The 72,089-nt window shown below is 42.7% G+C and overlaps 1 protein-coding gene across 1 annotated transcript; it reads right to left on the bottom strand.

The window, feature by feature from the left end:
- Window positions 1–17,679: 17,679 nt before the first annotated feature.
- PARM1 (prostate androgen-regulated mucin-like protein 1) lies at window positions 17,680–50,241 on the bottom strand (the record flags this gene model as incomplete). Its single annotated transcript, XM_040967136.1, has 3 exons — window positions 17,680–21,152; window positions 31,438–31,516; window positions 49,407–50,241. Coding segments are annotated over 3 exons (999 nt in total), but the record flags the coding sequence as incomplete, so codon positions are not given.
- Window positions 50,242–72,089: the final 21,848 nt, after the last annotated feature.

Genomic DNA, 72,089 nt, shown 5'->3' with positions numbered 1-72,089 from the left:
GCCTAGTCCGTCCCACATCTACCCTGGTCCTGCATAACACCAGAAGGTGTTGCAGTCTGACCCGGCCTGGGAGGCCCGGCCAAGGGAGGCTACAACTGTGTCCCGACCAGAACGCAGCCCCATTGCAGCCTGTGTGCCCCTTGGTGGGGACCTCCGCCCAGCCAGGGTCTCCCCCCCAACTCCCCAACCTGGCCGGAACAGATTTTTTAACAGGTACTAGCTACTTCCCGCAACTGCATTTGCCCAGACAAGGGGTAGGAGGCCTGTGACCTTCGCTTTAGATTCTTGGCTGGAATGTGGAGATCAAAGTGGTAATATGAGAGTATTTGAACAGCTATGGAGGGAAAGGAGCACAGACTAAGGTAGATGTGCTTCCTAAATCCTTACACAGGGCTGTTCATAAAAGCGTTTCATTTGAGAGTGGTTTTGAAAGTCTGGAGGGTACAAAATCTTTGAATTATGGGATTCTAACCAATCAGCTTTTGCTCTTACCTCTCTTCCAAGAATGGCTATTCATCTTTCATTGTATATTCACAATCACTTTCCTTGAACTGCACCCCAAAATTCAATTCTTATAAAAATACTTAGGAAGTAGATTTTACTTGATATTCTGGATTTTAATATCTATGAATGTTATGTCTTGAAGTCTTCAAAGATAACATTCATAGACTCATGTCTTTCCTTGTCATTGTCTTGGGTGGTTTACACAGGCAAGCTTTTCTTTCTTGTGTTTGCAAACCTTTTTGCTTTCACACCATCATCATTCTCCTTTATCACTGCTGCCCTCACATGTTCTCTATCTAACCCGCACCAAAGCAGAGGTGAGACTGTTAGAAATGGTCATGGACAGAGAAGCTGACCAGCAGAGCATTCTTCCCCAGTCACTTTCTATTATTGTATTTACTTTAACCTATGTTTGTTTTGTTATTTTTTCTTCCCTTTGTCACTTAGTTTCTCCATTTTATCAAAATGATTCAAAGCTTCAGAAGAGTTTATTGACAAGTATAATGATAATAATAGTCACATGAATATAATAATGCAGAATATAGAATTAGTATAATGCACGTGTGTTGTGAGTTTTCAGGAACTGGGGCAAATCTTTGAGAAATTGAAAGCACAACAATAAACACCTGTAATTGAGCGTTGCTGTAGTGACCATTTAATTTTTCGACATAATGCATCATTCATTGCAAAATGTAGAGGCACAAAGTCACTGTAGATTTTGATCTGTCTTCAAAGCAATTGAAATAATAAACATATTAGAGATAATTTCAGCTACATACAAACTAATCTGAGATAACATTGATTGGAACAAGAGAATCATTTGTATTTTTCTTTTTTTTTTTAAAGGAGAGCTCATCTCTTTAAAAAAAAAAAGATTTATTTTTATTGGAAAGGCAGATATACAAAGAGAGGAAAGACAGAGAGGAAGATCTTCCCCTGAATAATTCATTCCCCAGGCAGCCACGATGGCTGGAGCTGAGCCAATCTGAAGCCAGGAGCCTCTTCTGGGTCTCCCACACGAGTGCAGGATCCCAAAGCTTTGGGCCGTCCTCAACTGCTTTCCCAGGCCACAGGCAGGGAGCTGGATGGGAAGCGGGGCTGCCGGGATTAGAACCGGTGCCCATATGGGATCCTGGCGCATTCAAGGCGAGGACCTTAACCACTGTGCCATCGCGCCAGGCCCTATTTGTATTTTTCAAAGAAGCTTGTGGATAGGCACATTTGTGATAGTGCAGTGGTACATAGTGTCATCAAAGTCCCAGGCTCTCTCCTCGTTATTCTACCATTCAGTACTTGGCTTATGGCCAAATATGCTTTTTGAAATTCCAGACATTGCAATCTCCCTATGGCCATCAGGAAGATGGAAGGGTGGGCACACCATTGATTACCTTTAAGGAATACTTCCTGTGTATCTTGTGCAAACTCAGCCATTTCTATCTTATTGACCAGAACTGAGTCACATGAAAACGAAAACTATAAGAAATCTGATCAGGAGTCTTCTGTCAAGTAGAACAAACAGTGTCCATCTAAAATCCGAGGCCCTGATAGTATGATGGCGTGAAACGGGCATTTTCCAAGAAACATGTACTTTCTTCAAAAAAGGACCTCTGAAGTGAGCTAATCAGTTTTCATTCTAATGGAACACTGGTGAGTCTTGTCACTAAAGGCAGAGATCAGCCTAGAAGGACTAGAGTAGCACTCAAAGTAGCGATGGTAACACTACCCATAATGAAGTGTGAGTGATTATCACAGATTTGCCAAGTTAGTAAAAAGCAAAGGATAATATCACGTTGCAAAGGCTTTCATGAAATCCTTCATGGAAGCTTTCTGTCGTATATTGCTTAGAAACAATGAAGCACATTGTCAAGGGGATATCAGTATCACAAGAGCATAAAAATAGTAAATACTGGACTTCATAGTTCAGTAAAATAATAGAAATTCAGAGCTTTTAATTAGCTACTGATATCTGTCAAGTTTTATGAAGTGTACTTAATAGCTTCTGTAAAAAAATGCAGTGAAAATGCATGGATATTTTGGTGTGCTATTTTTGAAGTACAAGAGAAGCTTTTATTGAACAGATTTGTTTATTTGAAAGGCAGAGTTTGAGAGAGAGATGCGTAGATTTTTCATAACATACATTTCCATAATTTTTCTGAAGGTCGAAGTTAAATCACCTGACAACTTTCAGTTTTGTTTGTTTCTGAAAATTCATGGTAGAGGAGATCTATGTCATTTAATTCATAGTACTTTTGTAAGTTGTGATACGCATAAGAAATTAGTACTGAAGAGGGGTCAGTTGCGATTATAGCAAGCTAAGAGGAGATAAACTACTGACAATGAAGTATTGACTGTTACACCCACAGGAGAGTTGCTGATCAAGGAGGCTGTAGGTTTTAATGTTAGAGGGAATAGTGTAAGTTGCAAATATGCATGGTGGCTACTTAGTGGATAACAATCAGTACATCATTAAAAAAAATAGGTAGCAAGCAAAAGCTACTGATGGTAGGCAAAGCAGAGATAGCCCATGGCGTGTGGTCATGGTGTAATTGTCAAACATTTTAGTAGTAGTTAATTGCATGATATGTAGCCAACAACTTAACTTTGGCCTTGTGAGAGTAAACAGAGAATGCATCTGAGCTTGTCTGGGTTTCTTTTCTTTTTTTATGGGAAGTCAGATATACAGAGGAAGATCTCCAGTCCCTGATTCATCCCCCTTACCCCCAGCCCTCCGTGCCCCACACCCTCCAAGTGGCCATAACGGCCAGAGCTGAGCAGACCCGAAGCCAAGAGCCAGGGGTTTCTTCTGGGTCTACCACAGGGGTGCAGGGTTCAAAGCCCTTGGGCTGTCTTTGACTGCTTTCTCAGGCTACAAGCAGGGAGCTGGATGGGAAGCAGGGCTGCCAGTGTTAGAATTGGCGCCCATATAGGTTCCCATGGCATTCAAGATGAGGCCTTTATGTACTATGCTACCATCCTGGACCCTGTCTAAACCCATTAAACTGAAGGGGAAAGGATTCTACAGAGTCCAGTGGTCTGTGACTACTCAAAATGTGTTTGTCTTTTCTCCTTTTATTGCTTAAAGATGCTAAGTTTCTGGTCGTTTCTAATACAATGTGTTCTCGAGGGTGGGAGATAAATCCTAAAAAGATTCAGTGGCCCACAGCAGCAATACACTTTTTAAATTAATGGTCTGAAGCATGCGGAACTGACCTCTCTGAAGTTGGAGGAAGATCACGTACCTTGAACTTCCCATCTCATTAGGAATGCATACAAAAATCTTTAATGTGCAGCGGCATCACATTGCATACTTAGGAGTATGATGCTCAACTTTGTAGGAGGCATAGGACAGAAAGTGATATGCCATGCATTTAGGCTGAGGGGCCATTTCCACCGTGGAGTTGCCTTTGCTGTCTGCAGGACCTCAAGCAGCAAGATAAACCAAGAGATTAGAGAATTTGATTGACAGAATGCTGCCCCACCTAAGATTGTAAGGGACCAAGTGACTCATTATATAGTAAAGGAAGGGTAATAGTGTGCACATGGCTATGGAATGCACTGATTGTATCATATAGTCCAGCACCCAGAGGCTATGGGACTGAAAAACACTGGACAAGAAGGTAAAACGTACAGATGAGGTGCATCTGGAGAGGATGCCTGTGCAGACACTCTACTTGGGTCACTCTACTTTAGGAGGTAGTATGTACTGTCTCCGAATCAGTAAATATCATACGGTGCTGCATTGTCAAAATATAGAAGATAGAGACCCTGGATGTGAGAGTGAAAGCAGCAGCAAACCTGGCTACCATGAGCCCAAGTGCCCTCTTCAGAGAATTTGTGCTTCCCGTCTCTGCATCTACGTGTGGTGACATTTTCATGTTCTTGATCCTTAAAATGGAAATTTGGAGATGGTTCCACCAAGGAGACAGTAGGATTCTATTAGGGCAGGGATGCTGCTAGCCATTTCAATTACCTTACCCCAAGAGAAATAAACCAACAATTATCAATATAATAGTAGGAATAATTGACTTTGACTGTCAGCTGCTGTTGAGCAAAGCAGGGTCAGGAAAGAGACTGGCATCCAGATGATGATCCACTTGAGTAGCTGTTGATAACTATTTTCCTAATTTTGGTGGAACAATGGATGAATGCACTAACAGAGCCAGGGAAGGTCATGTTGACCTCAATGATCATTCTGGTGTCAGGGCCATCTCGGCTGACAGTCATTGAGAATAATAGAAATGCTAGTTGATTGTACTGGGATGCCAGAATTGGTGGTGGAAGACAGAGGAGAGGAATTGCTGTTACAGCTTCAAAATTAGCTACAATGGCAGGTATGATAGTTCATCTTCTTAATTTTCCTCTTAGATTATCCCAGAGTAAAGGGGGAGCTTCTCCCAGCATTTATTATCAGAAGGAAGTGGGTTCAGACACGACGGGAGTTATTTACCATGGAAATCAAGATATACCTCCCAAATAATCCTGCTGATGTCCAATCATTTTTCCTGCTGAGGGAGTGTGTGGGTTACAGGCAGCTCTCAGCAGAGGTTTGTTTCATGTTTCCATGGTCTTCCATGAGCTTCTTTGCTCAGAGTTATGTCTCTTTTATGGGAGGAGAGAAGGGAGAACCTGGACCCCTTACCAATTTGAGACATTGACTTGTAGAGCTCCTTGTAGGTCTTCAACGCAACCACATTGCTTTGAACATCTATTCCCCACATGGTCCTGCTTCATCTCCTCTGCAGATCACTCCTCAACGGGCTCTCTGCTCACAAAATGGCTATTTTGGGCTATGGTTCTTGGGTTTCTGACCTGGAACATGTTTGTGCCAATTTATATTTCCCTGGAAATAAATGAAGTAACAGTTTCATAGAAGCATTTCTGGCATTGGATACTTTGGTTTTTAAAGGTCTGGCTGTATTTTTTGTTGTTCGCTTTTTTTTTTTCAAAATAGTACATCAGTTCACCCAGAATTTTAAAAATTACTAACGAAGTTGGAAATACTTTCACATGTACTAAGAAGCAGTAATTCTTCTTCTCTTCTAAATGTTTGAGGCAAGAGTATTGCTGGATCTGGCAATGTTTGTGCCCTGCAGACCGGTGATGGCTGTTTTTCCATCTTCCCTGTGTCTTTCACATAATGCAGAACTGACAGTTTTGAAATGTGAGGGTCTTATTTAGTACCAGTGTTTGAGAAAGTGTTCTGTGCTCCAATCTCCCAAATTCTTAGAAGGGCCAATTAATGGAATTGGGCAGGGTATTGGGTTGAAAATATGCTACATGTAAATAGGACTTTTATGAGAGAGTTATAAACATACTTTGTGACTCCTCTTTGCTTGTTTAAGTTTTTCAAGCCTATGACTTCAGCTTTTCCAAATAGCTAAGCTATTTTCTCTGGGTGCAGGCTACATATTTCAGAACTAAATGTGCAGACATGGTGTGCAGCACTCATAGTTCTGTATTGGGATCCTCTTCACATTCACAAAAAGTTCAGCTTTTATTGATTTCCTGGAAAAGAATAAGCAGCTGAAGGATATTTGGAAGATGTTTGTAAGTCAGAAACACTTGACTATCACTCCAAACTACAACTGAAATTTAAAACTTGATTATGCAAAGAACTTCATCTCTGGGATGTGGAATTACTTACTGCCAAAAATAACCCCACTGAGACCTGGAATCTTTTCCTAGCTCTGAGAGAAGCAATGGTAGTAGGATAAGTTCGCAGGGCAGCATCTCATTTTGAGCGAAGACATTCTATGTGATTAATGATATATTTGGAAAGAGGCATGCCTAACTTAGAATGGTTTAACTTGAGAAGGTCAGTGTTACAAAATGTTATGTTTTGTAGGACTTTTGCCATCATGAGTAAACTCTAGTTATGATTTGCAAATAACTGAAACTGATGTTTCTAAAGTCATTCTAAATAGTGTATGATAAGGGAGTGTGATGTGCTGATTTGAGAAATTAAAGTTTGATGAAAAGCACTCATGGTTGGCTAAAGAACAGGCTCCTGAATTAAATTAAAAACTTTGACAAAGACATTAATTGTCTCTCTTATAAAGTTTTATCAACAGAACTTGGGAAACCACCCAGGAAAGGTGGTGCATGAAGCTAAGATGGCTTGATAATGTGGGAAGAAAACTAGTTGGCAAACTGGCTGATGTCAGGGGAGGCTGACAGGCTGATGTGAAGATGGAAGGCTTCTCCAGGAAGTCAACTGAGTTCCTTCAAGACTCAGGCTGCTGTCTGAGATGGGCATCCCATGTTTTCCAAAATGAGACAAGAAATCAGCAGAAGGAGTTTCCCTTTTGGTACAACTTCATGTACAGATCATTCATATTCCTTCACATACCTGTGCAAAATCTGGTCTCAGCTACTCCAAAGTTTGAACATTTTTACGTTTCTAAAGCATGAAGTTTTTTTTATTAAATGCATTTTTTAATTACATTGTATTATGTGACACAGTTCTATATAGGCACTGGGATTCCCCCCACTCCTCTCCCACCCCTCCCCCCGTGGTGGGCTCCTCCCCTCCATTGCACAACCACAGTTCAGGTTTAGTTGAGATTCCTTCATTGCAAGCATACACCAAGCATAGAGTCCAGCATCTCATTGTCCGGTCAAGTTCAGCGGCTTTTTGGGGAGACACTCCCTGGTCCGAAGGCAGAGCCAACAGAGTAGAATCCTGGTCAATTAAAAGCCCCAACATAACATCAGCAACAATATATAACGTTGAGGGATAAATTGACAAAGTGTTGAGCAACCAATATGTCAAAATTGGATGCATGGTCTTAACAACTTCCTGTGACTATTTCAATGACATTTCAACAATTGAGGTGCAAAAACAGTTTTAGGAGGGGTGTGCAGAGAAATCTTCCATACCTTGGTGAGGAGTATTTAATCCCCGTGTCCTACCTAGTAAGGTGTGTGTGAGTCCATGCTGACCAAGCCTTCCTTGTTGTTCTCTGCCTATCCATTCCAATTTGTGAGTGTGTGTGTGTGTGCATGTGTGTGTGTGTGTGTGTGTGTGTGTGTGTGTGTGTGTGTGTGTGTGTGTGTGTGTGTGTTGGGGGGGTCTCTGGAGCGTCCCTCATGAAAAGTTTTGATTCTATCAAAAAACATACCAGGAACGAGGGCATTTTCAGTCCATGGGACTCATGTTTCCCACACCTTATACTCCTACACACATTCTTCAGAAGCAGATTGATACTACATGTTTGGTTTCACATGTTAAATTATACTGGTGAAAATGGTATTTGGCATTTAAAAATGATTTTGTTATTTTTAACAGATTTTATTAATTCATTTGAAAGATGGAGCAACATAGAGGAAGAGAGAGAAAGAGAGAGAGTCCTGGTTGGACCAGAATGAAGCTGGGAGCCAAAAACCCCACCAGAGCCTTCCACATGGGTGGCATGGACCTGATTATTTCAGCCTTCCACCATTACATTCCCAGGCACATCCGAAGGAAGGTGGATCTTAAGCGGAGAAGCTGGAAAGATGGAGTTACTAACTGAGGCTTGGGAAGATGGAGTTACTATGGCCAATGATTTTAAAGGTAGTGCTTGGCAGAGGTGAGATTCAACTGCACATTTACTTCCACATGCCAGCAGTATACCAATAATCAATAATCTATCCAACAAGAAGATGAAGATATGGCATGGAATTATTAATTTGAAAATATAGCATATGGCTCTTCTTTTTATCCTAATGTCTGCCTGGCTTGGGCTGGACACTCAGTAGCAGGCTCACAGGAGAGGGTAGGAAAGTGGCGCTTTGGAATCACAGTGTTATGCTGTAACTGCAGGCAAGTCACAGTTGCTGCATCATCCTGACTGAGCTTCCTCGATGGCTAAATTGCCATGATCCTTTCTATCTTTGAAGGTCACTAACAGGATTGAGTTGAGCTGCTTAAAAACTGAATAAAGCTGAACCTTCCTGGAGGATTATAAATGGCTAAGTTGGAATAAAATTCAAAATGAGTCCTCCTTTGCTGACTAGAGGTAGCACACCTGCTCTTGTTATACTAGGTGTTCCTGGAAAAATCACACTGCAGCACTTGCCAGAGCTTGTTCCTGTTTCAACTACCAAGATAACCAGCCTTCGGAAAAGTCCCATTTCTTTACCTGAACCTGACCAGTGAACTGTGACCTGAAATTAGTAATAAACTCAACCAATCACGACCCAGTGTCTTCCTTGTTTACCCCTCATTTGCACTGCAGACTGAACTGGGAATGTGGGTGGGAAATTTCCCTACGATAGCTCTTCCTTCCCTTTCTCCCCATGTCAAATACAGGCTGCATCTCTCCAGTTAGACAACCGCATGCTCAATAAAGCTTACCTTTTGTCCTAAGCTCTGTAAATACTTAGACTTATGCCAGGGACGTGCATCTGGCTTAGTGAATATTAGCTGCGAATGTGGTTCATCAGTGTCTACCACACCATGACTGTGTTTCATTTGGGAAATCATCAGTTTCCTCATTTATACCAGGGGAAATATAATTAATCTTAAATGGATATTTCATTGAGCAAGAACTTTTAGAGTTGTTTCTCTGTGCCGGATGCTGTTTAAGTGTTCTACAAATATAAAATCATTTAAGTTTCCTAATAGACAGAAATAGCAAACACCACCCTATCCCAGTTTGTAGATAAAAAAACTGAGGAGTCAAGAGTGAAGTATTTTTTTTCAAAGTCATAGAACTGGTAATGAATTGAGTCACAGTTCCAACCAAACACACTAGCTCCAGTGTCTAGATTTGTAATGATTGCTCCATGCTAGGAATCCAATGAAACTTAATGCTTGTAAAGATTCTATCCAGTTCCTCACACATAGCAGACACTTGGGTCCATCTTCTCAAAAAATAGATATTTTTTCTTGTTTTTTTTTCTTTAATATTTATTTATTTTTACTGGAAAGTCAGATATACAGAGAAAAGGAAAGACAGAGAAATAACTTCCATCTGAAGGTGGCTGTGATGGAGCTGAGTTGATTCGAAGCCAAGAGCCAGAGGCTTCTTCTGGACCTCACACACAAATGCAGGGTCCCAAGCTTTTGGGCCATCCTCTACTGCTTTCCCAGGCCACAGGCAGGGAACTGGAAGGGAAGTGGAGCAGCCAGGATATGAACTGGCACTCATATGGGATCCTGGCAATGCAAGGTGAGCACTTTAGCTGCTGGGCTATTGCACCAGTCCCTATAAATACATTTTCAAATTCTCACATGGTGCAGGGTGGTATGAATTTATTAGCTGGCCTCTGTACTGTACAGAAATGTCAAAATTTGTGTGTGAGTGGCATCCCTATTTTCTCTAAGTTGCCTCAAAGCATGCGAACACACGTCTCTGATGACACCCACTTGGGGTCGTCTTTTCTGTTGACACCTATGGTGTGCACCTGACTTCCAGAGTTTGTGGTGACATCCTGTACGGCAGCTGTCAGGAATGACAAGTTTGGAGCAGAAGAGCTGGAGGGCAGAACAGTAAGAGGACAAGTAAGAGAAGCGAGGCAGCCAGAGGGACTGTGTACAGCAGTGGATACACATCCTCAGGCCCCGGTCAATGTTCCTGGATGTGGATGCTGTGAGAATTTTAGACAAGCCAATTCTGTGCTATGCAGAGCTGTCCTGAGCCAATTAGCCTGGAGTATTTCATACTTGTGCATCCTTGAATCCCAGGTTCTAAATGCCAATGGCTTCATGAGCCATAGTGACTCCTCAATAACACAAAAGAAGCTGCCACGCTTAATTACCCTGCAAAAAGAGGTGGTGCAATAACCTCTACTGAGAACTGGGTCTTTAGTATGAGAGTGTGTGTTATATTTCCATGCTGCTTAAGATTGGGTGTTGGACTTTAACTTCAGTACTACCTGGAAGCTTATCGCAATCACAGAAACTCAGGTCCTGCCCCAGACCTATAAATCAAAATTTGCATTTTAACAAGATCCATGAAGATTTATATATGAATTGCAGTTTGAGATACGTTTCTTTCCTAGACAGAATATAGCTTAAAGTTAGCATCCAGGGTTGACATCTAGGATTTGCAATTTTGTTTTTTTTTAAATTAAGAAGAAGATGGAGAGAGGGAAAGGGAAAGATACAGGAAAAAGAGAGACAGAGAGAGGGAGAGAGAGATTGAGGAGCAGAGATGCGCTCTTCTGATCTCTCACTGTCCAAATGTCTTCAATGGCCAATATTCAATCAGGCTGAAAGCATGAACTAAGAAGTCAGTCTAGGTTTCCCATGTGGGAGGCATGAACCCCATTACTTGAGCCTCCATCGCTGCCTCCCAGGGTCCATGTTAGCTGAATCAGGAGCTAGCGGTGCAACTTGAGTGTAGGCACTGTGTGGACAAAGGTATTCCAACAGAAATGCAAAGCAGCAGGACAAATGCCTACTGCCAGACTCTGCCCAGTAACTGCAACTGTGAGGAAACGATGCAAAGTATCTAAACTTCAGTTTCTGCTCTCTGAAAAGATCTTAATACTTCTTCATGGTGAAAGTACAGCACAGGCCTTCAGGATGTCATTTCTCCTGGCCTCTTCAATCTTTCAGGAAACACAGTCAGGAAGACCATTGTCGCTCTTCAGATGCCACTGAGGAATATTGTGGTAAGATAAAGAGGGTTTAATCTTCCTGTCTTTATGATCACTGGCACAATATGTAGCAAGTTCTAGTTGGGGCATGGCTGGGCATGACAAAGACTAGAACGGGAGGCTGATGCGGATGTGACTTGAGTTGGAAAAAGCCACTAGTGTAATCATGCTGAACACATCTTCCTTTTACTACTCACACACAAAGTTTGTGACAAGCTACACACACACAAACGTTTAGAAAGTCTTCTGAGGCTGGCATTGTGGAACAGTGGCTGAAGCTGCTGCCCATGACCCTGGCATTCTCTATGAGTGTCTGCTTCTGATTCAATTTCCTATTAATGTGCTTGGAAAGCAGAAAAAGATGGTCCAAGCACTTAGATCCCTGTCACCCCAGTGGAAGGCCCAGGTGGAGTTCCTGGTGCCTGGCTTTGGACTGACCTGACCCTGGGCATTACAATCATCTAGGGAGTGACTGAGTGAACCAGTGGACAGATATCTCTCTCTCTGTCATTCATGTAAATAAAATACAAATATTAAATTAAAGTGCAGCTTCCTTTCCTTGACTCCTGATTAACCAAAGCCAACTGCTGATCTTGTGATGCATCTGACACTGACCTAAGAATTTCAGAGGCTGGCCTCAGGTAAGAAGGACCATCAGCTCAGAACAGCCAAGCTTCCTATTAAAGAAGCCCCTAGTCAGTGGCACTGACTGTAAACACCTAAGAATCACCCTCCAGCTCCATTTTCCTCTTTGAAGAGCCTGCTGTTTGCGAACGGAGCCAGGAGCTTTTGAGACTGAAGAGTTCCACTTTCCTCCAAGATGCTGGGTTTGTTAACAAACCTGTATCCATGAGTCAACTGTCGTCTCTGATAAAATGGCTATCCAGTGGTCAGTGGTCCAGACTGAATTCAAACCAGTACCATTATTCCTGAGTTCTAATGGGATGATTGAAAAAAAAAATTCTGGGACTGATGGTAAAGGATGAATCTACAAAGGGAGAACTAGGAAGTTGTGTAGTCAGGTGTAGGCATTCCCTAAGAATTAGGGAGAAATTTGGAGGTAAGGAAGAGGCAGGGGAACTTGTCAGGGCGCTCTCAGGTCTTCAGACATGCCCTGCCTCTCAGCCTGTGCAGCACCTTGCGCTCCCAGGGGACAAATTGCTCTCTATAGAAGCAAGACCAGACTACTTCACCACTAGACTGAATGCTATTCAGAGGTTGCATGCTGTCTAAAGCGCTACATCTGGCTTTGTTGTAGACGTTGCATGCAATGCCTAGGAAAGCACTAAACCACTTAAAGCAAAGATCATGAAAGAATGTAATTAAAAGATGAGTTCATCTTGGTGTCAGAAACATTTGAAATCCACACACACAGTTTTGTTCCGTAATATACATTTTTTCCATGAATGTTTTGAAGATCCCTCATTGTTGAGTAAATACTTGGCTTCTTACACAAATTACGTCCCAGTCTATTCCTTAGAGAAACTCACATGAGGTCTTTATCGGAGCTATGAGTGGGGTACTCTGTGGGCAAAGGCATTCCTGGGGGTTTCAGCTCCCCTGTGCCTCTAGGCAGGTAGCAGCTTGGATTTCCTGTCACTGTGTGAAGTGTCTCGAGCATAGACAGGGAGCCAAGGAGGAGAAGAGGTAAAGTTGCCAGCCTTTCCATCCTACCAATTCTTTACTCACGCAGCTTTGGCTGTGATCATACTGAGAACCTATTACTTTCCAAGGAACCAGCCACTTTGCATTCCCTCACCCCCATTTCCAGACTTCAGGGAGGCCAAAAATCATGGTACCATCCATTCTTTACTGAAAAATCACCTGCCTGCCTCTTGGCAGGACTCAGCCTACGAAGCCAGGTGCAAGATTTATTAGAACTCTTAGGGGGCGAGCAGGGGAACTGGCCTCTGGCAGGCAGACTCCAGCCTCTGCACTCCTGCTCAGAGAGGCCCAAAGCCCAGTTACACAGGAACCTTTAGAGACAGGCAGCAAAGCACTCTGGAGAAAGGTGCTTGATGAGCTTGGCTGCTTTCCAGAAACAGATGTTTGGGATGGAGAAGACAACTCCTCCAAGAGTCCCTGGGCCTCAGGACCTGAGATTAATTGCCACTGGGATTATGCCTCATGTAAATGCATTTCATTTCAGTGCAAATCAGCTCTGGGGCTTGTTATCAGTGGCCCAGTAAAACCATCTGCAGCCTGGAACGTCCTCATAGGAGGGGAGAATGGGAGGATTGCCGGTGTGTGTGATGCCTCATGGCCCTTCCAAAGTTTGAAGTGAACATTCTAAAAAAACACTCTGTTCTCACTGTTCTCCAACTTCCCAGCAGCCCTTCAATTTCTAAAATGCAAGATTTCCCTCAGAAGACTTCAAGCAGAGATGGTGCCAGTGGGATGGGGCAGCTGGATGGATGGGCCTGTGGAAGGACCCTAGTTGAGCATGCAGCAAACTGACTGCTGGGAATGGTTTGAAATCTCTTGCTTTTTTCCTCACATCTTTTTTTCTTTTTGGGTGAGAATGGAGAGGTAGACTGACAGCATGGGAATGGAAAGAGCCAAGAACCACAAAATTGAGAGGGCCGAGTATTTGCCATGTTATATACATGTGTGCTGGACTGCCTCCCTTCCTCCCTGCTTCCCCATTCTTTTTTTCTTATTCTTCCTCCCTCCCTTCTCTCCTTCTTTCCTTTTTGCCTCCCTCCATTTTCTTCTGTCTTGGTCTATTTTCTTTTTACATTTTTAAATTATAGAAATGTCACCCCCATGCAGTAACTGCCTCTCTGTCTTCCATTCTCCAAGTTTTACTCATATTTTGACAGAAAGTTTGAGTCACTTGGTCACGTAAAGGGTCATGATCAGGTGAGACATAGACAAAGGGAAGTGGTGAATGGAAGAGGAGACTTGTAAATACCAACAAGGCCACGTGGCCAGGGGCAACAAGGAAGTCCTGAGTCACTTGCACATACTTTCCCTTGCTATACGTGTCTATGTACACAGAGTAGACAGTTCCTTCTCTGTCTTTTCTCATTACCTCCTCTCCAGTAATGTACGTGGTTAACCCTGTGATTTGGTGTCAAATAAATCACATTTGAAGTGGGAATGGAATGAGAATTCCTGAAGATGAAGCAATGCAAACATGATATATTTTTTCTTTAAGGGGAGAAGGCATGCATGCATTCAGAGTCGTAGAGAGAAAAGTTTTCTATCCACTGGTTCTCTCCCCAGCCACAGCCAGAGCTGAGTTGGTCCAAAGCTGAGAGCCATTAGCTTCTTCCAGGCCTCCCAAAGACTTGAATCATCCTCTGCTGCTTTCCCAGACCATCCAACAGAGGGCTGGATTCAAGCTGAGGCCAGGACATGAACCAATGCTCATACGAGGTGAAGCGTTGATGTGCTTGGCCGATGTGTCAACCCTTGCACATCCTCAGTTTTGTGAGTTTTTGCAATATTGTATGTTCATATGGCATTTTGGAGAAGTTCTAATCTGAGGTGTATTCTTGGACTGTATCATTAGCTTATTTTAGTTAGCATTGGCATCACTTTTCTAAAAGCAGCACAAAGAATTCTGAAATAGTGTTTCCTGGAATCCACTTTCCTACAAGACTCTGGTTGGAGTTTGCCCATGATAAGTTCTCAGACATGACTTTTATGATGGACAAAGGGCAAAGTTATTCTTCAGGTGTAACTGCTGTCAGGTGTGTGGGCAGCTGTGGCTCTCAAGGCAGTTCTTGGGAACCACTTGTTTTGTTATGGCAGCCTGAGATTATGGCTGTTTCCTAAAAGTGCAGAATTCCAACAGTTACTTATGTTTGGTTTCCCTAGCCTTTTCTTTCTCCTACACCACCAAAAATGATGCAAGACTCCTAGATCTATGGGAAGTCCTTAATATTGTATGAGCAGTTTCAGGTGTACTCTAGCAACATACATGGCCATGCTTCACTCTTGCTTCTGTTTTTCCTGATGTGTGCTTGTAACAGGGATGGGTGTCTTGCACAGATGTTAGAGGCAAGCATTTCTGTCTCATGTCACTTGATGACACCTGGTTTATGACTGACTTAAACTGTCACCACTCTGCTCAGCAGTGTGTTTTGCAGTAAAATCTGTCCAATTCCAAGAGACAAACAGTGGGAGAACACATTGACAGTCGAGGCTGCCTCATTATGACTGCTATGTGGACCAGGAGAGAAGGGAAGGGTCATCCTGGAAACTGCTGATGTTGTATTGGTGGTTCCTGCAACTTTGACCTTGATCTGGCAGTGCCAGGATGTATGTGGAGATGTCTCAGAATTTGCCAGAGCATCAGTTCCAGGTGCTCTGCTGTGTGAAAGGACCCTATGGCAAGGCACTTGACCTGCTTAGAGTTCATTTTTCTGTCCACTCTAGATAGCAACCTTGGGATAGAACCTTACTTCTGCACTGGTTGCCCAACTTTGGCCTCAGGTTGCTCCACACAGAGGAGGCTGGTTGGTGGTTGGTTGGTGGTTGGTTGGTGGCCGGCTGGTTGCTGGTAGAGCACGTTAGTCAGGAATGTCTTGCATAGAATAATGATTCTGCTTGGAAAGAGTCCAGTGCATGAGCCCTGGAGACCAACTGTCGGCATTTCCATTTGTCTCCACTCTTGATGTGGACCTTGGGTGAGTTCCTTTACCTCTTTGACACTCAGCTGCCTTATCTGTACAATGAGGACATTAATTATAGCTACTGTGCAGAGATATCATCCTCTGTAATGTGCTACAAAGAGAATTCAGCTCACAGCAAGTACTTGGTGAGAATAAGCTGATATTATTATCATTGCTGTGAGGAAAGACACGTTGGGCCAAGCAAGGAGCCTCAGGGTGAGGGTGCACAGTATTTCCAAAGATAACATTGCCTTGCCCAGGCAGCCATGGATTTACAAGTGGCTCTATGGAAAACAAGTGGAGCCTAAGAGAGCTAAGACTCCATACCAGACTATAGGGCATTTTACTGGATCTCCAACAGGACAAGAAGGAAAGCCATCTCCCCCTTGGTGGAGAACAAAGCCTGGCAGTGGGAATCAGCCGACTTTTCTGGGCAGGGGTCACAGGCTTGGGAGTTAACCTGGTTTGCACTGAACTGCATATGAGATAGCTTACAAACTGCCTGAAATTTAGGAGAAGCATTTTTCAGGAATTGGAAGATGGGCCACATATCCCAACTGTTTGTGTGGAAAAAGACTAGGGGCCACTCCTGTCACTTCCTAAACTGTACAAACTGGGAAAGCAGGGACCATTGTATGCACTGTGGAGTTCATAGAAGGAGTCAGCGAACAGATGATTTAATTTAGTACCCAGTAACCTTGATTGTCCTGTTTCCAAAGTGGACATGGTGTAATGACCTCTAAAATGGATGTAAGGTGTACATGAAGCAATGGCCACAGGCATCCATGCTTCCTGTTGAATCTTAAGTTCCTTTTTTTTTTAATGGTAAATATCCCATAGTTTCCTTAAGATAGAAACTCAAGACATTTGCTAATTTGGATGTTAATGCTACTGTGGTGTGTTACATAGTTCTATTCTGTATCAGCCAAAGTCTACATCTTAGAGCGGAAGTAGCCACAGTTTTTCTGGGTTTATTTTTCCAGTATAATATTTATCATTCAAGAGTTATTTATAACCACAGCTTTCTGTCAGAAGTTACCAGTTAGTGTTATTGGATTTTAAAAGGGTAAAAAAAAATGGCATATTGGTGACTAACGATCTAGAAATAATAGGATCTGAGTTGGAAAGCTTACAACAGGAAATGTTTGGTTTGCATCTAAGAATCCGTAACGTGTGTGTATGTGTTGTATACTGTTATTGAGTCTCTTATTTTTACGTACAATTAAGGTGCTTAATGACCAATATTATTCTGACATACCTGGAAAAATGGTGTCTTATTTGCTTTTGTGTCCATGGAAGGACTCAAAGAATAGCCAATAATCCGTTGAGGAGGGTCTGTGGTATACTTGCCCTCATGCTTTGTCTGGATTCCTCCCAGTCAATCCTTCATACAGTGTTATTGAAAGCTGAATAACTCAACTCATTACATTTGACCTGGAGTTTACACCCATCATCTAACCTAAGTTCTACTTTGCAAATGATACAGTCTTCTTCCGTGGAGCAGAATGCCTGGCTTTTGAAATTTCTCTACCCTTCAGAATTAGAATAATCTTTCTTTGGTTTGTAGGCATTGAAATTATATTATAGATGACTGAAATTGCCTGCTATTTAATTGTCAGGCAAGAATGAGAATGCAGAATTTAATGTTTTGAAAGGGAAAGTATCAAGCATTCTGCTAATGTTAGTGTGCACTGATCTGGTTTGATTAGATATCAGCATCTAGTCAATGTTGTATGTTTGAGTGTAAAATCACTGCCTGGAACATTTCCTCATTTCTCACATTCTTCTATTCTATTTCAAGATCAGAGAGACTTCCCTGATCTACAGGAAATATTATTTATTGATGTGAGATAAGTTTCTTGAAGGACAAGTCAGAGCTATTTAATATGATAAGTTTTGATTATATAAATTGAATGTTTTGAATAATAAAACATCACAATGTTAGTCATCACAGTCAGACACAAGCTTTTAACAATTTTAATTGATCTCATTGGTATGCAATATGTTTTACAACAAATATAGATACAACATCAAATATCAAAGAAGTTGCACATCTCTCCACCTTTAAACAATGTTGGCTAACTCACCCCAAGAAAGAAATCTGGTATGAATCTTTTGGTTAGCACTATCAACAATTTTAATGAGCACTTTTAAAATTAAGGTTGAAATGGTACATTCATTAGCCCAAAAAAGGAAGTGGGGGCAGATAAAGGCAAAAAAGGTGAATCAACGTGCAAATTAGCAACTTGTCTAGTTGCAAAATTCATTTCCCAGATGTGAGGGATTGAATCATGCACTCTTGCAAGCAAGGTGAACATCAGACAGAGGAAATCAAACCATGGTCAATTGCATAATGCACCCAGAAAACATCAGGATGGTGAGGACCAGTGGTCTGCAGCCTTTGGTGCTTATGTGTCCAACCTGTGCCATCTCAACTTCATGGCTCCTGATCAAGAACATGTGAGACCCGTGTCCTGGGTCTTCCTTTTATTTGAAGATGGAAATAAATGTGGCCCTAGGCAAAGCCAGCTGCTCTGGGAGTTAGGTCATGCAGAGCTCTAATACCTATCTGATGTGGCTTCAACACAGCTGTCATCCTAGAGAATAAGCGAAAATAACACACCAGTATAGCAGCAAACAAGAGACTGGGATCACTTGTAAACCTATGCAATACTTAGAATGTTTTTCTCCAGAAACTGAAAACACTGCAGACATGATTTTGCTAGTCCTCAGAATATATCTGTGAGGTTGTATGGGCTGAGGTCAGGAGGAAAGCTCCACTCTTGTTTCAGAAAGGAGGATGTGTGATTTTGTCAGGAAGAGAAGACAATTTGCAGACCTCCCTTCTACTCTGAAATTCGGTCAAAAGTTTTCTCTCTTGGCCCATTGATGAATGACATGTTTGCACCTACTGGAGCCATCCCCCTTGTGTAGACCTGAACAGACACTCCCTAAGGCAAGGATGCCAATTTTCAGCATATTCCCAAATGTGTGCATATGTGTGTGTGTTTAAATAACATCTGTAGAATGGAATTGTTGAGATTCTTTGGTCAATGATTCCTGGGAGGAGCTTGGTGTTTCTGACCTAGTACTTACAGCAAAAGCAACACTCAGATAAACACCACTCCAAAGGGCTGTCATGGAGGTCAAAGGAAGAGAAAAAAACCCACCACCAACAAATGAAATGTTCTGCTTTGTTTGTTTGTTCAGGTCTATTCCTTGTCAAACGGAAAACCCTGAAAAAGGCTTTGGGTTTGGAGGAGAGAGATGATTACCCAGAGCAAGAATGGCCAGAAGGGGCACTCTTGGTCCTTTTGGGCTATTTTTTTTTTTTTTCTGAGAAGGTCCACTTTTTTGACTTTTGTTTTCAATATGCAGAGATTCAATAATTCCTATTATAAAATGCTTCTGGAGATTGCTCATTTTCTTGATGACTACAGAGTTTAGGAATAACTTTTTTTCAGAATGTGGGGTGATGGAGTGTGGAAGGTGGCACTGCTTGTGGTACCCCTGATACCAGAAGGGTTTAATAATGCTCAGAGTGGATTTTTCTATCAGGACTTTTCTGGGTCACAGTGAACTACAGGTTGAGCTGAGAATGAAGTTTCTAGAAATCCAACAATCAGGGCAGCAAGGTCCAAGCTTAGAAATAAAAATTAATCCAACTTCAAGTTATTTGATGACGGTATAGGACAAAGTGGCATGTTTGGAAATGGACCCAGTGTGTGCATTCTAATACATGCAATCGCGACCTACGGTGTTGGTTGCTGACATCAGACATAGGGAGCACACAGCCATAGCTGTGAAATAATACTGGCTATAAAATACAGAAATAAAGGAAATCATGCATGCCAAAGGGAACCCATTAACAACTAAACCCAACACTTTGGAGCTAAAAAAATTGCTTAAAAATAAAAAAGTCTTTGCCATCTGTGAGTTTCTTGCTCCATTGCCATGGACCTTCAATATGCCACAGCTGCTCTATTCCAGTGGGGCTGGCATCTGTCATCAGGTGGGTCTTTGCTGGTGTGGGTTGCTCTGTGCTGCTCAGCAGAATTTCTTACCTTTACCCATAGGTCATGATTATCAATAATATCCCTAGGCATTTTCAGACATGTCTGGGTGGAGGGGGCAGCATCACCCCTGGTTGAGAAGGTTGCCTACAAAATGAATTGCTGTTTCTCACAATTTGGTGTGCAGCATGTTAAGACAATATGCCCGTGGATCCTCACTATTTTCAGGGAAGAATTAGTAGGGTTAAGTGTATGAAAAGAACAAATGGACTAATCCTGATGTTTCTTTCTTGTGGAAATATCTCGCTAATTACAGATAGTCTGATGTCTCTCAACAGTTTACAGCCATGATCCATCCAACAGTAAGGCAGTGAAACTAGATGATTCGTGAGAACAAAGCAAGGATCACACGGACTTGTCTGAGCACTGGATGTCTCTGACTATTAGCGAGGACTGATTTCCACTGGCCTGTCTTGGTTCTCAGTGCATAGGAGCATCCTCCTCCCCCTCCAGTCTCCAACTTCTTTCCTCTGGACGCTCACGCCACATGCTCTCTTTGTCTCCCTGAGCTAAGTTCTTCTCAGTGTTTCCATTAGGGATCCATAGCTCTGCTGTAGAGTGTAGGCTGGAATCACAGCTGCCTTTAAACAGAAAGAATAGCCTTGATGGAGACAGGCAGTCTGGAGGGGGAGAGCAGGGATAAGGCATGTGGAGACCTGACAGCAGCTTGCTCCTCAGCCTCTCGTCCTGCTGGCAGCCTCCAGGGCACCTCCCATTTCCGTCTTTTATTAATTAGGCAGCTAAGAAGCTGGCATTCCGCTGCAGAGCTTAGCAGGTGTCCTGTGAGATCCAACTGGAAGAACGGAGATGAAAGAAACTCTAGGAACCTCCTACTTCCTTAAGTGAAATCCTCCAGGACTTCCTTCCATTTCCCTCGTTAGCCTTTAATGTTGTTTCCAAGGCAGAAGTTTAGTGAACACCACACACAAAAAGCTTCCTTAAAAGTAATGCCCAGTGAAGCAACCCAGTCCCTCTTCCTCAATCCTTCCTTCAGTGGTCCTGCAGCAGGAGCTGAGGCTTCCATCATAGAGGGGTGGTCTCCTGGCCGGAGGGATGTTGGCCCAAATCAGCCCCCTCTCACTTTGAAATAATGGGATTGCTTTTTGAACCAAAAGGGGTTGTAGCAGCGAGAGGAGAAAGAGGAAAATGGAAACAACCATACCAACAAAACAAGGCTTAAGATTGTCGTTCGATGTGCATCAGGTGCTCGTTATTAATTCTACTGGCTAAGCACTTATAAATAAAGCACAGTTCACTCCACATCCCAGGCCAGGTCCTCTGTTAAGAGTCATCATACAAAGGGTTGTTGTAGTTGCCCCAGGAACCGTAGTCATGGTCGTCCAAAAGTCTTCCGTAGGAGGAATGCCTGGTGGAGGGAAGCAAGTACCAGGATTAGTTGGAGAAGGTGCCCTTGTGAGCATGAGTGGGTGGTCTGACCTGGAAGGGTTCTGGTCTAATGACAGAGAAAGGTGAGATTCAGCCCCCAACTCCAGCCCTTAGCAATGGAGCTGCTAGCCATGGAGCCCTAGTCTGCCAAACACCCTGTGAACTAGGACTGCCCCATCTGGGAAGGCTTTTCGTCAAAATCACCTGAGTTCTTGCTTCTTTCTGCCCCTTCTAGAGCTGGAGAAGAAGGCAGAGGAAGGCTTATTTTCATGGTGATTTAATAAAGATGGAACAGGGAAATTTACATCCCCAACATTATCTTCCACACCAGGTCCTGGATTTAATTTTCATGGAAACAAGAACAACATGGTTGTTGCTACCACCACCCCCTTCTGATGGTTATATTTGGCTTTCTGAAGGGCTACTATATCTAGTTTTCCAGGGGTCACTATTTCTTTGATGAGGCAAATGGGGTTAGAGATGGTACCTGACATGTTCAAGGGCGTCCAGCTGAGCTTGAAAACCAATCCCTGCCTCCTGGATCTAAAGCCGGTTCTTAGAGCTCAGGTTCCCAGAGAGAGAGAACAGGAGATCTTTTCAACCACTGGTTCATTTCCCAAATGGCTGCAATTGCCAGGACTAGGTCAGGCCAAAGACAGGATCCCAGAACTCCATCTGAGTCCTCCACATGGGGGCAGAAATCCAAGCACTTGAGCCATCTTCTGCTGGTTTTCCAGGCACATTAGCAGGAGGCTGGATTGAAAGGGGAGCAATTGGGATTCAAATTGGTGCCCATATGGGATGCCAAAGCTGCAGGTGGTAGCTTAGCCCATGATACTACATTGCAGCCCTTCGGGAAAATTTTTTTTAAAAATATGTTGGAGTTGTTGGGAATGTAGAATGAAGTAATGCACAGCAGAAAGCCCAACACAAAATAAATGAACAATAAATGCTGGGGTAACAGTGTTTTAAAATTCTTATTATGCTGAAACTTACACACAGAGTTAAAGTTCTTATTGACTGGATCTTTACTCTGTTAGCCCTATCTTCAGACCAGAGAAGGTCTCCCCAAGAGGCCACTGAACTTATCTGGACAATAAGACGCTGGACTTTATGCTAGGTATGTGTTTGCAAGGAACGAATCTCAACTGAACTTGAACTGTGGTTATGCAACAAGGTGGAGGAATCCACCATGGGGGGAGGGGTATGGGAGGGGTGGGGGGAATCCCCAGCGCCTATAAAACTGTACCACATAATACAACGTAAACAACAATAAAAAAAAAAGTTCTTATTGAAAGAAAGGGTATTAAATGAAGAAAGAACTTTCCTTCTAGGGTAATGCCTAAAACTATGCCCTGGCACAGCATAAAGCCAATTTCTTATATTTTGTCATTTGAATTTTATAAATTATTATGCTGCAGTAGCATTAGAAGATTTTAAATCTGCTGGCTGCCATGTTTTACAGCCTATGATTATTTTAGATGAGACTGGCTACTCCACAGACACTAGTAAAATAAAAGACCCATTTCTATTATCATGTTTCTTTGCCTTCCCATTTGAATGAGCTGTGAGTTGAGTAAAATGGTAAGTGAAGGAAGAGATGCAAGAGACACGGACACTTCAAAGCTGGGAGTGCATTGAACCTTTAGGGCTTGCCTGATCACATTCATGAGCTTAAACCAAAAGAATTGGAGACAAGTCTCAACCCAACGCTATTGTAGAATGAGAAAAATAAACACATTTTAAGGAAGAACTTGTCAAATCATGACACATTTTTGATAGACACAGGGGACATTTCTGATTAGCATTTAGAAATTCTAAGAAGATTAAAACAAAAATCCCCCTTCCCCCAAAAACCTTTCATTGACAGTGTGAGATGACTTTGTTAATGCTATTCAAATGGTAGAGCTGGTACTACATCCAAGATCTCCTGACTATAAGGCAGCATTGTTTTATGTAATTTCAATTTGAACAGTAATCCACACAAATGATGTCATTGCTGAGTCAACACAATTTAGTTTTTTCAGTTTCTTAACAATGATTGACACCAATCCAACACAGCTTGATTTTTTTTTTTTTAATTTGTTGTGGCTGGATTCCACATAGATGATAAAATTCCTTGGGAAAAGATTACTCCTTATATTTCATCTATCTGAACAGCTAGTACATGGCTGTTGATGCACAGTGCTTTTATAAATAGTTGAGAATTACTGCTTTTGTTCAGGAGCGTAGAAGTAAGTACATGAGGAGTTTGCTTGGTCAGTACCAGAAGGGATTTGAATGGTCTATGGCAAGCCATTGTAAAAGCTAACTGCAGCGGAGTGAAAAACAATCTTATTAAAGGAAGTCAAGGACTAAAGATACTATTCAGACCTATAAAAATCAGAAGAATAAGGAGAATTGTGGCTGAACTCCCATGTCATACTGTGGCCTGAAAGCACTTAGCACAGAGCTCAGAGTCCTGGTGAATCAATGGCACTGTGCTAACTGGCAAAGAGGGTCTACTGTTCTGCATGGACTAGTTCACTAAAAACAGAATTGGAGGCGTAAGATAAAGACAAAACAGCAACAACAAGAAACCCCCTTTTTCCTTAGCCCGCTGCTGCTTGCTTTCCTTCTCTAGTAGTTTTGCTCTGCTGCACAACACTACCCCCCACTTCTGTCCCCACTAGGTGATGCCTTGCTGGTGACAACTGGAAAACGTAGTTGTGACATCTGTGATACAAGCCCTTCTCTACTGTTGAAGCATGTTACCTATTTTAAGATAATTGCAGCATTAATACTTGACGCAAACCTAGTTGTTTCTGGAAATGAATGAAGTGTTTTACTCTCTCAGTGTTGAAGAAAAGCGTATTGGTGGAAAATAGCCCCCTTTTTTTCCAGGGTCAACTCCAACTCTCCACCACTCCACCTTCGTGATTATGATTCTCAGTCACTCCCCTTTTGATCAGTCAGGCCTATCCATTTAGTTGGGAGTGATTATCATGTGTTAGGAAGGAGGGAGGCAAAGATGATGAAGCTGGAGCTTAGTGCTCGAAAACACACTTGATTTTTGCAGCTTTTAGAGTATTGGTATGCAAGCCTTGGGCTCCTATCATCCAGGAGCTAAGCTGTTGCATACAGCTGTAATTGTCCTCTTTTGATGCTTCCATTGGCTGCTCTCTCTCTGATGGTCATTTCCCTTTCCAGTCCTTTCACTTAATTTTATTCATTGGCAACTTACTATCTAAGAGACCCTATTATGGTTTATTTATTAAAAACCTGGAAATCAACATGGAGAGCCATACTTTTGAAAGTGAAAACAGTTGTTTTCATGAGGAGTGAATTTACTTGCCTACAGTTAGTACAGCACGTTAGTTGCAGCAGGAGTGCTATAACTCTGGACCCTGTCAGAATCGCTGACTTTCCATCTGAACCTCAATGACTGAGAAGCCCAAATATTCCTTTAAGACAGTCTCTTGTTAAGAGCTGTATACCACTTGCAGTCATGATGGTCTAGGACTCCCTTGACGTTTCCTGCATACGGGTGAAGTTTACATCTTCTCATTTAATTGTCATTTATGGCCTACTTCTGTGTTCCTGTTTGCTTTTTGTTTGTTGAACTCTATATTTACTGGAGCACTAAGCCTTTGACTATAACATAAAATGAAAATACTTTATCTGAAACAAAAATCCTCTTTTTATAGTCAAAATTTTTTCAAGTTATTTGTTTCTAACCTCTTTTTTTAAAAAAAATTATCTTTAATTTGAAGGGGTAGATAAAGGGTATGTATTCAATTTATTTTTTAAAATAATTGGCTAGGCGCCCTTTTGCCAATGAGCACCGATCATGGAAAAAGGTCTGCACATCAGCACATCCACCTATGTGTGAACAAGTTTAGTGTCACGGGGTAATCTTTGAAGGTCTGTATGGTTTTAAAGATTCCCATGACTTTCTCTTCCCCAAACTAATTTGGATTAATGAATATTGCTGCTGACCCAACATCTCTGACCAGAATAATCTGCTCTTTCAATAAATGTGTATGATATAGTCAGTATTGTCCATGGACTTTATATTTTCGAGTATTGGAGACTGGTGGAGAAAGCACTGATTCAGCGCAAGACAGGAGGTGAGATAAGGGAGGGTTGTTCAACCAGGGCCTTCGAGGGGCAAGGGGCTTCCTGCTATAAGCCTCTTTGGAGCTGGATAGCTTGAAATTAGCATATATAACAGAAATGAGTCGAACAGCTCTGACAGGAAGATCAGCACATTCAAGGTCACAAAGGCGAATGCATCTGGAAGTCTCTACAGCAAAGTGTGTTGGGAGTACTAAGGGGTGAGGATAAAGCAAGGTTATCCAAAGGGTGGCCCTTGGAAAAGCAGCATTGGTGTCACCCGTGAGACACTTAGGAGGGCAGATGAGTGGGACCCACTCAGACCAAAATCAGAACCCAGGGACTGAGGTTCAGGAAATGATGTTTGGCAAAAGCTCTCCCAAGGATCCCCATGCACCATTCAGTCTGAGAACTATGGAGATGCAAAGTCAAGTAATCTTGAACCTCAGAACTCCAAAAGCGGTCTTAGAAAGTAACCTGCAGGTAAAAATTCTAGAAGATCTCAGTCTTTGTGTCTCAGCCTAGTTTCCTTAAACCTAACCGCAACAGGTGGTTTGGAACTCAGCTGTATAAAAGGCAATCCCTGGCAGCCATAAAACAAAAGAGGTGACTTCTGCAAATACTCCTTAAAAGCCAGGCCCGGCTGTGTCTGTAAATCAGGATCACATTTATTTCTGTTAAGGGAACGGCCCGTTTTGTCTGTCTGGTTTACCAGCACACCTAATTATAGCAACAGCCACATTGCTGGCCATGGTCGATACCACGCCTCCCCCCCCCCCCCCCTTTTTTTTTTTTTTTTGCCCAGGGAGATTATCTTGCGGCCTGACAGTTCTGAGCCAACTTAAACAAAACAAACCTGACTTACCTCATTCTTCAATCATCACTAATTAAAGACACCCTCTGCGAGAGGCAGGTGAGGCCCTTGCTTGCTTTTAAAGCCATAAACAAGTCCTAAAATGAAGAGTACTCAGAGATGGTTTCTATTTATGAGTGTGTAGTGTGGACGGATGCACTTTTACAAGCACGGAAGAGCAAGGCCTTTGAAAGGGCCAATGGAGTATGGAAGCCCACCCCATCAGTGCACAATTAGAAAAAACTGAGCTGCTGTGTCAACTCCCCCTCTCCCCTCAGCTCCCACCCTCTCCTTCCCCGTCCCTTCTCTTCTGAGTCCACTGAATGGGCATGGCAGGGCACAGGGCATTCTTCTGACCCCATGGCCTATTGTTGGTGGCTACCATTGTACTAACAACAATTGCAATAATCACAGTAGTTATCTCTTGCCTCAGCCTCACTCCACACCAGCCATTCAGTGTTTATATGTATCCATGATCATTAATCCTTGCAACGATGTTGGGTTTGACATATTATTGTTATCATCACTGTCCTGTTTGATAAGTGAAGAAACTGAGTGGAGAGTGATTGATAAACTTTTCTCAGAGAGCATGCTCTTAACCACCTCGCTGTGCTCTTCCCAAGGATTCTATATGCATTATTTCAGGTCATCTTTAACAACACCTTCAGAATTATATATTATTAGCTCTAATTTTACAGATTAAAAAAATTGAGGGAGCAGGTGCTTAGTGTAGGGGTTACAACTCCCACAGCCCACATCGGAGTGCTGGGCTGGATGCTGCTTGCAGCTTCTGCTGCCAGCTTTCTGCCAGTGCAGACCCCGGGAGCCCTCTTGATTGAAAAGTCAGGGGAAGAAAGAAAAAAATTGAGGATCAGGGAGATTATCACTTGTGTAAGGTCACCCAAGTAGTAAGTTGAAAGGTCAGTACTGAACTTGGCTGCAGAGCTCCCGTTTCCCTGCTCCCTCCTCCCCACTGCTGCTGGTTGGCACAGGAGCTCACCCACAGAGAAGGGGACAGCGACTTCAGGGCAGTTCAGTTTTGTGCCACATCCAAAACTGACGCAGGTTATAAAGACATGGTTTTGTGGAAAAGGAAATAGAAGCTGAGGTCCCTGAAGAACAGGACAGTGTGAAATGGGTGGTTTAAGTTTACTGGACCTTCACAGGAAATGAAGCTCTGGGAGGCAAGGCGAAAGTCTGCAGTTGCTGCTAGGACAGCCCGCAAAATGTGTTGATTTTCTTGTTGTGAGGCAGCCTGCACACATGTTTTTAAAAATTCATTTATCTGAAACGTACACACAAAGTGAGATAAGCAGAGAGGGATTCTCAGCTGCTGGCTTTGTGACTGAGCCAGACCCAACATGAGAGCCACACACCCAATCCAGGGGTCCAGGCACTTGAGCCATCACACTGATGTCCCCCTGTGTATTCATTAACAGGAAGGTGGAATTGGGAACAGGGGTGGGGCTTGAATCCAGGTCCTTCGATATGGGACGTGGGCATCCCATAGGGCTTCTGAATTGCTGTACAAAACACCCGCCCAAGGCTGTCTCTTCAAATGAACTCTCCCCTTGCATTGGCAGGTATTTTGGCTGGCTCAGGGTTGTAGGCCAGAAGCTAATGATTCCCTTGCAGGCTGTGATGTCACCCACTGAATGTTCCAGCCAAGTGAACTAAAAGACCACAGACGATAGACCTCGTGCGGTGGTATTGTCCTCATGAATCTGGGATGACAAAAGCAGAATAAGTTTATAGTCAAGGGAAAGCCTCACCTTAAGTGTGCGCGTGCGTGCGCGCGCGCACACACACACACACACACACACACACAGACACGTCAGTGGAGTCGGTGCATTTTTGTGTAAGTCTTGGGGCTTCCCAAGAATCTGGTAAAATCAGGCTTGAAGGGGGTTTGAGCAGAGCTTTGAGATTCAGGAGAGCTATTAACACCCTTATGCTATCATTTTGCCAAAATAATTAAGGAAAGAACAGAAAGGGGTTTTCCTTAGGGGGTTTCTAAAATGGCAGTGCTCAAGTTCAGAGTGACAAACGTTAAGCAGCATGGTAGAGAAACAACAACTTCATTGCCAAGGTAATTCAGAAAGCTTATGGTAAATGGAAGAAGAAGACAAGCTTATCTTTTTCAAAAATGATTATTTTTATAATAAGTTTTCTGCGAGAATATCTTGAAGACTCCTCTTATTTATACTAAAGGAGACCTTTCTGTGTTTCGGTGGAAGGAAACATGATTCATCCAATGAATTTACCCTATGTTGAGAAGAGAGACTAAAATGGGGAAAATACGGTTTAAAACTAAATTTGATACAGTTAATTAATATTCATCAGAACAAACTGTAACTGCCAGCAAAATTTCCCCAGCAGAGGAGATCCTGTGACGGCAGGACCACACCTCAGCACGACACAGTTCCAGCACTCAGCAGAAGCCTGGCAGAGCCGGCGTGCCCTGACCATCCCTACGTCCTTGTAACTGTGTGTCTGTAGCCCCAGTCAGGACTGCCTTCCTGAGTGTGTGATGGTGTCACCGTGAAAGCTCACATCTCTGTGTGGACTGTGTGTCTGTGTCATTGTGTGTGCAGCTCGGTGTGTCTTACCGAGGGTCCTTAACAGTTCATGACCTTGACAATGACTTCGACAGTGCAGTGTCTCTTAGAGAGATGATGCGTTAATACTCCCAACAATACTACACAACTATTAAAATTACTGCCACTGAGGGAGACAGGGTAGTTATTCTTCCTCACATGTCCGGGTCACAACACATGAAGTGGGAAGAGCAGGGCTGGTGTTAAAATGCTTAATCACTGTTCTGGACTATTGGCTTGGTGGGGATTGGAGAGGTAAACTGGAACTGACACTGGAATTCCTGGAGTTGAAAGGGGAAAATCCTACAGGAAATTTCAACCTTGCTTCCTGGGATGTGAGTAGCCAGAAGGAAGTATCCTACTGAAGGGCATACTCCAGGGCAGGCTGCTTTTGGTGACACAGTCTCCCACAAACTCAATGCTGGGGAACTCAGCAGCAGCCTCACATCACCTTCAAGTCCCTTCTTGAGAGTGGGCAGACTGCTTCTTTCATTACTGACTTTATTGCAAAGTGGACTTGGGGTTCCCAGAGGAGTCCCCAAAAGCCAATTTAACTCCTAATTAAAAAGACTTCATATGTGCAGTGATAAACTAGTCATTAAACAAGGAAAAAGGTAGCATTTGGTAAGACATAATTAATAAAATTAAGTTTGGTGCTCAAAAAAAGGCAAGCTTAAAGAAAAGAAAGTTTTTAATTATTTTTATCTGAAAGAAACTTCTGGATGCTTTGGTAAAGTATTTTTTTTTTTTTTTTGTCTGACACAGGTCTCCCTGGAATTTCAGTTGCAGCTTCTCTTTCAGAACTGGCCTTAGCTGTTTCATGTACCTCGCCTACAGGTGATGTCACAAGGGCTTCTCTAATCTGGACACCCCTCGTAGATGGAATTGCAGAAGATTTAGAACAAACAACAGATCCAAAGATTGGAGTAGAAAAGGTGTTTATCGCTGGTTCTTGGCTGACTGGGATGACCCCCTATTTGCATGGAGATGGCAAATGACAAATGTCATTTCCATTAGAGGATCAAGGACAGGAGGGGAGGGCCATTGGATGCCTTCTAAGGAAGAATCTCAGCAGTGAAGAGGCTGTCTGTGAGTGTGTGTGTGTGTGTACCATAGCATCCTTGGTTTCCACTTAGTCCAACCACCAAGCACTGTCCTTGTGCCCCAGCCCCATGCTCAATGCCTAGGACCTCTCGGTGCTTATATTTTTGTCAAAAAAGATATGATAAACAAGTAAACAAATGTGTAAGAAATAAAATGTGGGGACTGACATTGTGGCAGAGAAGGTTAAACCACTGCCTGCAACACTGGCATCCTATATAGGCTCTGGTTTTAGACTCAACAGTCTAGTTCCATGCTAATGTCGAATTGGGAGACCCAAAAGAAGCTACAGGCACAGCCCCTGGGCATTGAGGTCATGCGGGAGTAAACCAATCATATGGGGAGTAAGCCTCTATGTCTCTCCTTTCTGTAACACTGCTTCTCAAGTTAATCAGAAAAAAAGAAAAAAGAATGGAACGTGCTAATAAATGGTATAGAAACAATTGGGAGACTTACAGAATAAATACATGGGCATCAAATTGGAAGGGGAGTTTGCTGGGAGCTGAAAGTCCACACGTGAAACACCCAGGAAAGTAAGAAGAGCGTTTTGAGAGAGATACAGGGGATAGTGGGGCCCAGGAATGGAAAGAACCTGGCTGGGAGTGGGAGAAGAGCTGACAGCGTGGAGGCCAGAAGGGAGAGGATGTGAGAAGGTGGCAGGCAGGGCCAGGTTTGGGAATGACTTTAAGCCACAATCTGGGATTCTATTAAATTCTCCATGCAGGGGTGGGACAATTGGGGGACTCCAAGGGAAGAAGTGACAGAGTCCAAAGAGCTTCCATGAAGATGGCTCAGGTGCTGAGCGGCAGCTGTGTTGGAGGTCAAGAGCTCGCTGCCCTCCTCAGGGCAGCTGGAGTCCTCTGGTCCTTGTCATGGGCAAGGTACAGACAAGGGCAAACAGGACTGCCACTTGCCATCTGGCACTTTACAACTGGGAGGGAAGTCAGAAAGTGTGAGCAATGTGGCTTGGGACTCCACTAGTTCACAGAGCCACAGAGGGCAGACATGGGGGACTCTTGGGGTACTGTGACATTGAGGAAGGAAATGAAAGAAACCTCACCTATCCCAGATGCTTGTCTTCATTTCATAGAAGACAAGGATATCTTAAAATCAAAGCCATGAGGATAGAATATCAGCCAACAAGCCCAGTTTTATAGCAGACACTTGAATTTTTCACATTTTGCATCAGAAGGTGGGGGGCGGAATCTTATTAGCACACTGGGAGCAAAGCTACAGACTGCTTCTCAGAACACTCATGTTTGGAGACCCACCTTCCCCTTACACAGATGACTTGAGCCTCAGAAGGCACAACTTCCCAAGGAGGATGATGGGATGGGAAGAGAGCCCAGGCCCATTTCCTGCCTCCAGTTTGCTTCTTGTTTCATTACCCTCATCAGGCTACCTTCTGCAGCTTATTCCTTCTACCAAGCCAAGATTCAGAGATTGGACTATGCCTGTTTGCTAAGCATGGAGGATCTGGGCCATTTTAACCCCTTTGCCAATATTTCTGAGGGCTAAGGTGTCTGTTAAGAAACCAGCCTTCCACAGAATAAGTCTCAGCCTGGGAGCCAACAGAATGGAATCCCTCTGCTTTTAAGGAAGAGAAAGACCTATCTCACCTGATCTTCAGGTAGGCGGCCACTCCAAACACCAACAACACCACGGCAATGACGGTCACGGTGATGGCGGCAATGCTACCTGTGAAGGAAGAAGAGATGGAAAGGATGAGGAAAGAGAGCTTAATGACAGTGGGGCACCTGCCACTTGCCTCTGCTTGGTTTCATCTTTTCTCTGGTAGAGGGAAAAATTATTTAAGCTGAGGTTGTTCCTCATGGAGCTCCAAACTGGAACATAATGGAGAGTCTTCATTCTGTATCCAAGACCCCTTTTTTTATGCCAGGCAAGGCTTGATAAATCATCAGGATTTATTCTGATATTTGTCAAGTCTCCTAGCTGGCTTGGGATTTAGAGTCAGTATAAAATCATATTTGTTTTTCTTTCTATGAATGTCACCAATCTGCTGCTGTTGCTGGCATTGTTTAGGAGCAGTAAGCTTTAAATCTCTCAGTGTCCTATTATCTTCTTTTATAGGTTCTGGCTTATCGTCCTATCACCTGTGGAATACTGGAAGACTTGGGATGTTTTCTTCAATAGCAACCACAAAGTCATGTGGATGCATTTTTAATAAAACAAAACCACACATCTATACCAGTCATATCTGCTTCAAAAGGGCCATCTTGCTGCATGTGCCAGATTTACTGGTGCCATCAAATGAGGATGTTTGAAAAAACAAAAAAAACGAAACAACAAAAAACGAAACAACCTCTTTGTAGAAGAAGTATGTCTGGCTTTCACTCTTGAACGGGAAGTTCGGCTTTCTGGCAAATAAAGTCAAGTTTGATGTAAAAATAAGAGTAAGTTTGGAAGATAAATTTTTGTTTTGTTTTTGCTATTGCTTGCAGAGATCAACAGGTGCACTTATAATGTAAAATGAGTAATCTTTCTTTAATTTAAAAATCTGATTCCAAAACCAGCTATCACAGGCAGTGAAAAAAAGAAAAACCACTCTTGAGCATACAGTCTCATGCGAATGCGTGCAGTATTGCCTCTGATTTCTACTGAGAAACACAGCACACTTTTTGTGTGAACTTTGGACTAGTAACATATATACTTCAGCTTTCTTTCACCTTAGAAACACCAAGAGTCTATTGAGCTCTTGTCTCTTAATACACAGAATGACTTCTGGGCACTAAAGCTGGTATTAGAGACCCAGCTTACTCTTTCAAACTCTTGGGAAATTATTTACTCCTTCAACAGATAAATGGGACTCTACTTAAACACACTGGAAAAAGCATGAGAAATCTGGAGCCTGAAGACTAGACTCAAACATGCCTCAACTGTTAGCTGTGTGACCACGAGCTACTGAGTTACCCAAAGGAGACTGTGAAGTGTCACATGTGTCCAGCTAGTGTGCTATACGTATGTGTGATCCTGGGCCAATTCCCATCTCTTCAAATTCATCCCATACTCACCTCTTCTGTCCTAATTCATCTCATATCATTTGTAGAACATTTAGCCATGTCCCCCTGTATATTTTTCTCTTTCATACAAATGGCTTTTGCTTATCGTTCTTTTTGTTTTCCCTTACACCCAAACAATTACAGCACAGCTAAGAAACAAAGCAAACCCATAAGCAAAGCTCTCCTTAAGTCTTGGGTGGGAAAAGGCTCCATCAGTCATGCATGCTACAGCTGGTTTGAGTTTCTGAAAACTCAAATAGATCAAGATCAGATCAAACATCAAGATCAAGATCAAAGCTTGATGCACCTGCACTGACCGCTTGCATATCCACTTTTTTGGTGTGTGTTTATTCTTGTAATCCATCTGGGCTAGATTAGCATACTTATCATTATAATTGTTTTCCATTTTTTCAATATTGTAAAGATAGAATGAAGCTACTGATTCTCAAATGTGTAGATCTGATCGCATAAAAACAGTCTGAGGTCAGATCCTCTTAAGGAGGAAAGCCTCCACTCCTTCTCCGAAAGGCTCCACCTCTTAGGTCATTGGCATCCGGAGTGTGCTGAAATTAGAACAATTCAAAGTTCACTGAAGCCTTCTAACAGCTCTTGTAAAAGCCAGTGAAGGGAGGCTTATAACCACAAGGCAAGATGATGGCGTATTTTAAAATTTAAAAAGATACCATACTGCAGTTAGGCGCTGTCTACAAACTCATCTTTTATTTGTATTTCTTTTTATTAAAAAAGTAGAGGATAAAAGAAATATAGCTGATGTTTCTATTGATACTTTCATATTGGAAATCATGACTTGACTTTTTTTCCAAGTGCCTTCCCTAATGCTAAACAGTTTGGTCCCCTTCCTCCTTAACGCCCAGCCCCAGTTTTCTCATTTGCTGAATTTGTTTGCCAGCTGTTTCTAAACATAAACCAGGCATTTTCCCATACTCAAGTGCTGTTTTTTGTTGTTGTTGGTTTTTAGACAGTGGTAGAGTGACCATTTCTCCATGGGATGGTGGCTGTCTAACTTTGTTAATGTGGCCAGACTTGCTCGTGTGTTCAGAGCTGGAATGGGAAAGTGAATTTATACCTTATGGGCCTTGGAGGGCAGCTAGGTTGAGAGGCACTTGTAGGAGCTAGAACTGCTCAGTATGAGATCCAGAGGTGTAATAGCAAATGGGTTGTGACTAAGTACAAGCATTCAGGTTGCCCTATTAGTCATTCTGCTACCCGGGGACTCCTCGCAAAGGGGCCCAGCCATGGGAACAAAAGTCCACCAGACGTAGAAAACTCCTGTCAACCCTGAGCCTGGGAGAGCTTGTGGCTTGAGCTTGTCAGCAGGCAGGGGTGATGGCTTCACATCAGACCCAGGATGCTCCTCCCTCAACAGTTCTACAGTTTGAGTACAGGAGGGTAGGAGGTGGGGAGAGGTTACTGAGCTAATCTAGCATGTTTCTACGGTGACTGAAAGTGTTTTATTTGCTCCTTGTGAAAACAAATGTCACCTATCCCAGTTCTCTTTTAACTAAGCCGGAATTCCTTCCTCCCCTTCCTCCTCTTTCCTTTTCGGGAAATGTGACGAAGGTGTGTCTGGGAGCTGGGAGGCTTTGCTTATGTGGAGGTATAGTTCTCTTGCTGGGTAGTGGGGGAGGGAGGAGGCTGTTATGCCAAGTTCTTCCTCATTGGGTTTTGCGAAGTACAGACTAGGTGTGACTCAGGCTGAAAGCCCAGAACAGGCAGAAACGGAGGGAGACAGAATTGAAGGAAATGGATCTATTTTATAAGCCAAGATATAAGAATATTCCACTGTATTAGCACATTCCACTGTGCCAACACATCTCACCCAGAGGACTGCTGAAGATCTATGAAGCAAAACCTCCTTGAAATTTGGCCCTTCTGAATCTGGGATTTCTCAGGGTACCACTTTAGTAACGAATCAGAAGAGGAATGAATGGGCTAAAGAGTAATCTTAGCCAGTGTTTAGAGGTGATTATGTTGGACAGGCCTTGTGCCAAGAACTTTACAGCCTTCATGTAATTCTCTTTATGGGATGAAAGGAATTATCCCCATTTTATGGAACAGGAAGTGCAGGGCCAGAGAGATGAAGAGCTTGATTAAGATATTACAGCTGGTAAATGACTGAGCCTGTGAACACATGACTGTCTCACCCACACTTTTTAATCTTTTCAATCATTAGTCTACTAGTTACTTCCTCCTGCCCTTTTCTCAGCTTGACTAACTCCTGCTCTTTCTTCATGGTGTAACTAAATATTAAGACTTCCAAAAAATTCTCTAGCACATGAAGATGCTGCTGTGTGTTTTTGGATCTTTGTGTCTCCTTCCAAACATTCTGTGATGGATTTGTCAACTTTGACAGGTAGATTCCAATCACAGGCATCTCCATATCTCTTGTTGTCTCCTGTAGGCTCCAAGCATCAACCTCTAGCCCACCCTGTTAATGTTAAACAAATAAATGCAATACATACTGAAAGAGAGAGAGAGAGAACTCCCAAGTGCTGGTTTCTACCCAAATGCCCTCAACAGATGGAGTAAAGCCAGGTCAAACTGGGTGCCAGGAACTCAATTGTGGTCTCCTATGTGCATGACAGGAACCCAACTACGTGAGCTATTACCAATGCCTCCCAGGGTGTGCATTAGCAGGAAGCTAGAATCAGGAGTAAAGCCAGAACTTGAACTCAATGTGGGATGTTGGCATTCCAAATGGCATCTAAACTGCTGTGCCAAACACCCACCCAATAAATGTAATGTTGATGGAAAGAAAATGATCATTCAAGTATTTGACTCTAAGTGGTTAGTATATGAGGAAATTTCTTGAGCAGTAGGTTCTTCAGATATTCATCTCAAAATCCCCCATTCCAGGTCTTTTCTGAGTACCTACTGCTATATCAGTGTCCTAGCATCCCAGCCCTTGCACTTCATCTTGAGTATCTGAGAATCCTAACGGGTGTCTAAGGTGATTGGCTTGAGGGAAGTTTTCTTTGGAATAAACATCTGACTTCAGTCAGGTAATATCCTTGAGGCAATGAGAACAAACTCCCAGAAGTCCATGCCTCTGACTGGACATGGTCAATGACCACCGCTCTCCTTTCAGCTCTGAGACAGAAGTTTTCCTCAGAGATCATCAACTTGCTGAGAAGGATGGGGATGGGGGGAACTGATTATAGGATGTTTCTAGGGGTGAAAAGGGTCATTGTGTCACTGCCATCCACTGTTCAGACTCCTGAACTACATTCCCTTGGGAAAGTCATCATCAACTCCCATTGAGTGCAGTATAAGGACTTGACCAAGTTCCTGGGTACAAGTGCCTGCTTCTGCTGTTGTAAGAGGAGTTCTTGGCCAACTTCTGCACTGTTTTAACATTCTTATACTTTTTTTTTCCTTGTATAAGTTTAGGCAATACATGTAGAAGGAGAGCAGATGGCCATTTATTTCATTGCATAGCAATTTCTCAGTCAAGGTCAGTTAAGAGCAAAGGGACATTTTGTCTCAAAGGAGTTCTTTTTTCTTTTTCCATAAGTGTGTGACTCTAGATCGTTGTAAGAGGCAAGTGAGAGACTGGTGATGAAATAGACTTACAGTAAAGTCTCTGAGCATAGCCACATTCCTGCTTTCTTTGTTACATTCTTCCATCTCCACACCACTGGGTTGGGTCCCTGCTCCTTCCTCCCAAGAACAAGAATGATAACAATAATCACAAATAACAGTAGAGTCTGCAGCAACTGACACTTGCCTGCTGCTTCCTCTGTGCCAGGGACTGTTGCACAAAGGGCAATTCCATTTGAGTCTCTCAAAACCTTTTTGAGGTAGACACTTTCAGTATCTCCAGTTCATGGGCAGAGAAACTGAGAAAAGGAGATGCTAAGAGTGCAAAGGAAACAGCTGGTGATGATAATTCTGATGAAGGCACTGGCTCCCGAGTCCCTTCCATCCCTCACCAAGATCTCCTGCCACCCTGGGGCTCTACTGTCAGTCTCTGTCTACTTGACATGAAACCTGCAGCTTGGTTCAAATGTCTGCTCGATGCTGGCTGTCTAGGAATCAGGGCCTAACTCGTGTTATGTTCCTAGGAACTTCTGTGTGGTTCTTAGGGTTTTCTGGTAGGCATTGGTGAAAGTGACTTGAAACTCAATCATTCATATTCATTTGGAGGAGGACCAGTTAGGAGCAGACAACAGTCACAGAATAACAGTGTAAATTAGCCCATGTCATTGGTTTCTACTATGTTCTGTGGGCTAAAATAATTTTTACATGCTGGACAGCACAGTATAGTGCATATACAGGGAAATATTTTCAGAACATTCCATGGATACTAAGGTCCACAGACTCTCAAGTCCTTACATTGAATGGTGTACTATTTGAGTACAGGTTATGTAAATCTTTCTGTATGCTTTAGATCATTTCTATATTATTTGAAGTAAGTAATACAGTGTAAATTATATGTAAATAGAAGTTCCACTGTATAGTTTAGGGAATAATGACAGGAAAAATCTGTTCCAGTTCAATATAGATGCAGCTTTGTTCTTTGCATAAATTTGATGTGGAATGCATTGATACTGAAGGTCTGACAATACATTGGATAAAAAGTTAAAAAAAAAAACAACTCAATAGTTAGATATCACCATCTTATCTGGGGGAGGGAGAGATGTGACCTAATTGGCTATTACTGAAAATTGTTTTGACTTCTTTGCTTGGATTCTTGGACTTGTACATGGATTTTACTTTTGTTCTTCCTTCTCTGTGCCTGATGGAGAAACTAAGCTTGTCTCTCCTCTTTACCCTAAATTATTCCCACAAGCCTGCCCTGAATGATTTCCATGGACACTCTAAGGGATAGAGAAGCCACAGGTCTCTGAGGTTTCACCATTCAAATGTAGAAACCAGTGTTAGGCCCTGAGAAATGCGCAGGGCAGTGGAGGAGCATGTAGTGGGGATGACAGGCAGGTAGTCAGTATACGGGTAGCAGGGGAAGAGGTGGGAGTGAATCTGTTCTCTGGAGGAGGGGAAGGCCTTACACAGCAATAAGGGCCCAAGGCAGAGCCAGCTGGGAGAACAGACCACTAACATTTCTGGGCTTGAAGGGTCAGCACTTGACTTGGAGACAGAAACACCTGGACTGGTGTCCTCACCCCCAAACTGGGCTAATACCTGTCCCCCTCAATTCCCAGCACTGTTCGAATACAGTGAAATCCCATCATTTCACTTGATGGATTGAGGGACTGCAATAACAAGGGATTTGCTAAATGACTTGTCTTGAGGTTACACCATTTACAGAAGCAGCACAGCTGGGGCCAGTCTAGAAACGAGAGTGTTATAGAAAATAATAAGGATGTGAAATGTTTGGAGACTCAAAAAGAAATCATGGAGAACTCTGAAAAGTGAGATGGGGTTGGGTCAGGGCTAGCCAATGCAAGGAGCAAGGACCACAGGAGTGATTGGGAAAGGCAGATTTTGCACCTGTTCTTGCAAGAAATGTCCCAAGGCCCACCTTCTCTTAGACAAACTCCCTGAAGAAATCTGTTCATTGGGCCTTCATTTTCAGGACGTTTGCTTTTGCTTTGGGTGGCTAGTTTAGTTAATATATGCTGGTATATAAGATGGATACTAACACATGTAGCTGTGGGTAGTTATGCATATTATCCTTGCAAGATATAGATACATGCAGTACACTGTTGTACAAATGGCTTTATGTAAGCACATTCTGCCTCTGTCCAAAGTCCCTGAGAACCAGAGACACCTAATTATACTTCTGCATTTATTTAGGTCCAAAATAAGTAATTCATAAAATAACTCCGTTTCCTTCTGAAGCACAGCTATTTTTGATTGAACCTTATTAGTAGTTATGATGCAAAAGGAAAGTTCCTTTATGAGGCATACAGCTTGCATGCAAATAGGCTCTAGAAGGGATGTGAATATAAACCTAGGCTTGTCTGTCGGTCCTTCTTCCCTGTATCCTTCCTCCAAGATCAATGAATTGTACCTTGTCATTTTTTCTCCCACACAGAATGGAAGAGATGAATTTCATCAAAATTAGACTGTTTCCATAGCCTGACTCTTTCATCTCATGTTAATCTTCTTACCGAAAACGCTGGTGAAGGGTGAGGGGATCTCCAATAGCTATATATTTTTTTCATTTTATGTAACCAGAAGATCTGGTTTGGGGACTAGCTTTCCATTTATCTTCAAAGCATTTTTACAAATATAGAATAGTATAGAGCTAAAAATGTGTGAGGATACTTCTAAAGGTTTGGGGGAAAATGAAATCACCAAACGAAGTTACTTAGGTGCAAATTTTTTTGACATGAATATTTATGAGGGAGTTATTCAAATGTAGAAAATGCATGCTATAAAAAAACAGTACATGGATTTCAAAAATTTTTGCCCCACAACAAACTTACCCCTCAACTTCATCTTCCATGAGTTTTCTGAAGTTCCCTGCTACACTACAAAGCCCAATCCTGATTGAGGTAATGCAAAATTTGCACTCACACAAGACGAGTACTGTGTCTTGACCCTGGTCTGTCTCTCTTCTGAGGCTATGGCAACTGCACTTTAAGGGCATGGAGAGCAAAGGTCCTCCATGAATGCAAATCAGAGCACACAGTTGCACAATTTTTAGCTACTCTGGTTTTAAAGTTTCTTTGCTTCACTACCAAATAATTATGGTATCTTCCAACAAAAATGGGAACCATTTCCCACTGAGAATTTAGCCTGGGTTGCCTGATGCTAGTTCTTCTTTGTCATCTATAATGTGAGCCACACTGGGCTTCTAAGAACATTGGATGCTGCCATCCTCCTTCCCCATACTTACCCCCACAGGCATGGTTCCTTCTGAAAAAGCATCTAGTCTACCCAGCAAAAGCTCACATTCCTTTGGGGTTCACCAGCCTCAGCAGATATGAATTTTCACAATGCTATTTTCTTGGTTCAGAACACAAAAGCAAAAAAAAAAAAAGATTCTCAGAATCCAAGTCAGAATTCTAATTCTGTTTGCCAAACAGTGGGCAAATTGATTGTTGTCATAGTTTATAGATGAGGAGCAGTGACAGATTCATGTCTCAACACCTTGGCCCCAGGCAGTGACATCAAGGCAATTATTGCCATCCCAAGGCCTAGGAGGCTCCCGGGACCCAGTAGCTAATGTAGCCTTGTCCCCATGTAATGAGTCACCAAGGCCACATGGTATCTGCTTTCCACTATTATTTTAATCAAGTCTTAATTTCTCCCAAACCCAGGCTCCCAAGACTTCAGTTTCAAAGACTGGAGAGAAAAATAATTTCCAAACTTTGAAGCAAGTTTAGAGTATAACTACTGCAAGGTGTTAACTCTCCGGCCCTGGGGGAAGCTGACATGGAGGCTAAAGCCTACAGCTTAGCTTTCGTTTCCCTCTGGCTCCCTGGAACTGCTTCCTGCCCACTGGGCCTCTTTCAGACACTGGCATTCTTTCCTTTGGATTTCCAAAGTTTTCTGAAAATACCACTATTTCCGATGTATACATTATTATTTTTCTCCTTCTTATTCTTTGGATTATCTTTTTTCTGTACTGTACGGTAGGTGGATTGGAAGAATCTTTATTGCCTAATATTCCCAGTCATAATCCCTTTGAGAGTCTTACAGCATTTTGTACTGTCTGAATTTTCAGGTCAAGATAATCAACCAAAGTCTAAAAGAGCTGAAACGCTTGCTGGTGTCTACATGGAGAGTAAAGAAGTCATTAGCAATAATAGCTAAGATATACTTAGTGTTAACTCTGTAAGAGCCACATTGTTAATTTATTTGGTTTAATCTAAATAAGAATCTCACAAATCAGGGACATTCTAATAATCACCTTCATTTCAAAGCTGAGGAAAATGGGACAACACTGGTCTAAGAAACCTGCCCAAATCCTCGTCTCACAGAAGGCTGGGGTGAGACTTGAACCTGGCAGCCTGATGCCAAAGTTTGAACTTTACTGACATTCTTATCTCCCAGAATCTGGCTTGAATCTCTCTTGATGAAAACAAGGCAACGTGTTTGTGATGGTCCACTTCCACAGGTTCACCTTCATCTGTCAGCCTGTGGACCACTCCGGCAAGGCCAAGAGTCTGATGAAGAAAATAAGAGGCTGTTAAATAAAGTGCTGTCTTCTCATTTGCATTTTTTCTTTCATGGAACATGAATGACAGTGTCAAAGTGTTCTTCTTCTTCTGTTCTTCTAAGACAAGAACAATGAATATTTATTCACTGCTTGCTTTTCTTGGAGTAAATAAACTCTCCATATTTGAAATCTCTAGTAACCTTATGAAAACAGGGGCCAGTGTTGTGGCATAACAGGATTAATCACCTACTGGGACATGGGCATTCTCTCTATGTACTGACTGACTCCTAGAAGTTGCACTCCCAATCTAGATCCCTACTACAAGCCTGGGAAAGCAAAGAATGGTCCAAGTCCTTGGACTGCTTATGCAGAAGCCCCAGATAACACTGGCTCCTGGTTTTGGCCTGGCCCAGCTACAGCCATTGCTGTAGTTCTGGCTGTGAACCAGTATATGGAAGATCTCTCTGTGTCTTCCCTTCTCTCTGTCTATAACTCTTCCTTTCAAATAAATAAAATAAATGTTTTAAAATAGTCTGTGACAACAAATTGGTGTCATTTAAAATATAGTCATGGATTTTTAACTTAATGTTTATTTTAATATTTGTGAGATAATGCATTTTTAGTTTACATTATATTTAAAGGTAGAATGCTAAACTAAAGAAAGAATTAAACAAACACAAAGTAAAAATAAACCAATGCTGGGCTAATGTAGCATGCCCACTCACCTGTTGGGCATGAGGTTTTTAAATCTTTTTCTGATAAAGATGATGAATTGCTGCTGATGTAGCCTTGTAACCCTGACAGTTATTTTGTAACTGAAAAGACACACTCTTTGGCATTGCGTGATTACACTAAGATGTCATCCTGCGCATAAAACCACACATAGTCCAATCAGTTTCCCAATGAACCAATAAGCTGTAGTTTTATTAATGATATCAGCTGTACTTGTTACCTAACTTCCACTTTCTCAGTGAGGCATTGCCAAAATCACTTGAGTCCTATACCATGGTTGCAAAACAAAGCAAAACAAAACAAAAGAAAACAAAACAAAAACCAACCCAATCAATGCATGGAGCCAGCATCTCCCTAAATCTAATAAAAAGTGACATCATGACAGTTAAAATATGAAGTGGGGTTATCTTACTATAACATTCAAGATAAACAGCCAATTCAATTACCTTGACATACATTTTTCCAATGATATTTTGGAAATATTTTCAAGCTAGATCAAGATTCAGGTCATAGAAGTAAGCTAAAGGAGAAATGTAAAGGGCATAAACAAGAATGTAAAATAATTTTTGAGTGAGATAAAATCTGACAGTTGGTGCTGCTTGCCAGAGTTACCTTGAAAATGATTTGTGTGCTGATTCATTTACTCACTAGACATTCCATGGGTACCTGCAGCGAACCAGATTTGAGTTGGTACTGGGGATAGATCTGTGAGGCACAAACCAAAATGCCTCATCCTCACAGAATCAGAAATGCAGGGAAGGCAACACACCTATGGCTTTCCCTGCACCAGGGAAATGTGTCATCTTGAACTGGGAAGAGTGGATCTGACTGAGTTGTGACATTTTGGAACTGAGACCAGAACTGGACTGGATTTGGGGTGTGGAGTTGAGGAGCAGGTTCGAGTGGGTAGCACAGAGCATGCAGAGTGTGAGGGGCTCCCAAGGAGGTGGGATGTTGGTGGTGATGGAGTCATGTGGGATCTGCTCAGATCTGTGTTTAACTGTCACCTTGGGTGCTGCATGGAGGATGGAGAGTGGAGAGCTGAGTGTGGGAGGGAGTCTTGCAGGAGGTCACGGCAATGGGGTGGCAGGAACTTGGACTTGAGAATGAGAATGAAGAGGAAGAGATGACGAGGGGTTCAAAAGTGACAGTGCTCAGCTTTGGGGAGTGAGGGGTGAAGCAGTGGACAAGAGAAATGAAAGCATGATGTCACCATCACTCTAAGAGGAATGGACATGTACAAAACTCTAAGCTTTGTAACACTGAGCTTTTTAAGATTACTATTTTTTAAAATCTATTGTGAGCATTCCGGAAGAATCTAATCAGTGTTTGGCATTTTTTACATGATAGTGCAGCTATTTTTAAAAACATAAAATCAATATTTGCCCTTTAATCTATTTTCAGTATGTTTTGAATATTATGGATATGAACTAACTGCAATATACTTGCTTCACTGCTAACATAAAATGCACAGATCAAACGCTTCTTCCACCTTTCCAGTGAGTGAATTCTTCCTTACAGTCTGTGTTCATCCTCAGGGTTAAAGGTGTAGCACTGGGAGCCCTGTGCAGGTGCAGACACATTACAGTCCACAGGCCCATGCATGCATGGTGCCCTCCACTTAAAGGTATTTATCCAGAGTTCAAACAGAATAAAGAGCAAGGCTTAGATCTGCAAAGTTCAAGGGCTTGGCCACTTTTAACAGTTATATGTTCTTTCGTTTTGTAGTAGAAAGTGTAGGATAGCATAGGATCCATGAGTTTTGATAGAGAGCAAGAGCATAAGGCCCATTTCAGACAAAGGAATATATCCACTTTGCAATGAGTAATGACTATAATCTTGATATGTATTTTTAATTTTAAATCTTATTTGGGAGGCAGAGCAATATAGATACATAGATGAGAAAGAGAGAGAGAGAGAGAGAGAGAGAGAGAGAGAGAGAGAGGTGTCAATCATTGGTTCATCTCCAAATAATTGAAATGGTTCAGACTGGGTCAAAGGCTAGAGTTAAGAATCCAACCCAGGTCTACCCATGTTGGTGAAAAGGACCAAATCACTGAGTCATTGCCACTGCTCCTCCTCCCCACCCAGGTGTGTATATGCAGGAAATTGGAGTCAGCTGCTGGAACCGGATTGGAACCCAAGCACTCAATGCAGTCACAGGCATGTTAGCTGCTGGCCCGAAGACCCACTCCAGCTACAGAATTTTGAGGGAAACGCGTGATCCAAGAAGCTATACTTCTGTCTGTTCAGGCATGAAATGAAATCCTGTGATCTTCAGACTCGAAAACTGTTTCATTAACAAACATTATTTTGAAATATTTACTTGACCTCTTCCAACTGATCAAGAAATAAATCAAAATGAGGCCAAGAACGGGAATATGTCCAAGAGGAAGCTCTGAAAGAAGCTCAGGGCAGAAGAGCAAATAATTGCTGCGAATGTGCTTACAAACCAAACACAATTAAAGCATCTGAGAGATTCGTGAATTTGAACTATAACAAAAATAAATAATCAACAAGAGGGAAAAGAGGAAGTGATGATAGCTTGGTGGGTTTCACTGCAACAAATCCAGACACTGTACTGTGAGAGGCAGTCATTTGAATCACAGAGAAAAGCGCTCGCTCTCCCTTTAAAAACACTTTGTATTTAACAAGTAACTAGGATTCTAAAAGTTTGCATATGCATGGATTGATACTGTTTTGAGTATAATTTGGTTGTAATGTCAATCCGTATGTCAAGTTTTTCCTGAGCACTGAATTGCACATAGCTCTATTCAATTTTGTTCAAGGAGTTAAAAGCCTACTGTAGCTGCAGTTTCCACCTTGAAGATTTCTGATTTAGTAACAAAGGATGACCCAAAGTTAACACAGTGCCTTTTTCTTCAAAACCCCAAAATGAAAATCGATCAAAACTCAATTCCACAGCATAGCTGATTTCCAGTGGCTGTTACCATCACTGCTTCTTCGCGCTCCAAGCAGCTCCACCTCTTCGAGCCAGCTGGAGACAGCTGGCCACATCCCATCTAGGCTCCTTTCCAGTGCTGGAGGCCTTCAGTCTCCCTGACTTTGTGTTTCTATTAATTCAAATAGTAGTCACATTTGACAAAGAGTCAGTCACGAGGATTGAATTTGAACCCTTCCCTGGTCAATCAAGTGAGAAATCGAGTAAGTCATTTAATCGCTCTGGACCTATTTCATCACATGTGGAATAGACTCAGCCAAGCCCAACTCCCCGGGATGCTTTAGGAATCATGAGGAGCTACCCGTGTCAGTTGCTAGCCAGATTCTTGGAATATGAATATTTTCAGTAAACCTTCTATGAATATGAATCTCTTTTATTCTGTAACAAACAAATATTAGGCTATGGTGAGCACCAGGATTATCTCTGGTATTCAGTTTATAGCTAAGACCCCTAAAGTTAGAGAAGTTAAGTAACTTCTCCCATCAATGACAGTGACACGTGAAAAACCAGATGTCAGCTAAGGCACATGTTCCCTTACTTCTCTCAGCTTAGCATACACATTCCCTTTCCAGCTGAATATGGCTAAAATATAATTCTCAGCATATTCTTCTTGGGTTAAAAGACCTTGGTAAGAGCCGATGGACAGCCAAATTCGGCTCACTGGTTTACTTTCTTTTTAGAAGATGTATTTATTTTTATTGGAAAGCTAGATATACAGAGAGGAGGAGAGACAGAGAGGAAGATCTTTCATCCAACGATTCATTCCCCACGTGACCTCAACATTTGGAGCTGTGCTGATCTGGAAGCCAGGAGCCAGGAGCCAGGAACTTCTTCCTGGTCTCCCACATGGATGCAGGATCCCAAGGCTTTGTGCCATCCTTGACTGCTTTCCCAGACCACAAGCAGGGAGCTTGATGGGAAGTGGGGATGCCAGGATTAGAACTGGTGACCATATGGGATCCTGGCATGTTCAAGGTGAGGACGTTAGCTGCTAGGGCACTGTGCTGGGCCCATTAATTTACTTTCTGTCGTTTCCTCTCATACTTGTCCCGAAATCTTCCCTACTTGGTCTGCAATGTCTCTCTATATGTAGTCCATGGCCCACCACACTAGGCTGTGCTCTGGGTTAGGTATATGTTATCCCATAAACTCCATGAAGGAAGTGAGTGTTACTCTCCATGGTTCCTAGGAGCCCGTCAAATCCCTGGCTCATAGTCGAAGCTCAATGAATGCTCGTAGAAGCTGGTGGGCACTCTTCATTATGCTGAATATCATCATAACAATAATGATGACCCTTGCATAAGGAAACTAGCAAAAATAGTAACAGTTCATAATACTAGAAAACCAAGCAGAAGCATTGATCAATCTCCAGTATTCTCTGCATTTACTATCTCTTCTAGCATATTTGAGAAGGAACCTAATTAGGGATATTTTGTCCTAATTCTTTCTTGCTGATGAGGATTCCAAGGGCTGGGAGATGTAAATCATCCCTTTGATGCTGGCTGCTTGACTCATTCATTCATTTCTCCAGGAGATGCTGTTGGTGGTCTATCATGGGTCATGCTTTGTTCTGGGGGGTTGCAGATAGAACTCTTTGTGAGCAAGGTCCTTTCATTGAGTTGAAAATCTGTGGCAGAAAACAGACTCAATCTCAATAAATGAGATGGTGTCATATAATGATCAGTAATAAATGTTTCTGGTAGGGGCAATGAAAGGTACAAAGACCTTGGAACAAGAATGTCCTGGAATATTCCAGAAACAGGTTGAAACTAGAAAGCGGTGAGATCAGAGGGGCCAGATAGGTCAGTTACCAATCGTGCTGAGAACTGTTGGCATGATATAAACTCTGGCTTGGACCCAGAAGGAAAAAGCATTGGATATTTGGAGCAGGAGAGCAAAAGCAACAGGATCTGCTGTGCATTGTCAGAGATGTTTCTGGCAAGGCTATGCTGTGCACTGTCACCAGTTACAGGAATATTAAAGTGACACATATGAGTGATGACAGACACACGAGGAGAGACAAGCTCGGCCTTGCTGAGCTGGAAGCAGGTTGTATAAGAAAGGTGCTTATGAGTATTGCAAGGTTTGGGGGCTGACAAGATAAAAGCAGCTGGGGGAGGACAGAAGGAGGAGCAGTTTGGGAGCTGAGCAATCCACAATTCACACTATGCTTGTTATGAGTGAAATGCCCATGGCCCCAGAGTCAAGATTAGGAGTTGGCTGACAAGGATAGGCATAATTTTAGTTCAATGAAATAAAACAGGGACAGCATTTCAAATGTCAGAGTTCTCAGCAGTAAAGCTATGAGTGGGGTGAGGTCATCTCAGGAGTGACAGTGGAGATAATGGAGAGGGGGCAGGGTGAATGTGCAGAGATGGGGAGATGGGAGGGACAATCATGCCTGGGTGCTCCCTGTTGCAGTGTGATGGAGGTGAACGGGTGATGTGAGGCCCGCTCCCCCAGGCACAGGGCGAGCTGCCAGCGAGGTAGCTGATGAGCAGGAGAATGAGTTTCACAGGTGGTGTGTGGCCTCCAGATCACACGGTGGAGTGCAGGAACACTGAAGGCAGTGATCACGGGGGTCAAATGCTGCCAACTGGTTGAACAACTCAGGTCAGACACTCAACCACCACGGTGCAGAGGGCACTGGATTTCTGGACAGCAGTGATTTTAGTGCTCACAGTTCCTGGGTGGCCACCACATGCAGGCAGGGACATTTCTGAATTATGGCTTCTTAGCTTTGTGCACAAGTAGCTGTACCTTCCATGGTCCAAACCTACTTTACGTCTTCCTACACCCAATTTCCTTTATCCTCCTGGCTCTCTGTCTCATGGGATTCTCCCTAATCCTTCTAGTTAAATTGAGGACCCATAATATGGACCTGGGTTCATAAGGATTCACTGGTGACAATCTACAGACATCTGTTGAGATGGTACATTCTTGGGTTCATGAACACTCAGCTTTGTCCACTCACATAGAATAAAGCAAAACAGCACATGGAAATGTGATGTTATTACGGCCACTACTAAAGGCAGCCCAAGGATCTCTAAACAGAAACATCCCAAAATAGTCCTGTGGAAGCTGGGCCGTGGGTTGGGTGGTTAAAGAGGATTTGATTATGGCTTAGGCCTCTGGGCTCTGGGCCCACCTCTGCCAGCAAGTCATGTGACATTGGAGAAGCACTTGAAACTTCTGGGACATAGTTTCCTCATCTTTGAAGTGAAAGGATTTTATCTCACTGTTCCAAAGATCCTTCTGCTCAGCCAGGTTCTTTCTCAGAATAGAAATGGAGGTGTGGTATTCAGAGTTATTTGTGCAAGTGCCTTCTCCCTTGCTTATGATGGAGAGTCCCCAAAGACAGAGGTTTCTGCTAGTCACAATCTAAGTGCTTTTCTTTAACAAGGGGGCAATTTTCTTTGGCCTGTGATATATGTACTCACCTGGGATCAGTGGTGTCCTTCTGGCCTGCCACCCCTCCCTTCTGTCCAAGTCATTCAGGAGGCGTCCTTTCTAAATTCACTCATTTATTCACTCATAAGGGATGCCAACACTGCAGGTAACAGCTTAATTTGCTATGCGCCAATGCTGGCCCTGTTTTTGGTTTTATTCCTTGTCCTTCCCCTGTACCCTGCCAGGGCTTTGTAATGAATATCCATCACTTTTCTTACTAGGACCCTCAGCAACAATAGATGGGAATCTGTAACTCTTTGGAGTTTTTCCCTTATCACAATCTGAGGTATTCCAGGAGGAATCAGATATTTATTATCTTAGTTCTGTCTCTTTCCATCTCAACTGTCCAGCCTAGCTGCCAATTATAGTGGTTGTTTATTATTTGTTAAAAGATGTTGACAGTCAGTTGGTTGTGCTGATTCTGACCAGGATGTCCCGTTCATAGTCCACATGGCCCCTAGGGCCACCCAGGGAGGGGGCAACAGTTTGAGCTTCTCACATCAGTGTTGTTCGGCCTACTTGTTAAACACCCCCATAAACCTTTGCCCTGCCCAACAATCCCATTCTGTCTCCACATGGATGTCAGAAGCACAGGGCTTCTGAGAACCCCAACATTTCTCTCCATCCTAATTTCCAGGATAACAACATGAAGATAAAAAAAAAATACCAACTTTATAGAGCTGTTTGGAGAATAAAACAAATGCACTGTCCAGTAAAATGTATATTTGTGTTTCCCATGAAGTACAGCCATGACTGTAAAGGATAAGCCAGTTCTCTCCACCCTCGCTCCACTCTCCACTCTGGCTTCCAAGAGGTAAACACTTTAAAATACAGAACTGAACAGTGACTGACATGTTCTGAGCACTCACTCCCTTCCAGAGACTCTTCTAAGTGTTTTATAACGTCATCTCATTTCATCTCCACAAGAACTGTATTGGCCAGATATATTTTATCTCCATTTTACAGGTGAAGAAAGCTAACAACATAAAAAGTAGGAAGGGTTCTACCCAAGGTCAGAAGTCAAGAGTTGACACCTAGAAAGTTTGAGCAAAGCTTTAATCCTATTAATTCCTATTATTATTACTATCATTATTATTATTGTTTTTTTGCTGTGTATCCTTTTGCTCTACAGTGTCACTTGCTTCCTTGGCAATAATGAATATCACTGTATCAGCTGGAAATTATTAAAGGACCCAAAATAAAATGTGTATGTTAATTGGAATTCTTGCCAGCCATAACTCTGCTCAAGTGTTGCATGCTGAAATCCAAACTTAGTCCCTGGTGCCTGGTGGACTTAAGCTGCTTAGTATGTCACTAGGACACAAAACTCACCTGAACTTAAGGCGTGTTCCACTTCCCGCATAATCACAAAAGGTGTGGTGGTCTCAAATTCACACATCACCATGCCGGACTCAGTTTCTTGGGGCGTTCCTTCCTTGGGCATGGGCTCGGCTGTGGGCTGTGCAGTGGATGGACTGGCAGAGCTGCCCTCCTCTGTGGGAAAGGCTGGTGTGGTTGGAGTGCCACTGGGCTGCAGGGTGCTCACAGTGGAGTTGTGCTCCAAGATGACAGAGGCAGGAGGAATCTCAGGGGGTGAAGTTGATGTGGCTGGAGGGGAGGAGTCTGGAGTTTGTGGGGAGGAGTCCGGAGTTTGTGGGGAGGAGCCTAGAGTTTGTGCAGAGGAGCCTGGAGTTTGGGGGGAGGAGCCTGGAGTTTGTGGGGAAATAGCTGTGGAAGACTCCATGGGGGTTTGTGACTCTGTTGTTGGAACACGTGTTTCAGGAGTGGCTGAGCCAGGCCTCCCAGAGACAGGCGTTGAGTGGTCTCTGCTGCTTGTTGGGAAGAGCCCACTAGGGGAGGAGTCTTGGGTTGTAGCTTCCCATTTTGTGGCTGTGCTGGTGACCGCACCTTCCCTGGGCTCAGTAGAATTGTTCTTGGGAAGTGTTGAAGTTGGGGCTGAGACTGCAATGGGGAGGCCAGAGGAGCTGGGAGTGTCACTGGCTTGGGGGTCAGTGAGCGCACTGGTGTTTTGTGGAGAGCTAGTCCAGATGGTGAGCGGTGGAGTCACTTTGGCCGGAAGAGAAACAGGCAAGCTGGCTGATGTAGGCAGACTGTGAACCCTCAATCCTGTGGAAGAGCCAACACAAATGAGGTTAACATACAGGAATCACCTAGGGGCAAGGCCTGTCACAGTATGTTCACAGGCATTTCTCATTTGCATGGCACCCTCTCCAATCGTTAAGGCCATGGAAATATATTTCCCTGCAAGTCATTGCTCTCCTCTTGTTTTGTGATGCTCAATAAGAGCAATCGGTCAGATACTGGGTGGATCAACTACACCCCAGCCCACACCTGCACGAAATGATTGAATCTGGGCTCTGGTTGGCTTAAACAGTGTCCTGTGAACCTCTGGACTCACAGGCATCTGAAAATTTGCCTGCATTGCTTGGGGGGCCAGTCCCACAACACTGACAGTGAAGCAGACGGAGTGTGTCAATGTGGTGGTAGGGCGGGGAACCTGTGCTTGGTGGCACGTGAGTGATTGGCAGAGGAGGGGTGGAGTCATCTCAGAGACTTGCGGTTTTGTCCCACTGAAAGCTGGGCAAGCTGACTGACTGTTTCTGAGAAGTCATCTGAAGATTGGAAATATTTGCTGAGACTGGAATACGTTTCTCCCACATTCTAGCCTGAGATCCTTGTGATTAGATCATTTTCGTGAATGTTCCCCTATGTAGTTTGTAATGTTTAGAACTAGTTGCCATCTCTTTTCCCTCTATTCCCCATGCTATTCCTCATGCTTTCACTCTAATATGTACCACTGCTTCCTTGCTGGATGGGGAATTTATGGCCTCACTTTGTCACATGCTTTCTGATGGTCTCTTCAAGCCCTGTTTCCTCCTCAAATAGATTCTCCCTTAGTCATCTCCATCCCAGTGACTGGGACCCCAATGTACCAAGTAGGCCAGTTAAAAATGGAGACACCACCTTTCATTCACCTCTCATCAAACCCATTAGTGAGTCATAGGAATCTACCTTGTAGATATACGCCCAATCCAAACAGGTTTCTCTTTCTTTTCACTATTTCTGTGACATGTGACACCAGCCACCACGGTCACTGGCCTAGATGACTGTATTGTGTCTCGTACTCAGTCAGTCAGCACCCTTCCAGGACTCAGTCCTTCTGGCCTACCACTCACTCAGTACCTGGCACGATCTTCTCCAGATGTTATTGCTATCTTACTCTTTAACTGGTCAACCCCCAAAAGTACTAGGTGGCACTGACAATGTCAAACTGCACCTCTCTATCATTCACACACCTCTGTTCTGTTCAGACTCCATGCAAAAGCCATCTGTCCCTCACAGGGGCCTTACCAGACCATTCAATCAAACATGGCTATCCCAGTCTTTCGTCTAATTTTTGAACAGTTTTTGAAGCTTTTCTCTTATTGTGGTGAAATAATTGTAACAAACCCTTACCATTTTGACCATTTTAAGTGATATTGATCACGTTTAGATTGTTGTGCAATGTCCATCAATCTCCACATCATTCCAACCTCTCAAGTTCAATTTTATGCTCTTAAGACAAGCATTGCCCATTCTTAGTTTTCCTCAGCTGTGGGAAAATCACTTTTCTCCATCTTATTACCCCCAGGGGTTTGATGCTCTGTATACCTCACACACGTAGACGAACACAGTATTTGTGCTTATACTGGTTAGCCTATTTCACTTAGTGCAATGTACTCAAATTTTACCCATGTTATGGCATGTATCAGAATTTCCTTCCTTTTCAAACTGAATAATACTCCAATGCATGTATATACCACCTTTTTTTTTTCATATATCCACTCATCTATGGATAATTGAGCTGCTCCCATCTTTTCGCTCTTTGGGGGTTATTATTGTTTAGAATATGAAGGCACAGACACCTATTTGAGAACTTTCAGTTCTTTGGGATATATACTTAGAAGCAGAATTGCTAGATCATATGGTAATTACATATTTAATTTTTCGATGAACTACCATACCGCTGCTCATTTTTGTTTTTCATAATGCCAGCAGTGTTTTTCTTTATATAAAAGCACATATTAAGGTATTTTCTTATTTCTTCTCTCTCTTCTACTAGACTATGACCCAGTTCTTGTTCATTGATGTTACCTCTGAGCCGAGGACAGTGCCTCTGATATAGAAAGTGCTCAATAAACATTTCAGAAAGAGGGAATGGAATGAATGAAGGAAGAAAGAAAGAGAGAAAGGGTGGCAGGAAGGCAGGAAAGGATTAACTTAAGAACTTTGTTAGTAAACTGCAATGATTTTCTACCCTGTTTTACATATCACTCTGTCATGGCTGCATCCCTCATGGCCTCATCAGGGGATGCTACATACCTCATACTCATAAGGGCAAGATCAGCCATTCTCATTATTTATCTTTCCACCATGACATGTGCTTATGACTAGTAGGTTAGCTCTTCAATTATTTGACTAATATCCACGTGAAGACTTCCTCAGAGGTGGTACATAGGTGTAGGCCAATCATAATAAAGATTTGGAAGGAATAAAATAAGGACAACTTTCCAGGACAGAGGACAGAAAAGACCACAGGTGAGGCAGTCAGAGGCTCAGAATACAATCTGCTTCCTTCATCATCTGACCACAGAGTATAATCAGAAGTTGAAGGGGAGTTCATCTGTCTGTCCTGAATTTAACATTTGACTTTTTATCCAAACAGTGTTTCCTTTTATTTAAAAGGCATCATATAAAATATCAATATCATAAACTGTAGGAGGGATATTTTCCTAATAAACTGGAGGGCAGACCTCCCAACTTAGGCCACATACTGCTTCATGCTGTTCGGGTGGTCTTTTGGCAGCTGTGAACTTGCGATATTTACTAACTGCACATAAATCAAGAAATCTTTGAAGTCTGGACTAAATAACAGCTGGGACAAACATTATTGAAGCACTGGAACTTCACATGTGATCTTTGGAGCCAGTTGGTCCTGCCTCCTGGCAGCTCCCAGGACTGATGAAAGGCTCAGAGGGCAAAACATAGTTAAAGTACTGTTCACAACATGGTGGATAGGCAAGTGGAGGCAGACAGAATCTCAGGCTGGTGGCTGAGTCAGAGCCCGAGTCTGAAGTGAATGAGGAATGAGTCAAATACAAAGGAGCATAATGCACTCATTCATTCCCTAAATATTTATTGAGTAGCTGCTATCTCCATGTTTTTTTCTAAGCGAGTTCATCATTTAGAAGGACAGAAAGCATACCTAAGTCCCTTTAATAAACGGTGATAAGTGCTTTACAAAAGTGAAATCTTGTTGCAACAGAAACCTTGAAGAAAGATTAATGCATTCTGCCCGAACACTATAAATTGTAACATTATACAAGTGTCATTTTCAAATGACCTTTAGAAAAGTCACAGAAGAGATGGTATTTGAGTTGATTCAGAAAGGATAAGAATGCACAAGGTGTCACTTAAGATATCTGATTGTCATTTCTAGGGGAGCTGACAGATACACCATGGAGATCATTAAGGGGCTGAAAATGACACAGTCCAGGAGTTTGCTTTGCTGCTGGGAACATCCATGTCCTTGTTAAACTTTCATGGATGTGTTTGTAATCCCTGGTCTGCCTGCTTCCAAATGTACGGAGATGATCATACGTTCCCAATGGTTTCCTACTGCACTTAGATTTTTAAAGATTTGTTTTATTTTTATTTGAAAGACAGACTCACAGAGAGAGGGAAAGAGAGAGAGAGAGAGAGAGAGAGAGAGAGAGAGAGAGAGAGAGAGATCTTTCATCTACTGGTTCACTCCAGCCAATCTGAAGCCAGGAGCCATGAGATTACTCCAGGTTTCCCAAGTATGTGCAGATGCTGAAAGACTTGGGCCATTTTCTGCTTCCCTCCCAGGTCATAAGCAGGGAGCTGGTTTGAAACTGGAGCAGCTGGGACATAGCACCAGCCTCTCTCCTACATACTTACTAAAAGTACTTCACAACCTAGTTGAGGCAACTTTTATTCCTAAAACTACAGTAATGTATGAAACTGTGTGGCAGCGTTGGTTGTCTTCACTTGAACAAAGCAAATAAAGCCCATGATTGTGGGGAGCCGTGTAATTGGGTCGGATGGCGTGGGTGTGTGATGAGCACCGCTCCTCAGTTAGCAAGGCTGCGAGGAGTTTCTAGCTGCGAGGCAAGGCCCAGCAGAATGTCTCTGGTCACCTCATTGCTGCCTCACCCATTGTATGGAACTCAATCACCTCTCTGATGTTTCATAGAATTCTTCTGAGGGTGTTGTTTTTCTGCTAATGTGAAGTGATTCCTGTAACTGGTATGACACCTCAAATTGATCTATTTTGTTATGATAAAAACACCTGTAGTAACATAAGGCTATGACACACAGTTAAAAGTATACAATAATATAATTGAGCCCACTATGTTTCCAAACATCCTGTTATGTGCCCACTTTTGTCCTAAAGTTTGCCCTAGTATAAGTAATGTTTTCCTTAATAAATGGCTTGATAATATCTTGCAACAGATGGAAATCATGGAGGTACAAAGAGTTTGTTACCATGCACCTCGAACTGTTACAACACATGATATGACGCATTTTAGTTTCTTAGCACAAGAAAGCAAAATATGTGGGGCATCTTCTAAAAGGAAACAAAACAAAACCCCCTCAAAATGGCTTAAATCTCAATCTTATACTGGCACTTATATTTAGGGAAAGAAAACAATTTATAAAAATTTCTATCTTATATTGGCATTTATATTTAGGGAAAGAAAATAGTTTATATAGATGAAAGGAAGTTTCTTGTAAGAGGCCCTCTGTTTGTAGATTAGCTGAATTGCCTTGAACCCTTTCACTGCCCTTTAACAAAAGAATAAAAAACAATTGAATCAGCACTAGGTGAAGGTGACCGTAATTAATACATGATTTGATTATAAAATTTAGCAAAGAATCTATGTTATATGCTTTTATAAAATCCTTTCATTTATGATCTTTTAATTCTGTATTCTTAATATTTTAATCAATATTAGTTTGTGTTTAGTAAAAGTTGATTTTGAGTATAAGTAAACTATTTGTCACTATGTAACTGCATGCGCTGCCAACCGTGGAGTTCCTGGCTTCAGCCAGGTGATTGCAGGTTTCAATGAGTAATGGTTTGTTAAAAATATTTTCTTTGAAATAGAAAAATATTTTTTAAGATTGCTTCTTGCATTTTCATAACCATGATGTAATGAAAAATGAAACAATTCGATGTTGTACAAAAACTTGTAATGATTTATGTATGAATAAAGAAGGCAACTTTTCGTAGTTGTCCATTATGAGCATCATGTCATGGTGGTCCGTGTCTTATCTCTTCTTATCATCTCGCCGATCCACACATCCTTTGCAAGCTCTCAGTCAGCTGGAGCTGGTCTCCGGCACATGATTTTCTTTTTAAATTTCTGTTTATCTTTATTCAAAAGGCAGAAATGAGGAGAGAAAAGACAGAGACACACAAATAGAGATCTATCTGCTATTTCACTCTTCAAAATGGGGTGCTCCAGATAGAAGGGAGGAGCCAGGAGCTCAATGAATGAGTTGCTCAAACAACAGAAATTTATTTCTCATAGTTCTGGAAACTACAAGTACAAGGTCATGGTGCTAGCCAATTTCAGTTCTGATGAGAGCTCCCATCCTGGATTCAGGAGAGTTGCCTTGAGCTGTGTCCGTAATTGTTCTTTTCTAGGTACATGCAAAACCAGAGAAGAAGCTCTTTGGATGACTGTAAAGGCAGTAACACTGTCCTAATGGACCCACCCCCCACAGCCTTATTTCCTCCACACATTTTTAAAGATTTGTTTATTTTTATTGGAAAGTCAGATTTACAGAGAGAAGGAGACAAAAAGAAAGATCTTCCATCCACTGGTTCACTCCCCAAGTGGTTGCAACAGCCACAACTGAGCTGATCCGTAGCCAGGAGCTAGGAGCTTCTTCTGGGTTTTCCAGGTTCAGGGTCCCAAGGCTTTGGACCATCCTTTACTGCTTCCCCAGGCCACAAGCAGGGAGCTTAATGGGAACTGAAGCGGCCAGGATACAAATCGGTGCCCAATATGGGATCCCGGTGCATGCAAGGTGAGGACTTTAGCTACTAGGCTATTGCACTGGGCCCAACACCATTTTCAAATACCAGCACACTGGGTACTGAGGCTTCAACACAAAGAGAGATGGAGAAGTCAAAGGAAATATTGCTTCTTACCTTGTTATATGTGAGACTTGTGCTTCTTTACCAAATTGGACAAGTCAAATAGATAACAGTATACTCTTTCTGGGAGTTGTGGCACAGTGAGTTAAGCTGTTGCCTTCAGTGCTGGCATCCCATATGGGTGGTGGTCTATATCTCAGCTGTTTCACTTCCCGTCCAACTCCCTGCTAATGATCCTGGGAAATCAGTGTAGGATGGCTTGAGTGCATAGGTTCTGCCACCTGCCTATAAGACCCACAAGGGATTCCAGGTTCCTGGGTTTGGTTTGACCCAGCCCTGGCTCTTGTAGCCATCTGCAGAATGAATCAGCAGATGGAAGATTCTCTTTATCTCGCCCCACCCCTCTCTGTAGCTCTGCCTTTCAAATAACTACAAATAAATCTTAGCAGATTTCTACAGCTAGGGAGAGCCTAAGTTATGAGTGCATAGAACCCATCATTCAACAAACGAGTGAGCAGACCAAGGGTGGTATGCTTTCCCTCTCACATCTAAGGGGAAGAATGGAGGACACTGTCTTCTAAAAGAATTGTGTGGGGGGCAGAGTTGGACCCCAACAACACACAGATAGTGCTCCCAGCCTTGAAAAACGTGGTTGAATTTAACAGCCAACTCATTACAGAGCAGCCAAGGAGAAGCCCATGTGAGACGGAGTAGCTGAAAAAGTTAAAATATATACAAATATAGTGCATTGCTTTAAAACAGTGACACTCATAGACACTCATAGATAGTCCACATATTTAAGTGTAGTGAGTAGAGTGGGCACTTTCCTAGACTTAGTCCAGATGTGAAGTCCAGGACAAGAGGAAGAATTTATCCTCATAAGTTTATAGAGAGCAGTCCTTCCTGATGTCTGAGTAGGCTGTAGCTTTTGGGTTGTAGGAATTGTTAACAGATTGCTGCTTTGAAGAAAAGCAAAATCTTCATGGTACGGACAATTATTCATGTCCATGGCTATTGTCTTTTATGGCAGGAATCAGTATCACTCTTTACACCTTTGATATTTGAGAGGGTTTGTGTTTGTCTTGATTCCTGGTTTCTTGCTTTACTGGAGGAGAGAATTGGAGGATGACGGCTAAGGCGAGCAGGTGAGATTTTCCTGTGTCAAGAGGGATTCATAGACATAGCCAGTAGACTAGGAGTTACAGACACAGGTTACAAAATGCCCTGGGCTAGCACCTTCCCTGGATTTCCATGAGCAGTGCCCTGGGCCAGTGCCAGGAACTTCTGAAGCCAAACCACCTGCTTTACTTCCTTCCTGACCACGTTCTTCCTTGACCTCTACTTGTCAAGTACTTGAGAAAACATGGGACAAAGCTTTGACCAACTTGATGAAAGTTGATTGGAATGCTACTGAGCCTTCTTTTATTGCAGCCAGGTCAAAAGTCAACTGGGAGTGTTGCCTGTTGTCTCTTGGCAGAGGGCCCACAGCTGCTGAAGCTTGCATGCTGAGTAATTTACTGATGGCCATGCCACTCCACCACCAGTGGGACCTTTAAGTGAGTGGCCATTGAGTACTGGAGTAGCCAACTCTGTGCAGGGACTCGTACTGAGCCATTTGCACATACCATCTTACTTAATCATAACATGACTCTACCAGGTAGGTGTTCTTGTTGTCTGCTTCATAGATGATGAAACACTCAGAAATGTTAAGTAATTCCCCTAAGGTAACACAGTACATGGCACAGGTGAAACGTGAAGTTGCCTGGCTTCAGGCTTCACCTTTTAAACACTTTTTGATGTTGACATACCACAATATTTCCCACATTTGGAAGCCAATCAGTCAGCAGTCTGCTTGGATCTCCCCTAAGCTGTCCTCTAACTTGGCTACTTGAGTGATCTTCAAAGAGTTACCTGTCTGTGTGCAGCTTCCTTTTCCCTTTGATTCGATCACAGGTTTCCTGTTGTCCTTAGAATAAATCCTGACCTCCTGAACACAAGGCATCACGCTTTGTCTGGTCCCCCTACTCCAAGTTCCATAAATACTGTGGTTTTGGGAGTTGCCGAATTCCTGCAGTGGCATCTGCCTCCCATTCTTCACACCTGTCATTCTTGCCACTCATCCTCCTTCCTCCATGATTGTCCTCTTACCATCCCGATTCCAAGAAGCCTGGAACCTTATCTCCCCTGTGTGGCCACAATACCTGAAGCTGATTTTAACTGAAGAACACATAATGCTGAGCCACAGTTACTCTCTATACTTGTCCCCTATCCAGCTGGGAGTCCTGACACCAAGGACTATGGTCTGTCCTTGGAGTCTGGCACAGAGAAGGTGCTCGAGAAATATTTGTTGAGTAAAAATATACATATGTTTTTTTCTTTTTGACACACACAAGTACTCCAGGACTTATATGCTGGGACATCACAGCAGAAAAACAACTGAACACATGAAATTTCCAGTGGGCATTATAAAAAATTTCTGCTATTTTTATTTGCCTGTTTTCACAGACTGTAAGGATTTTCTCTGTTTAAGAGTGACACCGACTAGAGTAGCCAACTCTTCAAATGCTGACCATCTCTCAGTTGACCCAAGCATAGACTAGTCTTAGCAGATCCACAACGCATCACTAAGTACATTGAACTTCAATAGAGAAAAAACAAGAGGTTTAACCTGAGGTTTTCATATTCTTTAGCTTGAAGGAAATCACTGTTAGGTTCCCCACATCCACAGAAGTTCTCCACATTGCCCTTGGTTGAGGGTTCTCATCAGGGTTTAGTCCAACCACATGGTATTTCAAAGCTATTGTAAGTCTAGACAGAATGCATATTCCCCAAAACCATAAAATAGTGTTTAAGAAGCCACTGGCCTAGAGAAGAAAGCCATAGTTTCATAAATATTTTTGCTTATGGAAATGAGATATAATTCAGTGCAAAAGAGGAGAGAGGCTCTGTTTTCCAGTCACCAAATCAGAACCAGCAGACCTGCTGTATGACTCAATTTCTCTGTCCATAAACTCATTACTAATGATATCACCAGGCTCCCTGTGGTGCTGTGAATGATAATGAGAAAATAGCAGAAGTGGAGAAATGTCATGCTTCCTGGGAAAACAAATTATACCAATATACCATTTTCTATCGTTTGTCTCAGTCAGTCAGATGCCTACTTAAACTCACTGATTCCAGGATTGCTTCCAGGAAGCCATGCTGGGCAAGAAAGCCAATAGATGCCTCAAGTTCTGAACGTACCATGCTGCTGTGGGCAAAGCCATTTCTCTGACCAATTTGTGGTTGAAGATGGCTTCAGTCACATGCAGTCGGCATTGACATGGGAGCAAGGACCTAAAGGCTTGTGCAAATGCTAGGAGCGTTTCTAAAACACAGTGTCAGGTTTTTTTGGACTTCCCTTCCTTAGGCCCTGACTCTACAATCGTGGAGGCCAGGGCATGACTGCACATGAGGACCCATCCAAAGGATGTCCCAACGTGCAGATGGTATAAAATAAGATGTGTGTGGAGCCAGGCCTGTGACCACAAGGGTATCTGCTACAGCACAGGCCAGAATTGTGGCTGGGTCCATTCACCCCAGGATAAAGACTGACCCTGACCCCTTCCCTAGGCAGTCCAAAAGGCAGTCTCCCCCTCTCCTTGCCTTAATTTTCAGGAAAGATATTCACACATCCCCATGAAGAAGGCAGAGAAAGAATACATGGGGCTCTTGGGGTAATATGTATGTGTGTGGGGCGGTGGGTGGGTGAGGGGAGCAGAACTGAGCAAAGGCAGCCACTAGGTTCTCCAGAGTGCAGGTTGTGATTCTCCCCAATCTACACTCTCCTTGGCACTGGCTGGCAACCTTCTCTGGCCTGAAACCCGGCTCAGCTTCCCAGCCTCCTTCTCCTGTTTGCTCAATCAGTTGCTGACTATTCAAGAAAGTTTTTATAGAATCGAAAATCATTGTGCCCGGATGTTTGTGAAATGCAGAGATCTCTTACCCAGACATGGGGTAGGAGCCTCATGGTTCCTAGACACAGTCAGGATTTTACAAAGCTTTTGATGTTGCTTGGCTTTGACTTCTGATCCTTCCCTGGCTTAGGACCACCAAGAGGGGAAAAGCTCCAGCACTTTCCAATCCTGCATGCAGTTGTCCACTTCTTTTCTCACTTGCTCACCACTTCTCTCTAAGTACCTTACATTTCTCCTTGTTGCACGGGCAGCCTGAACCATTCAGAGATCTCCTCCTTGACCACCAGCCTTTGGGAGGACAGTTCCCAGGGGTAACCCACCAGGTGCACATCAGAATTCCTAAAGGGGAATTAGGAAGCCTTTTGACCAGTTACAGGATAACACCAGTAAAAGGCAATCAGCTCTTGAATTCCACTCGTCTTTCCCAATCAAGTCCAGAGTGACAGAAAAGGGGGGGTCATTGTTTCATTTTTCAAATGGCCACAACTGCCAGGGCTGTGGCAGGCCAAACCCAGGAACCTGGAGCTCCATCTGGGTTTCCCTTAAGTGTGGTAGAGGCCCAAGCCCCAGGCCATTTTCTGTTGCCTTCCCAGGTACATTCACAGGGCGCTGGATGGGAAATGGAGCAGCCAGGATTTGAGTTGGTGCTCCAAAATGGTATGCTTGTGTTGTAGGTGTCAGCTTTACCTGCTGCACCACGATGCTGGTCTCAAATGTACACATAGTAAGTGTGTGAGGATGCCTCAGAAAATGAGTGGCAAAGTGAAATAAGATAAGTTAATTTGGGAACAAAAAATTTTAAAATCCACACATAGCTTTTTCATATTACATATTTTCTGTGTAGTTTCTGAAGACCCCTCATACAACTAAATAAACTTTCACCTATGTTCCCACCACTGAGATCAAATCACATGAACCTGTTTACAACCTGGAAATGTTTTTCCTGTCCTCTTATTCTGATTTTATCACTTAGATTGGTTTGGCCTGGATTTGAACTTCAAATAAGCAGAATCGCCCAGTGTGTACTATTCCATGTTCGATTCTTTCACTACCTTTAGGGCTCCCCATGTTGTTGGGTAGTTGCTGACCTGCATGAAATTGTATAAATATACCACAATTTACTTACCTGGTTAACTGATGATAGACATACAGGTGGGTTTAAGTTTGGGAGTATTAAAAAAATAAAGACGCTTGCTTATTGAGAGGTTCTTAATGAAAACTTCCATAGCGCTTGGTACATGTAAAATTCTGGGTAATTGACTAGTATTAACAATTTAATTTTCACAATAAACAGGTTTAATATTGCTCATAGTCCCATTTTATGAGTGAGAAAACTGAGACATAAATAAGGTATATAGTCTTTCAACATATAGAAGTAAGAAATTAAACATCTCGGGTTTTTATGTAGGCCATCTACCTCTATCACTGGGACCCTTTAACCCCCCGGGCCATATAGCTGCCAACCGTGCTTAAAACCATCAAGGAATCCACATACCAACTGCATGACCTTGGGTAAGTATCTACTGCTACACAAGCAAATGTCTTGGTCTCAAATGGAGGAATCGTTGCCTGGCTAAGCCCACAGTCACTTCCAGTCTTCTTGCTTGTGACATTACAGGAAAGAAAGAAGCAAAATTCTCCTTCCCTAATGTCTTTTGCAGATAAGGACTCCCAATATAGCCTCATTCTCTACAGTGAGATGGAGGGAACAGAGGCTAATAGATTTCTGGACATGTTTTCATGTCTTTTCAAGGAATATGTAAAACATCATTGTCTTGGTAATGAGTTTTAATCTCCTACCTATTGTTGATACAGATGTGACATCTGGGACAGTAACAGGCTTTCTTGCAAAGTCAAGGATAAAAGTTAATTAACTAAAGGTGACAAAACTGAAAGAGAAGAAAATCCTTTGCCGCTGAGGAGTCTACTGATGTGTGAAGCCAGGCCTAGGACGCCTGCCTCCTGGCTGCCTGTCAAGTACCCAGCATATATCTTTGGGATTAAGGCACTGCAAATCAGATGTTCCACTATGTATAGTATAAATGATGGCTCATGTAAAAAATCTTATCACACTGTCTGGCATAAAGTAAAGTTTAGGCAATGCTAGGTTGTTTTATTGACTGTCTGAGGGACAGCTGGACCCAAACGTCCTCATCTCCTTTAATATGTTAATGATCGTCCATGAGCACTTTTCAGGCACTACTATGGGAATGTTTTTACTCCTTGCTAGGAGGTGGATGTGGCTTGTCCCCTATGGGTCCACGTGTTAGGAAATTTATCCAAGTAAGGTGATATTGGAAGGTGAAACCTTCAGGAAAAGGGACCAAGTGGGAGGTGTTTTAGTCATTTAGGGCAAACCCTGGGAAGAGATTATGATAGCTCTTGGAAGAAGCCTGTCTTCAAAATGCAAGCCTGGTTCTCTGGCTTCTTCTTTAGCACTGTGCTCACTTTTTCCCCACGTGTGTTCCTGCCTTTGCCACCTCCTATGTTGGCCATGATGGGATGTTGCCAAGAGGGACCTTATTGGAGCTGAACTGATTTAGGGGCTGTGCCCTTGAAGCTCTAAAACTGTGCAGTAAGTAAACCTGTTTTCCTTATAAAGTGTTTTGTTATGGTGACAAAAAGCTGACTATGACATTCCTCATGGCTGTGAGTCTCCGGCGTGGAGAGCTGACCACATTGCTCTGTGCAGTGATCAGCAGCTGGACCTGTCAGCCGACCCCAGGTCCTCTGTGGGTTGAGGCCTGGTGAAAGCTGAGCTGCCTCACACACCCACAGGACATGTCAGGAAGGAAAGGAACATGCTGAATGAGATTTGTATTTTTCCATCTTATTAAAGAGATGTGCAGAAGCTTCTAAGGCAGTCTGTAGGAGATGTCATATGAAAGACCACAGGCTGAGTGGCTAAAAAAGCACAGGAAATGGCCAATAATCAGATACCCATGCCTTGCTCTCTTGAGGAAAGCATTTCCCAATGCTATGGCATATAAACACTGGCTAGGATGGCATTCTGCCACTAACATTACTTAAAAATGTTAAGTGCCATTGAGACATTTACCTTTTCAAAATTCAATTATGGTGAACATCTGGAGTAGTGGTTAAGGCGCTGCATGGAAATGGCCACATCCCTCACCAGACTGCCTGGGTTCAGATCTTGTCCCAGTTCTAGTTTCCTGCTGCTGTGAACTTGGGAGGTGACATGGAATGGCACAAAGTTGGGCCCTGGCCACCTATGAGGCCAGGCTCCCACCTTTGGCCAAACACAGCCTCAGCTGTTGTGGGCAATTGGGATGTAAGCAATGAATAGTTGGATTTTCTCTCTTTCTGTTTCTTCTCTCTCTTGAAAAATAATGAAATTTTCTAACAGAATTTGTTTAGGCCCAGTTCAAAACTATGTACAGCATGCACGCCTGCTATGGGCAGGATACACAGTTACCTAGGTGATACGGAAGCAGACATACAGGGAGAGATCTCCATCTCTTTTACAGTTCATTTAGCTTTTGTGTGATTTGGCTCCATTTTCTCTCACACAGACTGAAGCTCAGTGCTTCCTGCAGTTGACATTTCTGCATGAAAGTCTCCGATCCTGGGGCGGTCACGTTTCCTCCTCTACCACCCTTTACTCCATGCAGATCACCTATTTTATTAAGCAGGCTGAAAGGTCAGAGATAAGCATAGGTAAAAAGGATTGGAAAGTGATTAAGAAACACACCGATTGATTTATGGCATTCATTAACTCATACGCTCCACTCTTCAGCTCTTCGCGTCTTTCAAATGGTCTCTGGAATCTCAGGTTTCAAAGCTTACAGTCCTTAGTTTGCCGTCCTCTGTAGATGAAGACAAGGATGGTTGTACTCCTCGAGGGTTCCACACCAGAGGTGCTGCACCATGACTTGGCTGCTCTGAATTCTCCATCTGACTTTGCACAACCTGAGAGATCTTTTTCCTCTGATCGTGGACTCCCCTTCCTATCAGGGGCCATCAAGCTAGCACTTGAGTTCTCTGCTCAGAAGAGTCGTTTTTTCAAAACTAGGGCTGGACGGAGGAGGGAGGCTGTCAGTGGAGCAACACTGTACTCAGGGCTCGACTCATCAGCAGAGACATTGGGAGAGAGTTTTGTGGTTTATTTCCTCATGCACTGTGTTCCAAACATTGCTGTGTTGTTAAAGACAGTCAGATCACCCCAGAGGAGCAGGAATCCTGTCCCCAATCTTTTCCTGAGTGAAAACCAGAAGTTGTAGTACCACACCGAGGCTTGTAGCTAACACAGACACGAATTGCGCAAAGCTGTGGCGGGACAAATATTTTTTCCAGTTTAGGTATGCTGAAGTTGACCTATGCATATGTTAAAGCCCTATGTAGGAAATACAACTCTCAATGCAGTGGTGTTGACCGGTGAGACCTGGAAGCACTGGTTAGGTCTTGATGGCTTTGCCTACACAGAGAGATTAACGCCATTAACACCTGAATGAATGATTTATTGTGTTGCTGATCAAAAGATGATTCAGCCCCCTTCCTTTTTTTCTTTCCTACCTGCCTCAGGTGCACACACATGCATGCGAACATGCTTTCCTTTGACCTGGGATCCTTGCAACTTTCAAAAGATAAAGCTGTCATCTGGGAGATGTAACTGTCTTACATACTCTGTGTTATTTAGGATTACCCAACAAGAAGCCATCAAGTCCAGGCAGTACTCCAGGTGATTCCCGCAAGGGAACTTGGATTCTTCCTGCACCTGCTGCTGTCGCTCAGCACTACCAACTTTCAGCGGGAAGCAGCTCCACTTGCCTAGCAGCAGTAAGGATCCACTCTTCTGGGAGATGAGGGGATGAGTTTGATGGACTAAAATGTTCCTTTCGGAATGAGAAAGTAGGCAGTCCATTTAAAAGTGTACAAGATGCTTGCTTCTGCCCAGAATCTGACTTTGGAAACACAAAATACCAACATCGCTCCTGAGTTTCTAATTCTATCATGAGAATAGCAAGAAGGCAGAGGTCCCATCATTCTGAATTTTCAGGTTCTTAATAAGTATTTTTATTTCTTTTTATTGAAAAGGTAGAGTTGCAGAGAGAGGAGAGCAAGAGAGAGTCTCCTGTCCACTGACTCACTCACCAAATGGCCACAATAGCCAGAGGAGGGCTGAGGTGAAACCAGAAGTCAGGAGCTTCTTCCTTTTATCCCATGTGGATACAGAGGCCAAAGGACTTGATCCGTCCTTTGCTACTTTCCCAGGCCACTAGCAGGGAACTGGATCGGAAGTAGAATGGCCACCACTCGAAATGGCGCACGCATGGAATTGCCTGTGCCCTCAGGCAGAGAGCACACGTCACTTGAGTTCCTACTTTTATTCTGACAAAATAAATAAATATCTTGCCCTTCTTATGACTTTGCTTTGTATACAGGATTGAAATTTCAGGGCTCGCTAACATGTGTTGTCCCCATCCTCTGTATTCCTTGACTTGTCCTTAAAAGACCTCAATTTGACAAGTTTCTCAGATCTTTATCTCTTGGAAATCCCCTCCTGACTGCTGTGGCATGAGGTTTCTGGCTGAAATAACTCTTATTTTGCTGAATTAATAATAATAAGTGTCATTCAAGTAGACATGCCTTCTGAGCAGCTGGAATGTTGGGATCAGAACTCACTTCAGAATAGGGTTGAAGATTTGGGATTGCTCAATGCTAGATTCTATGACTTGTCACACAGAGAATTTTGCTTTCCTTTCTTGCTCAATAGTGTTGACCTGGACTGATGGTTGCCCTTTTATCATGCAAGAGGAGCCAAAATTATGACCAGGCATATCCCTGTCCAGGCTATGTGCATGATCATACATACAAAGGGAATCAATTTTCTCTGCATTTTTTGGATAATGTGCTTCTATCTGTTGCATTATGCTGTTGCTTGCTTAAGTATGAAGAAAAGGATGGATTTCAGAGGTAGAAGTTAAAGCTAAAATGCTCTTGAATCAACCGGACAGCAAAAGAAATGTAATTTCTTGCAAAGGATAATTTTGGCTTTCTGGGTGAAGACTAGTGAAGGCAGTTGCACCCCGTAACCACACCGTGTTTTGCATACAGACACCTGACTAGCAGTCAATAAGTGCTTTCCAGGTGAGATGTTATTCTGTTGTGTAAAACAACAACCTTAGCTGGAGTTAATGTTAATGGCCCCTTGGTGGATAGTCCCTGTCCCAGGGTATGTGAGCCCTTGTATAAATCCCAAGGTCTAAATAGTGGCCTGTCTCTTTCCTTCTAGGTGTGTTTAAGAGAGCTTTCTAATGGCTCACTTAGAAGGGTATGTGGGAGTGTGTGTGTGTGTGTGTGTGTGTTTGCGTTTTCACGGGCACAACAAAATTTCACCCATTGCAAACACAATGTGTTCTTTTGATAGTCTCCATGTCCACAGGTTCCTCTCTAAAAAAAATGACCTGAAATATTATTTCCATATTCAGGCATATCTCAGCTCAGCCCCAAGTCTTGCCTCTTATAAGCCCTTAGACTTTGGATTAGAATTTGTGTGAAGGGATTGGTTAGCGGCAGGAATAAGAGTGGCTTGGAAAAGTTGGTTTAGTGAATAAAGAGAAAATTAGATGAAGACTTAGTTTTGACTTTGGAGACAGAGGGCCAGGATACAGACAGGAATACAGGGTTGGATATCCCGGACTAAGAAGCACCTTTCAATTAAAACCACACAGTCGGACTGACTCTGCCTCCAATGAGGGATGTGTGCATTTGAGGTGTTCTACTCTCCATATTGGAATTAAAGAAGGGATTTTCAAAGTTAAAAATGGCAAGAGTTATTTTTTGAATTATTTTTTCTAGGCAGTAACTATATTTTAAATAAGTATACCAAAAGCAAAATTATTCTTAGCCGAGTTGTCAACACAGCCAATTTTGATTCAGTTTCCACGATTTGCCTGAGCTAGTTCGTGTTGCCAATTTTGTGCTTCCAGATTGACGTGTTCCACAGCATCTGTCAGTAGTGGCTGCAGAATAGCAGGTTAATGGATCCTGAAGATTTTCATCAGAATATGCTGTACTCCAATAGCAGCAGCAATGCCTCCACAGGTGGTGTGGCCGACACCTTCCTTAGCAGCGATGACCATGGCTGAGGGCGTCTGGGAGCTGCCGAGCTCAGTCACAGAACACTGAAGATGATGTTTATGTACAGTGGTACACAAGAAGTGAATTAGGTTCTTTTGAACAGAGATGTGAAGTCTATAAGGAGGGCAAGTTACTTCCTTCTGGGTTAGTTGAGTGAATGTGTTAGATTACAAAAGCATAAGCATAGGCAAATCAAACTCTGAAAGCTTCTTACTCAGGTGACAAATTGGGGAGTAATTAATCATGTTAAATGAGGATTTGCATCAGAGTTTCTTCAAGCTTCCTGTTTCCCTTGTCACCTGAAAGATTTGATGAATACTTATTACAACAACATCTCTTACCTAAAGCATGGCTCCCCATACTGATTTCAGTTGCTTTAGTTCTTTATGAACAATGTTTTTACAAAGGGGATTGATCCATTCCCACAAAATTAATAGGTTACCTTAATACCATGTCTTGGTCTATTTTGTGCTGCCATATGAGAATATCAATTTCTGGACAATGAATCAAAGCAGAAGTTTATTACTTATATGGTGCTGGAGACTGGCAAGTCCAGGGTCAGGGGCCTCGTGTCTAGTGAGGGCCTCCACACGCTCAAAATCCCCGAAATGAGAGTACATGAAGTCTACAGTCTGTCTGGAACCCAGAAAGAAGAGTGAACAGGTGCAAGAGAAAAGGCTAAAGAAACCCTCAGCGACTGGATCATGGAGGTTCTTGGACAACACAAATGAACCTTGGACTGTAGCTCAGTGATTCTGAACTGAGGGATGATGTGATCAACTTTGTGTTTTTGGAAAAGGACTCTGGAGAAGGTAGAGAACTGGTAGACCATAAGCCCAGATACAAGGATAACAGGTTGCAGAGAGAAAAGGCAGGCCTGGACTAAGAGAGGGGTTGTGGAGGGAAGTGACTGCACTCGGGTTCTGTCTTGGACTAGCCCCTTCGCTAACCGTACTCTCGGTAGCTATCCATAGGGGTGAGAGCCTATCTGTAGCTCTCTAACAATCCACCTGTAATGATCTGTTACCCTAAAGAGGAAATAGCAGAGGGGCTGTGCCGAGCATGCTTGGCACTCAAACCATCATTAGCTGTAGGATCTGATGCCAGGCCTCTGCTTTCCCAATGTAAAGCAGGATAATAATGACATACAGTCTATAGTAAATGCGCAGTAACCAGGTAATTCCACAGAAGTACTTGGAACAGTGCTAGGCATGTAAGCACATGGTACATGCTCAATACAATTTAATGTGTTGGAGATTGTTTTGCCATTTCCTTTAGTCACTGCTTCATCACGTCCCATCCAATCTGGTCTGTGATGCCACCTAATTTTACTCTGCATGTGACTTTTGAAACGTCCTTTTCCTTTTCCAGATCTAGAAGTCTATAAGTTAAGTAAAGCATCCTTAACTGAACATTCAAAAACCCTTCCTTAGCCTGGTCTCACTCTTCACTAAGCTTACTTATTACAGTTGGGCCCCTGGGCTATGTCCTTTAGGATTCCAAGAAATTAAGTTTTGAAGGCTTTCACGTAGTGTCTGTTTTGGCTTACAATCCATGTATTTATATTTCTGAGATTTATTTCGGGTTGTGTTTTCTCAAGAATCTGAGAGCCAGGAAAAGTCAGCTCCTATGAAATCATCTGCCCAGAGGTTAAGAATTACCAGTATTTGGGGTTTGCAAGTTTACGGTCCTGACAATTTTCTGCATAATTAGCATCGCTTTTATTGATTTGTTTGTCTTTGATGGGCTAAAAGAGGAGAGTGAGGGCTCAAGTGTGTGGTATGTAACAGCCAGTAAGTGAACTGAGCAAAGACACTGAGCCTTATGACACAATAATTCATGAGGGAGAAATTACGCTGCAAGGCCATGGCATAACAACTAATATCATCTACTAAAGTGAATGCCTCCATTTTAAGGGTACTTGGTGTTGTTTTAGTATAGCAGGTTAATTGCAGGCCTCAGGATACATCAGCATCTCCTGAAATTAATTGTAATTATATTTTAGACTTTTAGGAATTTGCCTTGTGGGGGTTTTCAGGAAGAAATTACTTCAGAAGACCGATAGGAAGATTATTTCAAAATGAATACCCGGCACTTTGACCAGTGCTGACTGATTCCAGCCCTCCGGAAACCCCTCCAGTTCTGGACCCTTGGCCTTCCTGGGGTTCTGTCCTCTTTTTTAATGCCCTCCTCACCTTCCCTCTTTCATTTATTAAAGCTTAGGATGATTGCTGGTTGTCTTCATGGAGTGTAATGGTTATAAGGAATGAATGTTTTCTCTACTTTTTCAAGTTTTATCTGTCTCCTATACTTTTATTTGTCGAGATTTAATTGGCACACAACAAATAGAACATATTTAAAGTAGACAAACGTGTGAGACTGGATGTATAGGTTTTTCTTTGAAGCCGTCACCACAATCAGGATAATGAACAATCTATCACCCTCAGAAGTTTCCCCAGATAACAATTTGAGCTGTCACCGAAAAATGGATATACAATTTTCTAGATCCACAGTTTTCATCAAATTTGTAATAATGCCAGCTACCAGGTATTTAAATACACTTTCCTACCCATCTTTCCTTTCATTTATTAATCCATGTGAAGTACTCCATAATTAATTATTGGAGTAATTAATTAATTACTCACATAATTAATTATTGCTGTTTTATCTCGAAAAATTTCTATTGCTTTGTCTTCAAATTCATGGTGTAGTGTCTGGGCTCCAATGCCCATTCAGTACATTTTTAATATTAATTATAGCAATGTTCTTTAGACATTTAGTTTGGCTCTTCAGAAAAATATCCCACATCTTTCCTGAACATGTTGATGCTTTTCTCTATTTTCATGCACATCTGGGGTAGGTTTATTATTTACTGTAATGTTCTTTTCTCCTGATTCTACCATTTTATCTTTCTATTAAGAGTTATTGGCTGACTTTTCTTATTACTATGGCTGTGGGTTATATTTTCCTGACACATCACATGCCTCATATATATTTTTGAGATTTATTTGATTTTTATTTGAAAGACAGAGTGATAGAAGGGAGTAGGGAGATCTGCCATTCACTGGCTCATTCCCCCAAATGGCCACAAGGTTGGAGTTGGGTCAGGCCAAAGCCACAAGCTTGGAACTTCATCTGTGTCTCCTTTGTGGGTATCACTAGAGCCTTCTTTTACTGTTTTCCCAGGTGCATTAGTAGGTAGCTGGATTGGAAACAAGGAGTTGGGCCTCAAACCAGTACTCTGACATGGGATGCTAGTGGTATGAGTAAAAGCTAACTGATTGGGCCATGGTGGCCTTCACTTAGTAATTTTGTTTAGGTGACACATATTATGATTTTTTATGCCAGTGAGTGTTAATTATATTTTCTGTCATATTTTAACTATTCTTGAACTTTGTTCAGGGGCATGGTTGAGTTACTTAGACATATTTTTCCCTTTTCTGCTTGGATTTAGGCTTTGAGATGTGGAACCTCAACAACCTTGATTCACTCGGCCCCTCTGCTTCAGCAATGCTTTCCTGAGAACTCATTGTGCCAGGGATTACACAGTGCCTCTCCTCTCCCTCCGAGGACTATGAGTTATTTTCAGTCCTGAATGAGTGCCAGATATTATTCTTTCAACTGCTTTTAGAGATTTTTGCCTTGACTGTTGGAAGTTCCAGGGACCTTGGGACCTGAATCCCCTTCAGCCCTGAGAACTCCGTCTGGGTTGCTTTCAGAATCCCACTGGCTTTCATTTCTCCTAAAAGGCTCAGCTCTGCCTGTTCAAGTCAGGCAAGATGCCTGAATTTGCTGTAGTTCCTTTCTCTGCACACAGACCTGGAAACACTGCGCAAGGATAGGGCTGAAGCAATTGAAGGGCTCTCATTGGGTGTTTCTCTTTTTTCACAGATTGTTAACCATAATCAAATGTTAGAAAGTCGCTCATTCACATATTCTGTATGACATTTTTTAAAGTTATTTTAAAGTAAAAAGTCAAATCTTGCCCGAGTCTATTGCGTACAAAAGTAGAAATCTGTCTGCCTTGTTTATTCTAGTAATCATTAATAGTTTACCCTTAACACTTTTCATATGTACCATAGAGGAAAGTGGTTCAGAGAACAAAAACCGTGTTATCTAACTTCTTTTACCACAGCACAGCACTGTGCATATGTTGAAATTACATATACTGGTCTTCATATGGCTAAACTGGTGGTGAAGTTTCTTTTGGTTCCAAAATAGTGTATGATTTTATTCTTTCACTTGTCTCTCTCTTATCCATATATAGCTTCCCTAAGAATTCAATAAACACTGAAACTTTCCAATGGCCTTTTCCAATGCCTCTCAATCTGATGGCTACAGCTATTATCTTTGACAAGTACTGGTGGCAACTTTATAATACCAGTGAGTCTCCATCCTAGCATTTATGTAGCAAACAGTTGAAAGACTAACCAGGTGAGAAATCCTGTCCTCTGGTAAAACTCATCTGATGGTCTAATGACTATGTGTGATTGACATGGATGATATTGGCTAAATCTCTGGTTTCTGATCCTAATCTTTCATTCTGTCCTGGGAGCCTTCTGGGCAACTAGTGACTTTGGAAGATGTTTGTTGAAGGATTCTAAGTCCCTGTCTCCAAATCACAGACGGGCTTGAAGCCCACTTTTTGTTTGTAGTGCTGGACCTACATACCTTAAGTTTCATCTCTGGCCAGACTTGGGTTGTGTTGGGGCCAACGGGGTTTGAGAGGAGCTCACTAATCCCTGTGTACACTGCAGCTGCAGAACT

Source organism: Ochotona curzoniae, unplaced genomic scaffold (assembly GCF_017591425.1).
Source record: "Ochotona curzoniae isolate NIBS_2020 unplaced genomic scaffold, NIBS_Ocur_1.0 scaffold_4506, whole genome shotgun sequence".
In the NCBI taxonomy this organism is placed as follows: domain Eukaryota; kingdom Metazoa; phylum Chordata; class Mammalia; order Lagomorpha; family Ochotonidae; genus Ochotona; species Ochotona curzoniae.
The sequence above is the reverse complement of the archived record's forward strand: the minus strand, read 5'-3'. Positions and strand labels throughout refer to the sequence as shown.